The sequence below is a fragment of the Pinus tabuliformis genome, chromosome 3_2 (genome assembly GCF_031772625.1).
Source record: "Pinus tabuliformis cultivar Carrire ecotype Pingquan chromosome 3_2, CPIR1, whole genome shotgun sequence".
In the NCBI taxonomy this organism is placed as follows: domain Eukaryota; kingdom Viridiplantae; phylum Streptophyta; class Pinopsida; order Pinales; family Pinaceae; genus Pinus; species Pinus tabuliformis.
Genome location: NC_142302.1, coordinates 669,489,277 through 669,561,365, shown reverse-complemented (window position 1 = coordinate 669,561,365; position 72,089 = coordinate 669,489,277). Strand labels below are relative to the sequence as shown.

At 39.0% G+C, this 72,089-nt stretch overlaps 1 protein-coding gene across 1 annotated transcript; it reads right to left on the bottom strand.

Annotated features, from left to right (window-relative positions):
* Positions 1–23,192: 23,192 nt before the first annotated feature.
* On the bottom strand, positions 23,193–67,158 carry LOC149182422 (peamaclein-like). The gene is given in 4 exon segments (XM_089418509.1): positions 23,193–23,335; positions 23,338–23,373; positions 66,897–66,990; positions 67,090–67,158. Coding segments are annotated over 4 exon segments (342 nt in total).
* Between the last annotated feature and the right edge of the window lie 4,931 nt (positions 67,159–72,089).

The following is a 72,089-nucleotide window of genomic DNA, read 5'->3' as shown; positions in this document are numbered from 1 at the left end:
ATACAGTTTTCATTGTGCACCTATGTGAATACAAATGTCAATGTGTAACTGCATATATAGTATTTGACCAGTTGTAATCCAATGACTCTGCGCACAAAACCACGTAATTGCAATAGCCACAGTGCAGTAGTTGTGTCCCTCTGATTATTCAACTTCGACACATTTTTCAATACACGTCCATAACCATAATTCTCCCCACATTTTAACGTATAGCGATCCTGGCGGGATTATTGATCATTATGGGGACCTCGGGGTTTTCACAACTACGAGTCTTCAAGCAAATCATAGCTGTGTGGGGAAGGGCGTTTTTATTTTTATGAGTCATGTTGGAATATGTGGAGACACTGTAGGTGAGGTTTTGATATTTATAAAGATGATTGGTTATTACAAAGAAGTTGAAATTGATTTGTCTATGTTTTCTGAATTTACAAGGGATGGATGAACCTTTTAAAAGCTGTTTTATATGTTTTTTTTATGCACATTTCATTTCAATTTAAAAAATAAATAAAATTTCAGTTTATTTAAATAAATTGTTTTTATTTCGAAGAATATAAAAGAAGAATAATAAATTATAAATTTCTAATATAAAATAATAGTAATAAGTGTTTGTTTATGTTTTGTTGAATTAGAATGAGTAAAAAATTGTTTGCGGTTATTTTAAGACATTTTGTTTTTTTTAATGTTTTGTATTTATAATTTTGAATTTTTTAATAATAATTAATAAATATAAAAATTATAAATAAATAATTATTTTCTATTATATTTTAAATTATCATTATCCATTTTGTTTTCCCTCTATTATAAATTATTTAAATGTTATTGTCATATTTATGATTTATTTATTTATTTTTAATTTAAAATTAAAATATGTTATGGGCAATAGGAGTGGGAGGGGTGATTTTTTTGTTTTTTTTAACAAATTGAGATAAATTATTTATGGGGCTGAGAACTCTAACAAATAACCAAACTAAATTTTTGGCCTTACGGAAAGGACTAGAGCTTGTTATCAATGAAGTTATAAAAAGAATTTTGGTTGTAGGAAATTCAATGATCACTATAAGACAATTTATCAAATTAAAATCTAGGGGAGGAATTCATAACTCCACGATATTGAAAATGATTGCTTTACGGCTAAAGAAATTTGAGGAGTTAGTCATTTTCAACATTTATAGGTATCTGAATGTGGAAGTGGATAATCTTGCCAACCAAGGCGTAAGGTTGAAGCAAGGAACATTGGAGTTAAATCATAATCAGGTCTCTTTCCCCAGTTCCATGAGGTTCCATGAATTGATTACAATCAAACATGTTGTCCACTTGGCCATCAATATTCGGGAAAAGACAAAAAAAAAAATCGAAAAATCCGAAGGATGGCAATGTGGCTCCAAGATCTTCACATTTGGTGTCTTTTATAGGAAATTTATTTTGTGTGGAGGTCGTGGGTACAACTTCTATCACATCATGATCTATGGAGTGTGTCGACTTGATAAATGTCAAGGGGAAAATGTAAGGTTTAAGTGGGATGTGAGTTCTTTTAATACATTGGCGATCTATTCCCCTCAATTTTTCTCCCTAGTTGTATATGCAATGCTCTATAGTTCTCACTCAAACATAAATTCTGTGGATCGTCTCACGGATCTATGGATATGGGTAGATATGGATAATAACTCTTCCCGCACACGTCATCATTGTTGATTCCATTCCTTGCCTATATTTAAAGAGCGAATCTCTGGGAGCGCCCTGCCAGAATCATTTGGGCAGTAATTATTTATATGGATGGGAAAAATGAGTCAAAAAAGGAAAGAGTCAAAAAATCATGAAATGCAAGTAGAGGAGAGTGAATAGGAGCACTGGCGTCAATCTTTTGGTAATTTATAAAAGGAAGTAGTTGGGATAATGGAAATCTCCAACAGAAGGTTGGAATTGGTGGAGGAGGGGAAGGATGTGAGGTTTCAGTTGTTGGAAAAGATGTGTGAATGGCTTCAGAGCAATTTGGACAAGCTGAAAATCTTAGAGGAAGAGTTATTAGTTCTATAGATTAAATTTAACCAGTTCGATCTCGTGCCTATTGGTGAGCCTGAAGTTAAGTTAGAAGACTTGGAAGTTGGTAAAGGTATGCACATCTCTGAGTTTTGAGTTCTAGTGGCACAAGCAAAAAGTGCTTCTTGAGTGACAGAAGAAAATCTAGATGCAACCACCGAAGCTAGGCCTTCCGGTGTTTTTTAATTCTCAATGTTTAATCAATGTACGACAAGTTTGATCTTTTTTTGTGGGGGAGTTTGTAGAATTTATGGCAAATATCAATGTAGAATTATAGTGAGGAGAGCCTGTAAAGGCAAGAAAAATCTGATGTGCATGTATTGGAACAATGAAGCCATTGAAGAAAAACACATAAAAATGTAAATGGTTTTTGCCATGCAACCATTTTTTATAATATGAATGATAATTGTTCTATTTTAAAAAAATCAAATATATTGAAAAATATCTTAATAAAATGTTAAAAATTTAAAATTTAAAATTCTTTAATTTAAAATTTATTTAAAGTTGATTTTCAAATTTGGAATAATCTTGTATAACATTGTATATCTTAAAAAATGAAATTTTACTCTCCTTTCAACTATTACCTATTAATACCTCTGATCAAGGTGATAAGTGACATGGCGATGGAGATTGGGGGGTGTCCGCCACCCTGCTTCCTCCAACAACATTTAAGAGGAGGTTAGCCTGGCCAACCAATCCCATACATAATGCATGCTAGCTATTTATTCTTCATTCACTACGATGTTAAGCCTCCAACAATTCTTTTCTCCTATGAAGCATAACTTTTCCCTTCATATTTTATGGTGTAGCTAGACTCATTCCTCACCACTACTGGGATTATTTTCCTAGTTCTCTGATAGGGTTGGGCGTGTGCATGGAGGGAATTATGTAGTGCCATGGCATGATTTTTTTCATTTTCCCGAGAAAGGGTTTCTTGCCTCTAGTGATGCAGTGGAAATGACTTGGGATTGCATGAAAACTAAGTTGACTTCTAAGTCTAGAAAAAATAGTTGCTCGCTTGTGATGTTGGATTATGGACCAAAGTTATAACTTGTGCATACAGAGACTTCATGCATTGAGAGACTACAAATTTCATTGGGGCTGAAAGGGGAAGGCTTCAGGGATACAACCCTATATTCAATGTTTGAAACCTTATCGGCTTTGACGAAGCAGGTTGGAAATATTAGGTTATAGCCTTTTCTCTCTACCTCTATTATTGGTTGTTATGACTCTTAAGTTCTTGTGGTTCATGTTTGGATATTTCTTCTTAATTTTTATGAGGGTACATTATTAGTTTCTCTATGGGGTTTCTTGGCAAGTGCAAGTTACTACCTAGAGGTGTTCTTCTATGCTTTTGTTTTATTATCCCTTGTATTTGTATTGGTTAGGGTTGCACCGAATTCCCTGTATCTTTTAGCCTTTCATCTCTCTCGACCTATTTAGTCTCAATCCCTTTAATCCAAGTTTTTTTGGGTTCAATTATCTTGTCAAGTTTCTTTCCTATTGGTTTAAAATGCCCCAACAACGCATTCATAGTCATAGGGGAGCTAGTGGTAGAGGGTCACAAGGCCAGCCACATGCCCAAGGCCAGGTCAAGGAATTTGAAACTATCTTCCACTCTGTCACACCTCATGACATTTGTGAAGAAATCCGTCAACTTGAAAATTTCACTACTACTGATCGTCAGACATATTCTGGATCTAAAATCCTAGAGGAAGTAGACAATTGAGTTCCTTACCCTAGTCACACAAGGGGAAGACATATCTAGTACCTAAACTCCATCAACCTCCATTGGCAAATGAAAAATATTTGGGGTAAATTCTTGAATGAGAAGCACAAATTTTGTAATGATACCATCTCTTACTTGAATGAGATCAAGTGGGTGAAACAATATCAATACTCATGTTTTGCTAGCTTGGATGTATGTTTGGCTCACCTATATAGTCATCTTCAATGTGAGATTAAACTCACTGCTCCAATTTGTATAAGTGCCCAGGTGTTGGGCCTCATAACTGTTATAATTTCCTTACCTTTTTTATTAGTTCTTGTATTATTTTCCTAAGTCTTTCTTGCATTTAGGACATGATAATATATGTAATATGGATTCTAGAAGCATTGAATGTATTTCTATTATTATATTGCCTTTATGAAATGTCTTGATCACAAAAATGTTATTTACTCACAGTTGGATCCTTATTTTGAATAGGAATCTATCAATGAGTTGGCACTTGATTTTGTTCCTCGGATTGATCATAGAAAATCAGATAGCTTGATAATGTCAATTCTTGTTTGGAGTAAATCAGTTAAAGACAGACTTCTGACTTGGTCATACTGAAATATTAAGATTTCTTGTAACTTAAAATGAGCATCTTGAGAATATCGAGATTCTCAAGATTGCTCTTTATCAAAAATATATTTATTGTTCTTATCTTCTACAGTGATAGTATAAAAAATAGGAATTGAGCCTCAAGCGAGGTTTTTTAGCTGTAATATTTTTGCGTAAGTCGTGAACTTGAGAAAACATTGATTGTGATCGATCCTCTATAATTCAATGAAAGATTTTATCATCTAGAGTTAATTAGTTGTTCTTATTTCTTTTACAAGACTGTTTGAGTCTTGTGATTTGGGCCCGATCCTGGAAGCAACATTGTCTTCATCTATATAATTAAATCTATGTTTTGTTCTTTCGCTTCAACTACTTGTTCATTTAATCATTTTCAATTTATAATTGCAATTGGTTAAGTAAATTTCAGATTGCGTGTTCTATTTTAAATAGAAATAACAGTTGTTGCAGAGTGGATTTACTTTAGCTGGTTTAGTTGGGATTGTTATTACTTTATTGTTGTTTCTTGGAAATTATCATAGGAATAATATTTGCGTGCTTAAATACCTTGCTATAGTGTTTTTTTCCCATTTTATAGTTGTTGTTCCTTAGATAAAAAAAACAGTGTTTAATAGTATTTCTTTGTGGTTTCATGCATAAAGTGCTTAGGATCAGATGCTTTGAATGGTTTGGTTTAGTTAGAAGAGGAAGTTGTTAATTGTGTTATGGGTTGGTTCTTTTATCATTGAAGTTTTTCTTACTGTTAGGTTAATAGTAATTAATTATACCAACATTTCTCTTGCATAAATTATGTGGATAACCTTGAAATAGAAAGATGAGACCTCGGTTGACAATCTAATGTGCAGTATCTAGTTGGTCCTTTCGGAACAATTAATTGGTTCAAAATTTTGGCGTTATTTTTGGGGAGGTTGTCAAAGAGAGTGTTGGATGTATCTCTGAGGGTTGGGTATTAAAGGCAGAAGGTAAGAACATGCGCACACACCCTAGTGAAAAAAAGGCTTGTGGTGTTGCCTTCCCTTGGCTAAAACATTTAAGTTGTTTAGTGTGTATGACTATAAAGAAACCTAGGACTAGGAATCATGTTGAGATAGATCATAAATCTACCTCGAAAAACACTAAAATCCAAATTCCAGTTGGCCTTGGAAGAACGGCCTTCATAGAAGAAATCATTCGAAAGGCAGAGTCTCAAGCATCGGTAGGTCCCCAAATAGTATCTGGGAAGGGATCTACTGTTAGTGCCCCTCAAGTAGAAGAGTCGTCTGCTATAGCTAATGTTGAGATTCATGATATAACTTTAGGATCATAGCAGAGCTTCCAAGATAAACCTAATAAGCATCTCAGTCCTTTTAGCAAGGGCGAGGGGAACTCTTGCAACCTAAGGGAAGGAAGAGGTGAGACAAATGAAATATATCCTCAACCTTCTAAGCAAGAATCTCCTACGACACCCATTGCAGGAAGAGAAATTAAAATTCCTAACTTGAGCAACACTATAACACCTAGTCAAGGCTTAGAACCCTAACGAAATACAAATCTTTTTTAGCTAGTACACCTTGACTACGAGATTCCTGAAGGTTATTGGGAGATATTTGATCAAATGGAAAACTCAATAATAGGGACACAAACCTCATTAATAGAATATCCCATTGTTGATATGCAGGCTAATGCACTAATGAAGGTTATCCCACTTCAAAACCTCCCAAATTTTCATGGATAGCCTCTAAAGGCCCCGATGCATTTTTTTTAATTTTATTTTTTATGTTGAGGGTACGATTACACAACTAACCCCCAAAAATTCAAATTGTTTCTCTCTACTTTAAAGGGAGTAGCATTACGATGGTTTATGGGACTGGGGGGAAGTACTATCAATTCATAGGATCAAATGAAACAATATTTCCTTACTAAATACTAGGATTATTGTTGATCCAGAGATTTAAGAGAAGAAATATTCAATATGACATCAAAAGCAGATGAAACTTTAGATGAATATATTGAAAGATTTCGATACAATTTACAAAGATCACCATATATCACTTTAACTAGGGATGTGTTGAAAACTAAATTAATTAGAGGTATGAAAGATGAATGGATAGAAACAATCAAATTAATGAATCAGGGTGATATTTCTAAACAATAATATGATGATATTGTAAAACTATGCATCATATGTTCATGTGGGAGTACACGGACTAAGCTTGGAACTAGCGACACTCTCAGCAGATCTAGTAGAGTTGTAGGAGGAGGAGTTACACAAGCAGAGATTGGTAATATTTTAGAATATTTTAAAACTGATATCCTAAGTACATTGATGACACAGTTGGATGTTTTATAGGTAAAACAGCAGCAGGATGATGCGGATCAGGCATATCCATATTCTATCATCCTTGTTGGAAAAATCACAATTGTAAATAATTTCCATTGGACACATTCGAGATATGCGCTATATGTACCAAACATCACTAGACCGATTGTTGTCCCTTGGTTCCTGGATTGAAATCTGTATTCAAGGAAACTGGGGAAGAACCATAGCCATCATATTTTTTGGCACAATGACAACAATGGAAGAACCGTCCACCATGTATGATGCAAGACCCTTCTACTTTTTTTTCTAGACAATTTTATCAACAACAATTTCCTATATTAACTTGGAAGGGTCAACAACATTCTAGTATTGCCTAGCAGCCTCAGCCATACACTTTATCACCCTAGACAAAACAGTCATTTCCTGGTCCTTCTTAGCCAAATCAATAGTATCCCACACCCTCATGGAAAAATTTACCAAAAAACCCATACCTTCCACAATGATTATATCAATCTACCCAGGGGCCAATGCGGTCTCAGAGTTGGCAGGGCCCGACTGGACTAAACAATCAATCAATAGGAACCTTGCCTTAGTCACAACCACCACTACAACCCCCACTTCAACTACCTGCAAACACTCCACCTCCATTATGTCCTCACCTACCTACACAACCAAATTTGAACTCGAATAACAGTCCTGTGCAATTTTTAGAAAATTTGGAAACCCCAGATTGTTATCCTCCCTCATTGGAATGCAATGAAGTACATCTAATATCTGGGAGGACTATATTTTCGAAAGATCATCCAAAGAATCAAGAGTAACCAGAAAATGAAAATCACACTGAGGAGTAGCCTTTAATAGAATACCCTCCTAAAATTATTACTGAAATATAATCATCCAGTAAACCAATTAAAAAACAAGAATCTATTAAGATTACGAGTGCTTCTCCCCTGTTCACCTAAGATATTAGCCATAGTAAAATCATCTGTTTATCCTGATTTTGATCTCATAGGGTAACTACAAAATTTATGTATCAAAATCCCCCTCCTATAGGCTATTAGAGAAATAAAAATCTTTGTTAAAACCAATAAAGAATTGTGTGTCAAGAAGTTTGGAAGGAAACCGAAAGATTCTCATACAATCCATGTTCTTAGGAAACTCTATAATCTTATCCTAGGGAAACATATACCTATAAAATATGATGATTTGAGAAACCTTGTAGTCACCATCCAGATCCAAGGGGATAACTTCCCAAATATTTTAGTGGAATTAGGAGTTGTTATAAATATCATAACGCTCGAAATTTGTGGCCTCTTTGGAATAACCAAATTTAAACCAATTCCAACCATGATGGAACTAGCTAACGGATCTGTATTGAAATAAGAAGGAACCTTGGATGATATCATTATTTCTATAGACTCTTGGGAATACCCATTGGATTTTATGATCTAAAAAATTTGGTTTCAACAACTCCTATGTTGTGGGGACCAAATTGGAGTCTACCATTCCATATATCATTAGACGCATCAGACACGACAATAGGAGCAATTCTCAGACAAGAAGAGGATAAGAATCCCTACTCAATTTATTACATTAATAATAACCTCACACCTACATATTTAAATTATACTGTGACAGAAAAAGAAAATTATGGTTGATGTTTACATTATAAATAAATTTTGTCATTATATAACAAAATAACTAGTTTTTTTGTACACTGATCATTCTTCTATTCAGTATTTATCTAAAAAACCTATTACCAATGGCATGGTAACTCGTTGGTTATTTTCATTGCAAGAGTTCAACATTACTATAAAGGACCAGCCAAGAAAAGAGAACGTTGTCATAGATTTCTTAGTAAAAATCCCATCTGTGCTTGACCCTCTACCAGTGGAAGACCAATTTTGAGATGAACATCTATTTGTTGTGACCGTCAAGACACTATGGTATGTTGATGTTGCAAATTACTGGCAGCTAGAAAATTTCCATCGCACTTGTCATCTTGGGAAAGGAAACTTATTATCCAACACAACGCAAAATTTTGCATTGATGGATGGCTACCTCTTCCATGCAGGGGATGATCTTCAAATTCACAAATGTATCAGAGAAGATGAAATTTATGACATCCTAAGGGCTTGTCATGATGAACCCTTTGTACATCATTTTGTTGATTGAAGGGCTGGACATAAGTTATTATAGATAAGCTATTTCTGGCCCATGATATTTAAAGATGGAAAGAAATATGTCCAGAGCTGTGACAGTTGTCAAAGGATGGGTCATCCCATTCAAGATGATCAAATGCCCCTTCAACCATGGATTGTATTGGAACCATTTTAAATATCGGAAATGGACTTTGTAGGTTCATTTAATCCACCTTCAAATCATAAGAATATATTTTATTTTGTACAAACTATGTAACCAAATGGGTGGAAGCGGTAGAACTTTCAAGGGCCACAGAAGAAGTAGTTACCATTTTTCTATTTGACTTGTTCGTTCAATATGGGTTACCTTGAGAGCTTGTAACTTATGGGGGATCACAATTCACTGCTCATAAAAAAAATTTATATGCTACAAAAATACCACATCAAACATAGAGTTACCTCTCCTTACCACCCACAAGAAAATGGGTAGGTGGAAAGCATAAACAAAGTCTTAGAGGCAATTTTAACTAAGACAGTATCTGCAAACCACCGAGACTAGGCCTCCAATCCTCTTGAGGCCTTATGGGCTTATTAGACAACTTTGTGCAAAACTACTGGATATTGACCTTATCAACTCGTTTTTTGTAAGGAACTTATATTTCCAATCGGGTTTGAAGTCAAGACTCTCAGAACTGCTAAGGAATTCGGGTTGGACCTTATGGAGGCACAAAAAAATTCCTACAACAGCTCAATGAAATGGATGAAATGCACCTTCTTTATTTACGATCTACAGACATATTCTAGCAATAAAGAGCTAAATGGCATGAACAACTGATAAAAAAGAAAACCTTTCAGAAAGGGGATTAGGAATTGTTATAACACTCTAGATTCCAAGATTTTCCAAATAAAATCCAAACAATATGGTTGGGTCCGTACGAAGTTACTAAAGTGTATGATAATGGAACAGTGTGCCTCACTACGATTGATAATTCTGGCATTTCTTTTCTTGCCAATGGGCACAGACTTCATCTACATCACTAGCCACTTACACAAAAATATTTTCTTCATGAAACTAATAATCATGTGAACTTGAAAGTTGTAGTTGATCATGGAAATGTCCCTACAATCATGACTAAGTAAAATTTGTTTTCGAAATCCCTTCCATTCTGTACATAATGTCAATAATTTTTATCTTTTTATGGTATGTACATTTTTATTTTGGGAAAAACAACACGAATAATTTTATGAAAATGTTGTTGTTTCCTTAATCACAATTGTTGTTTCCTTAGTCACAATTGTTATTTCCTTAGTCACAGTTGTTGTTTTATTAGTCATAGTTTTCATTTCCTAAGTCACAACACTAGTCATTATACTTCTTTTTTTCCTTAATCACAACTATTGTTCCCTTAGATGTGATTACTATTACCCTAATCTGTCAATATTTCTATTTCTTTAGGGTAAGTAATATTTTAAGTCCTCTATCGATATGATGGTTGGATAAGCAATTTTCCTAATTATTATCATAGGATAATGTTTTATAAATCATTATTAGGATTCTGAATTTCCTTAATTTTTTTTAATTCCCCCAATTTTGTAAGAAATTTATAAAATTACTCATCATGTATTCTTTCTATCATCAGTTATGGAGCTTTCCTTCACTTCCAATTTTTAATGATTCTATGATTGCTTTGAAAATATAATTTTTGGAGACAAAATTAGTGAACTAAAAAAAAAAATTATAATAATATTTTTCACATCATGCCTAACTCTTAAGGAGTTGATATGACACCACATTCACTAAGTAATATTTTATGATTAAAAAAATTCATAACAAGCAAAGTGAAAATCAAATAGATTATAGGAGGTCTCATCATGAGCCAACATACTATGATCATAGGATCTAGTGGAGTGACATTACCACTTCTAGTCACCAAGTCAGGGTAATGGCCTTTGGTCAGAGGGCAAGAGGTCTCATAATGAGCCGACTTGTTCACCTCATTAGCTTCGGTGAATGGCATTTTTATTATCTGGTTACCATGCCAAATCAATGGCCTTCTGTAGATGTTTCAAAATATATATATATATATGTGTGTGTGTGTGTGTGTGTGTGTGTGTGTGTGTGTGTGTGTGTGTGTGTGTGTGTGTGTGTGTGTGTGTGTGTGTGTGTGTGTATGTGTGTGTGTGTGTGTATGTATGTATGTATGTATGTATGTATGTATGTATGTATGTATAATCTTAACTTTAAAATATTAATTTTTTTTTTTTTTTTTAACTTTGCAAAAATAAAATTAAATTTCATTATAAAAACATATTGTAAATAAAAATCAAAACCACAAGTTTGGAAAACCATTAAAAATAAACATCTCAAGATGAAAAACAAGAAGAGGAATAAAACAACTTGAAAAATGGTTAAATAATCAACATTTAAAAAGAATTGTGCATATTTAGGACATAAGAAAATTTAAGTGTCAAAAATATGTCTCAGAAACAAATTTTAAAATCTGCACAGAAATCACTCACGCTTCAAAAAAAATATGCATACTTAATATATCAAAAAATTTAAAATGTAAAAAAATAAGCCCAAAAAAAGAGGGGTTGATGTTGCATCAACAATTTTCAAAATTGGCATGAAAATTAATAGAATTTTTTTTTTAAAAAGTGCATAAAGAAAATCTGAAGTCTCAAAAATATGCTCAAACAAAATGTGTATTCTGAATCCACACTGTTCAAAATCAGATGATTTTTTACTACCTCTAAAAAAGCGAGAACTCGATCAAGTTCTTGTTTGATTGGCAACTGTGCTACCCCCTTAGTCAGGAGGTATGTAGGGGGTCAGACTCACCTATACACGGATTGGAGAAGTGCATCAAAAGAATTTTTATGGGTGGCTTTTGCATCTATTTTTTGGCCTTTTTTGACCCATGATTTTGCTAAAAGTGGTTTTGTGGCACATGGTGATTTTAGAGTTCCAACTATGGAACTATGGTTGGATTGGAGGTTCATTTAGCCCACGGGATGTATATTGTATTGCAACACTATACATAAAAGATAATGAAGAAAAAAAATTCTTGGTTTTCTCAAGTTTGGGTTTCCAGGATAAAATCTATGTAAATTTTGTATTTTCCATTGTATCTTTTCTATTTTATTAATAATTTATTTGTAATTATTAATTGTATAGGGTTTAAACTTAAAGTTGGAGTGTGTCGAAGTTTGTAAGTGCCAAACACTTTCACAGTGTCCAACTTCAAAATCCTCTATCAAGTTTCCTTCCACCCTTCTCTTTTCCTTCTCCACTCTAAAACCCAAACTCTCATCCACTCCTCCCCTCAAAACCAAAACCAACAAGATCCCCCTAAAACCACATCCTTTTATGAGACATATCCCTCAACTTTCTCCAATTGCATCTTTAAATTTTATTGAGACCAACTCACCACTTCTTTATCGCACCTAGCCCAATATCTCCCAACTAATGCCTTGGGTGGCCAAATCATTCACCTACCACTTAATAAATGCATAACAAATAATATGACCTTTAAGTTTGGCTCAAATCAATGCATTCATAAGAATCCTAATTCATTTAAATTAAATGAATCATAAAAAAATCTCGATCATTAATCAATTATTAATTCGTATTAATGTCTAATTATTTAATTAACCATTAATCAAGCTTAAGGGATAATCAAAGTGTTATATTAATTAATCTGTAATCAACCTTAAGGCTAAATCGTTAAGTTACATTATGATTCAACTATCATAGTAGACTTTAGAATATTATGTATTTGTGTTAGATGTGGGTATGTAGTTAGCATATGTATACCTCATACATATATTAATAACACCAATAAAGATCTATTGCAATAATCAATCTTACAACAAGTAGGCTAAAAACTAGCATAACATAATAGGATCAAGGAGTGGGAATTACACTTAGCTTATGTCCCTTCCCACACTCGTGCAATGGGAAATGCCCAATTCTCTTTCAATGTGATGGACCAACTCATGCCATTCTCTAATTCCATGTGCTTAGGTGTCCGCATCGCTTTCCCAATACCCTCAATTATGTGTGCACAAGCTAACACTGTGTCACACTTAGTGCCCCTCTCCCAACTTGAAATGTATAAAATTCCTCCACACACACATGATTGAACACCAAATTTTATTACATGTGACACATCATGCTAGTTCATGCCATATGTCTCACACGACCATGTGTGCATTCCTCCTCACCTGACCATGTCATATGCATTCCACCTTGCTTCATTGTTTGAAACTTCATGATGTTCTATGACCAACTCTTTCCCATCAATCCATGGGTGCACCCATGTAGTGCAACTGTTCAATATGGATGTCTCCCATCTAATACCAAGGTAAGAAAAATCCCAAATTTCATGCCAATGATTGAATCAAAGCCTCTAATTGTGATATGCTTGAGATTTATCATATAACCAATGTAACCTTAAGCCTACATTGTCAAGATATTTCTAAACCCAAATTGCAGCTAAATCAAAGTTCATCTATGGTGGTTATTTCTCCAACAACTTAACTTATACTTTGGTCACAACAATACTAGGTTAATTATGTCGTGTCAATGCTTATTTCTTAGACATGTGGAGATAATAACATGTGGAATTTCAAAATATTCTATAGTCCAATCCCCTAACTCTAACCACATATCACTAGAAAAATATATTTAGCATTGAATCACAAAGTCAAAGCCCCTAACTGTAGAATATCGTACATGACTAGAAAGATATATTTAGCACTAAATCATAAAAATATAAAGGTTTCATTGTTGTGTAATAGTTTATTATTCCATCATTAAGTAAATAAAACAACACAATATCAAAATAAAACATAAAAATAAAATAAAAAGTAACCATATTATAGTAAAACGGTCTTTCTTTGCATCATGCATTTTATTATGAGGAAAAAAAACATGCAAAACCTTTATTTTCTTGATTATAAAAAAGGTTATTTTCGGTATTAATCACATCAAGAAATATTTGTCAACGCATTTCTAACCAACCAGTGTGGTTCATCGTTAGAGAAAGATGAAGAATCAGATCATGGAAGCGGATTAAATAAATAGACATAACATTCTAATGGCTACAAAAATGGCTATATGGAAACGGTTACTATTCACTGAGTCAAAAATAAGAAAGAATCAATTTCCATAATTTAATTAAAGTCAAACTTATATAACTCAATGTAAATAATATTATTCTTATGACTAAACTAAGAAAAATTAATATTAAATTGTAGTATAAATAAATATAAATAAAATATATAAATTTTAATCAAAGATCCAAAATTAACTTTTGACTAATCTAAGATTTAGGAGAAAATTAATTTTCTTTTAAGATATATATATATATATATATATATATATATATATATAGAAAATTAATAACCTTTTCATAAAAGGAAACATTATTATTCATATTATAAAGTTTACAAGAAGGAGATTATAAACTACTAAACTCAAACGAAGAATAAAATAAACATAAAAAATAAAATAATTTCATATATCAAAAAGGGGAAATAAATAGACAAAGGGAAACAAAGAGGAACCATTAAACTTAAGGGTGAGAAACCATAAGAGAATAAAATTAAGGAAATGAAAAGGGAAACCAAGAAAATTGACAGAACACTAAACCATGAAAGAAAAACTAGGAGGAAAGGCCAGGGATATAGAACTACTAATTTTCCACCCGTCATCCCTATTTAAATTGCTCAGCCTCCTTTCAATTTCAATGGCGTCCCTAAACTTATGGTGATGAAATTGAGAAATCTTCGGAATAACTTTAGCCTTCTTAATGCATAATTTATTTTCTTGCTAAATTTTTCCATGTTCAATTTTCTAAAATACAATATATACTCAATACATTATGTTAGCGCAAAATATACTTTCATATATTTTAATTTATAAAAACGATAGAAAACCACCATACTATATTTGCAAAAACATTTTAAACTTTTTCAATAAAATTTAAAATACATAACATATACAATATTTTATGTTCTAATTTATCAAACATAGGATAGATATAGATCAAGTCTAGAGTTAAGATGACTAAGCTTGTGCTCTTGCATTTCATAATGGATTTCTCAAGATTTATATCATGGAAAAAATTATGGATTGTCAAAACTTGGACCCCAAAAACCCCCTAAACAATAAATTATTTATTTTTATTATTTTATTTTATTTGATCGAGTTAAAATGTTTACATAACATAACACGACTTTACAACATCTCTTCCATATTAAACTCTAGAAGTCTCTCAAACACAATTAAAAAATAACCAGCCTAAATCCATATTAATTCCAAATATACCAAGGTTCGAAGGGTCAAATCCCTTGATATGTAGATGTATTTTAAGGTTTGATCCCTCTCAGCACTTGGTAGATCTAGAGTTAAGATGGATCCCATCTTATTTCCAGATCTGCCAAGGGTCGAGAGGGTCAAATATCTTGAGATGTAGACCTCTTTTAAGATTTGATCCCTCTAGGAACTTGGTAGATCCAAAGTTACGATGGATCTAGGCTGGTATTAACTTACATCTTAATCTTAACTCTAATATTACTCATACTTAGGTAAATAACATGTTTACCAACAATTACTGCCGACCATAATTTAAACAAGTCTTTGCATAAAAAATGGACAAAAATAAGATGTTAATAAACATACTTATCAGAAGTCAATTCCCACCATTATTTATGTTTTCCTCAACGCTTTTGTATGAGTAAAACTCTAAATGTGTAGACTTACTATTGGTTACCACCCACCAAAATTTAGGCAAATCCTTATGCCTCGCTAATTAATTAATTTATCCACTTCACATCTTAATTCATTAAATTCGATTTGTATGTTGAACACTATTAATTTAACATTCATCAATGTACACTATAAATTTTTATGCATTTTTTCACTAAGTATTATTCCTAACTTGAATGACAAGGCAAAATATTGTTTAAATTTATATGTTAAAATGAATCGCAATTTATAGCTACTATTTATATGTGATATGTATATCAGTTTTCTTTTATGGAAAAAAATGTTCCTAATTTTATTTATAAAAATGAAGTCACGGTATGACAAAGTGAATTTTATTATTTTGATTACTTTTAACTTTTTATTATTAATTGAGGAGACATATAAACTGTTAAATGTTTACAAATATTTACCCCCTACTCTATATTATGTTTTAATTTTTTAACTTAACCTATATATATTATGTTTTAATTTTTTAACTTAACCTATATATAAATGTTTATGTTAAATGTTAAATTTTAAAACATTTACTCCTATGCTTGCCTATACTCCACCTATACTCCACCTATACTGGACCCAAAAATAAAAATAATATCAAATCATAAATATAACTTAATTTTCTATTTCAATTTAAAGTAAAATACATAACCATATATAAAAATTAATAAATAAAAATGATATAAGATCGTAAATACATTTCATTTTACTAAATTCCTAAATTCTCCTTTTATTGGCTTCTCCAATGATACTTCTAATCCAATTCAAGTAACATTTTAATTTTAGTCTCGTAAATTGGGTGAGGTGGGACTTGAAAGGTGTGACTACCCTTTAGAAGTTATAACTAACACGAGTATGAGTTTCTCATCCATGATTAATTGTGATTAAGTGTTCACCTTTCTCGGATGATCTGGAGCTTAAGACCCTAGCTAGAGAATCTCAAAATACCATGGAACCTTTGTCTATCGAAAAGCCTTTCTTGGATGACCATGACAATTTTTTTCCCTAATCTCTCGTAAGAATTTCACTAATAAAAGGAAGAAAGGGACAAAATATAAAAACACTGTGAATTGCACCCTACTTCCATCAAACTCGATGTAACATATGCATGTCTCCAAAGGCGCCCCATCTTCCCAAGCAGATCCTGCATCATTTAGGGTGGGTCACTTTGATGTAAATTTCCCAAAATCACTGGTATTTAGAGAAGAGCCTCCCAAATTTGATCTTCCCTAATGTCAATCCTGTCTCTAAATGTTTGTGGTCTGGGATCAGCCCACAAAAAAAATCCTTGAAAAGCGTAATCAAAATTTATAACTCTGGAATAGTACTTTTATAGGAAACTATGACAAGCAAGGATAAGGAATGGGAACACCTGCTACAAATCATCCCAAAATGGTATGTCTGTGTTATCAGTACCAAAGACCTCTATGGGCAATTAGCAGTCATGTGGAACCCATAATTATATTACTTCAAAGCTTATAGCACTTCGCTGGGAATTTTTGTCTCGGGTGGTCGTAGAGGCACAAAGACTTGGCTCCGCATTATTAATGTTTATGCCCCTTATACAAACAAAAAGGACTTTTGAAATTACATTAATAATAGTGGCCTCTTGGATCTTGAATATCTTATTTTAATAGGGTACCTTAACTTTTCAATCGACTCTTCAGAGATTTGGCGTTCTCTTAGTAGACCAGATTCTTTGGGATGTTACTTAAAAGATCTTTTCTTGCAGAAGTGCCTTAGATACATGATGCCAGTTCCACTCGGCCCTACCTGGAGGAACGGGAGGCAAGATGAGCACAGTTTAGCCAAACACCTTGATCATTTCTATGTTCAAGTTACGTTAGTAAGCAAACTAAAGGAATTGCGATCCAGCATCCTCCCAATTAAAATCTCTAATCATTTCCCTGTCTTGTTGAATTGGACTAAGCCTCATATCCATAAGACCCCTCCATTTAAATTCAATCATTTTTGGTTAAAAGATCCAGACTTTATTGCTCTGGTACTTTCATCTTGGAAGTCTCCATGTGGAGACTTTTCTCCTCGGAATATGGATAAAATCAACCAAAAGTTGCATTTTCTCTAGGAGAAGGTGAGACTCTGGGCTAATAAAAAGAGATGGGGGAATATCCAATAACTCATCTCAATGGATAAACAAGCAAAAATTTTAGAGGACCCTAGTTCCCTAACATACTTTTCTGACTTTAAAAAAAAAAAAGAGATTCGCAGTTAGAAATTCGAAGATAAAAAATCCTTCTTTGTCACGTTGAAGAATTACAACAAAAAAGTAGAATCTTGTGGATTGAAGCAAGAGATAAGAATAGTTGATTTTTTCACAAACAAGCCTCCTCCAGGCACCAAAAAACTAAATTTGGAGCATCAAATCAAAATTGAGCGAACTCTTGACCAATCAATGAGATATTGAAGTAGAGGCTAGAAACTATTTCAACAACTTATACTATTCGAGGCCTCAAGTTCCATTTTACAAACAATTGAGAGAGTGTGAGCTATTCCTTTCATGGTCCAATTTGGAGGAAAATAATCAAATGGAACACCATGTAACATAGGAAGAATTTCTCCAAGTATTAAGAGACCTGGCCAGAGGTAAAATTCTAGGACATGATGGGTGGACTATGGAACTCTTCCTTCACTTTCAGAATATAATGATTGCAAAGCTTACTGAGATGGTTGAATAATCCAGGGGTCTTGGTTGGGTTTCAAGTGCCACAAATGCTACTTTTATCTGCCTCATTCCTAAGGTCACAAAACCAGTATCATTTTCTGACTATCACTTGATTTCATTATGAAATACTATTTATAAATTGATATCAAAACCAATTGCAAATTGTCTTAAGCCTTTCTTGTCCAAACATATTTCTAGGCAGCAATTTGGTTTTCTTAAGCATAAGAAAATCCATGATGCGGTTTTAATTGCTCAAGAAGTCATACATTCAGTCAAGAAAAATCATTTGTATGCTTCTCTCATGAAGATAGATTTATTAAAAGCCTTTGACTTTGTTGACTAGGAACTTTTGTGGATGATTCTGGAGACGATTAGTTTGAGCAGAACTGTGATTAATTGACTTAAAGCATGGATAAAATCTGCCTCTTTTTCCATCTTGATCAACAACCTCCCTATAATTTTCTTTTCTCAGCCTTCATAGGACTTAGACAAGGTTGTGTGATGTCTCCACTATTATTCCTTATCATCACTGATGGCCTAAGAAGGAAAAATTAAGGATGCTCGATCTTAGGGTATCATATATGGATGCAGTTTAGTGGCTATAGTCTCCCTGTCTCACCTGAACTTTGTGGACAATTTGATGGCTATTAGGAAGTTATATCCTAACGAATAGCTAGCATTTCATGGTGTCCTTCAATACTTTGGTCTTCCTTCAGGTATGTTCATGAACAAATCCAAGTCCATTCTGATTTAAAACGACCCAGATGCAGCACCCTCATCACATATTTCCAATACTTTTAGGGTTAAAATTGCTCACATGGACGAAAGTTTTCGATATGTGGGTTTCATTTTTAAATTGAACGATTATAAAATTAGCGTCTGGGATTGGCTCATATAGAAAATCGAGAAGTGCCTTAATCATTAGGCATACAATTGGATATCTCTTGGGGGTCAACTTGTTCTGATTAAATCTGTCCTTCATAGCATCCCCATCTATTGGATGCGTAGCTTCAATCTACCAAAGGGTGTGATCTACAATTAAACTCCATCACATCATGTTTTTTGTGGGAAAATACAAGTAGAGAATGGTCAATCCACCTTGAAAGTATGGATATGGCCAATCTTCCTAGTGCCCTGGGTGGATGGGGAACAAAAGACACTGCTTTTTTTAATATGGCTTTCTTACTAAACAAATTTTGGAGAACGGTGACCAGCATAGGATTTTCGAAACAAGTGTTTTGTGCTAAACACCTTTAGAATAGAGAATTCATTGTCTCACTGCTTGATGGAACTCCAAATCCTTCCTATATCTCTCACTACTAGAGTATATTTCTATCGACAAAGCACTAGTTCTTTCATAATCTTATATGGGAAGTTAGCTCTAGTTCTACTCTAGAAATTGGCCAAGACTCACTCTCAGTCATGATTGGCTCTCATCTTCTATCTCCTGATCTCGTCACCTTCCTAAACAACAAGGGATTATTTGTGATCAAATATTTAGCAATTGTTTCTCTCTAAACTCCTTTCCATACTTACTAGAAAGACGATTGTCAGTTTGAGATTCCTGAGGTACTCATTCCGAGGTGGCAAAATTATAGCACTAATCTTAAAATTTATGGGATAGTCCTCTCTCCCAAACATGACAGGCTTATACGGTTCGATGGATCACAGCACGAGATGTTCATTATTAAGGAAGCATATAATATGATCACTCTACCCTCTAGACAAATTATGGTTTACCCTTGGATGGTTCAAGCTTGGAAATTGAATTTCCCCTAAAATTGAAATGCTTCTCCTGGCTTGTAGCTCATAATTGCATCCTCTCCTAGTAAATTTTATGTAAGGAGGGTTTCCAAGGCCCGTGTCAATTTAGTCATTACCTTTCATCTAGAGAGGACACACTTCACCTCATGATCCTCTGCCCCTTTGCCTCTTCAGTGTGTAATGGGTTGCTCCAAATGATGAACTACCGTTCTGCTTGGGAGGGTCCAAACATTATCTCTTTTCTTGGTCGGTGGTCTATGGACCATAAACCTCGTTGTACTATGGCCTTCTTTATTATATTGGGCATCTGGAATTCTAGAAATGCCTTTATATTTGATCAAGTTTTGCCAAACATTTGGAGGACATGTTGTAGTATCCTTTCATATTACTCAGAATTCTTGGACCCCTTGTCCTCTAATGACTCTCATCCTTGGCCCAGAAACCTTTTGTTAACTTATCTTGTGGGTTTCTTTAATGGTTCATCCTCCTTTAACACCTTTGGATGTGGAATGTCCATTCACATCAACCCTTAGCTCTCTTATAGTTTTTATTGGCACCATGGGTTGGGATCCAACACTCGAGCTAAACTTCTTGCTCTTTGGGGGGGGCTTCACTACTTCCTTTGGCTTGATCTCAGGTCTCTCATTGTCTTTGGTGATTCAAAATTTTTTATAGATTGGGCTAATAATAGGGATTCCTTAAATTCTATAGCTCTTGAGATTTGGAAGCTTCACATCAAAGATTTGTCAGTTGAATTCCTTCATCTTTCCATCATGCAGATCGCCTCTCCAAATTGTGTTGCAGCTCTGTCCCGAATCAGACTATCTTACAGCATTTCCTTTTTGGCACTTAGAGATAGGAAGGTTCCGTCCCAATTTAACTTGGCCCATTTGTATGTAGGGGTCCTTTGTCTTCCCCTTGTTTTATTCTCTCGATCAACCCTTTGTAATTTTTTGGTTTTTTGTCCTTTTAACAAACAAATTTTTTTTTAGTTGTGGTCAATGTTGATTTGTAACTTCCGACAACAGGCTATTGTGATTTTGTAACCTTAGACTCATTATGTCTGGACCAACTGTTTGTATCTTCATCGTTAACTTTTGTGATTGAGAATCACTTTCTCTGATACATGTACTTTCCTATTCTTAATAGAAAGAAAAATTTTCTTTGTGGAAAAAGAGAATCACTGGCATTCTTGACAAGATGCTTAGTGTTCCCGACATGCAATGGGCTGAGGTAGTTAAGGACCTGGTCCATAAGTCAACGCAAATGCTCTCATGATCGACTAGTCAGATGGTGATTTCCATTATTCTTTAGTCACCATGCTCGATGCAGGTCTAAAGAGGTTTGCAATTACAATAATACTTAGAATTTCTAGGGTGGAAATTATAGATTCCATATAGGTGTGGTGATTTCTCTAACACCTCCTTCAAACATAGTTCAGGGGAATAGAACATGGATCCTTTGATACCATGAAGAGGTTTTCCTTTACACCAAAACCCGTAGGTGTTAGTAAACTTTCCAAACTAGTAATTAGGATCCCCACGGTGGAAATTATAGATTCCATAGAGGTCCCAAGATTCCTCCAACAAATTCTAGTGTATAGCATGTTTTACTTACGGTATCAGTTGAGTCCACTATTATATAATGCAATTTTCATTGTTTTCCCTTCTTTGCTTTTGTTTTTTTGTACTCTCCCTCTGCTTCATCGTTATTTGTATAAATCTCACTTGATTTACCATTGTTCTCTATGAGCACCCTCTATTTAGTCACCCTTTCAAGCACCCTCTATTTGGTTACCCTTTCAAGCACCTTTTTTTTAGTCACCCATTCTGCTAGGGGTACCAAGTTCACAAGTCCCTCACTCTTGATCAATTTATTAGAAATAGAAAGATAGAGAAAAATTACACACAACACAAATCACTTTCATATTTTTATTGATCACAAATGTTACATATATATAGGATACAAATTACTGACTTCGACAAATTTAGATCCTAAAAAAATGGATCTATGACTAGGACATGTCACAATAACAACTTATACACATGAGAAACAACCACATCTAAAATAATACCTCAGAAGTGACAACTTATACCACACATAGCATACACATAGAACACATAAAATAAACATAAAAGGGTTACTTTCAACACAATTCTCTCGTTAATGCATTCAGTACAAAAATTTGTTCCAATATTCATTATTAGCAATAATGTTTCGTCATTAAGATATCACCGGAAATGATGTAATGAGAATTTGATAAAAGCCCACAAGAAAGCGGCTCTTACCTTTTGTTTGTAACGTGTTTAGTGGATTATTATATTATATGGTACACGGTATTTAAAAGTTGTGAGTAAAATGAAGTGATATAAATAATGATAATGAGGATATCAAATCACCTCTTGCCTTATGTAGGTATCTAGTTCAGTGAAGTATTCTATATCATATGGTACACGTATTAAAAAGTTGTCATTCAAGTTGAGTGATATAAATAATGATAATGAGGACATCATGCCCTAGCGTTGATCCTGCGACTTTGCAAGTAGCTTTGTGATGATAGTGTAATAAAGTTTGCATTAGCAATCAAGTTTCTAATTTACCAAAGTACTTTACACTTATATTTTACAAATAATTATTATCTACGTTATCATCCGTCAACATCGTTTGTTATTATCTAATTTATCATCGATCAACACCGTTTATTAGGATTGCTTCATTCTCGCTGAAGAAATACTTGAAGCGCGATGTATACGTGACTCAATGATTTGGAATTTTGGGTTAACACAATCCAACTACCATCTAGAGCTATATTGTATTTTTCAAAGAAATCTACTAGCAATGATCATCTCCATAAGAATCCATTAAACAAAAAAAAAAAAAGGTTAAAGAGGCTAAAGGTAATTTATGGAACAGATTATTTTCATTTAATGTATTTTGCTTTGATTTGATGTATTCTACTTTTTTATATAAAGCTTCAAAATAAATGCTCCCAAGATACACTCCCAATCAAAATTAAAAAAATTATTTAAATAAAATTTCAACCTACAAGTCTCCACTCAACCTACATGGCTCTTTATTTCACTTTCAAACAATGTTTATAGCAATGACGATCAAGCCAATGAAATGCAATAGTGGGTTAATGCAGATCTCCTAAATCAAGGGCACTTGGGCTTACCCTGGGAGCTCCTCTTGCCCCGATAACATGGGCATTCGTCTTTATTCCCTTTGGTGCCCGATGGAACGCACTTGTAGGCATTGCAACAGATACCACAAAATTTGAGACAACCCTTTTATCTTAGGCCACTGAACATCTCTTATCATACTCTTTATGGCAATCTGTTCCTCCCCAAAATCAAAATATATGCACAAAATCTATATACATTGTTGTTAAAAATAATGGAGAATATCCTATAATAAGTAGAGTTGGTTCACGTAACCTCAGGATAGGAATTAGTTTTTATTTCTTAGGATGTTGTTCTAACTTCCCTAAAACCGTGTTTTCTATTTAATGTGTAATGTGCATGAACAATGCAAAGCGTTCTGCAGAGCTAGACTCTCCTGGTTCAGACTCTCTTTCATGGAAAATTTTAGAGGCGAATTTTCGCCCTTTGGCGAAATTAAGGGGTTTTAAATTTTTAGTGGGTGAATATTTTGTATCATAGTACACTTTTACAAATCGCCTCAAATTTATTTTATAAAAAAATTAGGTATAGAGGTTAGCCTACCTTATTTTAAAGGAGAGGGTAAAAAAAGTAAATTTAACCTTTGAAATTAGGAGTTACAACCTTCCATTCGTGCTAATTTTCGAGAATAGGTTTTATTTAAATGAATCCTATGGGACAAATACCATATTTATAAAAGAGGTATGGTAAATTAATAAAAATATAAATAAATAAATAAGAGGTATGGTAAATAAATAAAACATTTTTTATATTTACTCCATAAGTCACCTTATATACATGCAAGGGTGTAAACAAATAAAAATATAAATAAAGTGGAGGTATGGTAAATAAATAAAACCTCTTTTTATACTTACTCAAAAGGTATGGTAAATAAATAAAAATATAAATAAACTAGAGGTATGGTAAATAAATAAAACCTCTTTTTATATTTAGTCCATAACCCTCTTTCTATTTATGAAGGCTCTGTTAACACCCAGGTTGTTCCCTATGACTCCCAAGGGAATACGGCCGGGGTAACCACTAACCAATCTTTGGATCACTGTTTCTAGCCAAACTGTGATCAGAGAGGGCTCTCTCTTTATGATTTGTAACTGTTTATGATAGGGTTTTAGGCTAGCTATTATGCACTGGTTTTTGTTTATGTTTTGGTTGATGAAACTCCTTTTAGGTTCTAGTGAAGTAGTTTTCAGAAGGGTTGAGTACCATTGGGCAATGGAGTCTGTGGCTATATGTGTTTGAAACTTTGAGATGAAAGATGGGACTTACAGGGCCATTTGAGTACTTAATAGAACAGATTTTTGATTAAATGACTGGAAACAGATAACACAAACAGTGAAAGCATTTAAGAATTTTCACTTGTTATCTATATGTTCCCAACAGACAGCTTTAAGAGGAGAAAACAGAGGTCTTAGGGGCAAAAATTGGATCCCTGAGAATGACTGTCACAGTAAAAGACACAGTTTTGAAATGCAGCAATTAAGAATTACAATTCTGTCACTGTATCTGAGGAAAACATGTATAATAGCTCAGTTTGAGTCCAGGGTAAACATGGTTAAATCCTGGGACTATCCTTTCACCTTGCTATCAAGTGTAAAACATTTGAACAACAAAAGAGAACAAAAGACTCAAAAAAAACATATAACAAAGAGATTTGAGAATACTTGTTGTTTTATGCAACACCCTGGAATCCTGTAACATTCATCTTTCACCACAATACATCAAAGAACACCAAGCCTTGGAAATTCCATTCTTCCTTTGTATTACTTCTCTGAAAAATATTACAACGAGCTAGAGCTCTTCAAAAGAAAATAACAACAACCCCTTCAACTGCTGTGAAGGGTGAATATATACTTGCGGTCATTTACAAAATATCTGAGTCCTGAGTTATCTCAGATTTTACTTTCTTACCAACTACTTAAGATATTATGGCCAAAATTTAATGCAGCATTGATTACAGAGTACAGGCATTTTAATGCTCTGTCAGAAGATATTTTAGCCTTTGGAGACAGCTGAGTCGGTCGAGATATTCTGAGTAAATGCTGGAAAATCTGTCTTTAATGTTTTGTACGCTGTGTCTTGGACTTGTCACCTGTGATTGTGACTGTTGCTTGTGGTGAGTCAATGGTCCTGCTGAGTTGGCTCAGCCTCTGCCTCTTCCCTGTAGATATCTTTCCTCAAAACTGTGCCTGCGCATGTATGCTTATTTGCCTGTAGAAATAGCGCTACTGATTCTGGCCTGACAGAACTGTTTGTGTTAAATTTCTCCAGGCATCCTGTGTGGGCAGCTGGTGTGCTAAGATTGCCCCCAGAGTTTCATCTGCTTCTGTGAATTTGAAGAAGTTAGGTGGTGTATCAAACAGATGGTCGACTTCATTCATTAGGAAAAACAGGTTCTCTACCCTGTCATACATACTCTGCCCGGTGGCTGGCCCTGGCTCTGCTGAAGTGCTGGGTGGTTGTGCAATCTCTGCCACTGCATGGGCATCAATCCTCTTATTGTAATTGTCCAGGGTGAGCAGTCTTCCTACACTGCTTAAGATGCTGGGGAGGCCTCTGTTCTGTAGTGTCACGAATTTTTCCAGGAATCTATTGATTTCAGTCTGCATATCCTGGGTCCTCCTCTCCAATGTTCCAACCAAGTTCCTTAATGTAATGACTCTCTTTGCTACAGCAATTGCTTCTGTCCTGTTAGTGATTCCCATGACAGCTAATTGAGAGCTAGTCTTATAGTTCAGAGTATTGATTATCCTAGTAGCAGCTTCTGGCATGTGTCCAAGGCTTGCCCTGGCTCTCTGTATTTCTCTGTTTGCTTTAGTCATGAGCACCATTTGCTCATCCATGGTCTCAATATATTGCCACTGTTTGGCAATGGACCGCCCAATGTTGCTCCATAGCACTGCTTTCATTTCAGCTGTCACCTTTTCTAGTGCAAGCTCCTTCTCTAGTTCAGCAATTCTCCTCTTAAGAGCTTTTACCTCTCTGTCCTTGGCTGCCTCATTCTGTTTGCTCTTGTCAAACCTTTCATTTACCTTAGTCAAGGTTTTCTTAAGCTCATCCAGCTCTTTCATTTGAGATTCCATGGCTTGGATCTCAGCTTGCAGCTTTTGCATGTCTAAACTAGCAGCCTGTTCTGATGTTGTAGTTGTTGCTGCTGTGGATGGTGCTGTAGTTGGTGTTGTAGCTTCTGTTTGTTGAGGAGGAGGAGTAATCTTTGGAGGGGTTTCCTCAAGATTTATTATGACAGGAGGAGGCTGGGAGGGTTGGCCCTCTTCTCTTTGCTTCAGGGTTTCTTGCAGTGCTGCCTTTGCAGCTTCAGTTTGTCCTAGCTGGTCTTGAGTCCTAACCAGCTCTTTGTATAAGGACACCAGCAGATCTGTAGCATCCTTCTCTTGCCTTTGCTGGGCAACTTCATCTGTTTGTGGATGGATGGTGGCCGGGAGTTTGATTTTCTTTCTTAGGGCTGCCATGTCTGCATCCCTTATCTTCAGAAGTTCTTGGATGCCTTTGACATCTTTAGGATCATGCCCTATCTCTATAATTACCTCTTCCAAGGACTTGATCCTATTGTCCTTGGCTTGTGATGATGCTCTTTCTAACTCCAGCTGAGAAGCTGTGTTGTCCAGGCTGCTCTTTAATTTATAATTCTCCAATGTCTCATCTGCCAGGGAGGCATACACCATTTCACCAGTCTGCTTATGTAGTTCAATCTTGTCCATGGGGTGTATGTCTTTGGCAAGAACCTCCATGTTGGTTCTTAGATAGTCCGAGGTGGACTGAGGCTGCAAAGTTGTAGGCATGAAGTGGCTCATTATCATTTTGCCTTCGCTCACATCGAAAGCAGACATGAGTCTCTGCTGGTTGCTAGGAGCTAGGTTCAACAAGTGATCGTACAGCTGCACTTTTATTGGATCACTCCTCCTCTTGATGTCAATGAATTGATGTTTTATACTTGACTGCCCCTTTCTAGTTTGACCGGAGGAGCTGACCTCTCCTCCCATAGTCATGTCATGTCCTCGCTGGGATGAGCTGGCCGAAAGTTCTCCACTGGGTGGGCCCATGCCCATGGCTTGCCTTACTGCTATGTCCTCCTCTTGGGAGTCATTCAGTCTTTGTCTCTTCTCTCCTCTGATGAATGATGAGGTGTGGGGGGTCTCTCTCTCCCTTTTCCTTGTCACATCCTCCTTCTGTGGTGTTTGGAGGACTGAGGTGTCTATATTGGTATCTGTCCTGGGAGGCACCTTTGTTTGGGGCTGCTGCTCAGTGTTACCAGGTTGATCTGTCCCTTTTTCCTGCTGCAAGGGCTGTTCACTGGACTGTGCTTTTTCTTGTTGCTGCCCCAATTCTTGCTGTTCCATTTCTTCTTGCTGCTGTAGCAAGGTGTCAACTTGTTCCTCTGTCAATACAGGTGGCTGTTCCACCTGTTTACCTTTGTCTTTGCTTGCTGCCTGGGATGTCTTCTCAGTGGTTTGCTGCTGTGCTGCTGAAGATCCAGCAGCTGTTCCAATTTGCTTTCTGTAAGAGGAGGGCACCTGTCCACAAGTTTCCAAGTCAGTTTCCTTTTGTACATTCCTAGCTTCCTTCTCAAGTAGTTCTACCTCAGTGAGTTGTTCTATTAGTGTACCCTCTTCCCAATCTAGTGCATTGGCATACTTTTCTATTTCGGGTTGTCTTTTATGTGCATAGTTGCCCAGTCTGTATCTAATTCTCCTGAGGGAGATAGTATGATTGGGGTCATAAGGAATCCACTCAAAACTGGTCTGCAATCTGAGGCCTTCCAGGATGCTGTGTGCCTCTTTCCATCCTTCCTCTTTCTTGTTATACAGGAAGGAACCTAGCTGGCTTCTTACCTTCAGTTGTGACTTCTTGTTTCTACTCTGAAAATGAAGGTAATCTGAGTTCCCAAACTGCCTGAAATACTCCAAGGCAAACAGCCTCATGGGGACATACCTTGGCAACCTAAATGGGTTCATTTCACAGCCATATATCCTAATGACTGTGTGGTTCTGGTAGAAGTACCAGTTGCCAATATTGTAGGATTTGTTCAGATGTAGAATCCTCCTCATTTCATCGGTTAATCTAGGAGGAGGAGTACCTTGCAGAACTGTTAGGGCCGGATGAACAAATAAATCAATGAACTCACAGTATGTATAGGGTGATACTGAGGTAAAATGAAACACAGAGGTCCAGAAAACAACTGATCTTGGGCTTCCTTGGGCATTGAGTGGCCTCAAAGGAACGGAGAAGGTAGCTGGCTGATAGAAAAGGAATAAATGATATATATATGAGGAGTACCTGAACAGTCTCTCCCTTTTCAGATTCATGAACTGATCATGGATTTTCTCTGCTATGTAGGTTGCATAATCATACTGCACAGCTGGAGGCTTACCAGGGGCAAATATGGACATCATTGCCATTATACTTTCATCTACATCTTCCAGCCCCCTGAACCCTAGGACATAGCCAATCAGATCCACTAGCATTCTGCCCAACTCATTCAGATAATGGTACCCAATAGGAGGGGTTCTGACTGTTTCTGAACTTGGTGTGACAAACAGTTGGTTAATCTTGACAATTTGGTCACTGGACAGCTTGATCCCTGTGTTAATCAGATTCTGCATGGACAGAGGGGTCAATTTCTTGGCTGTATTGAAGTGCAGCATCTGGTTTATGCTCTCTGGGGTGATCTGGAACAGGACTAGGCCTGTGGGGCTTATGACTGCCCTTTGGCTGGGGTCATAGCATTCCTGGCAGCTATAAATGAGCTCTGGCATTGGATTGACTTGGGGAAGGTTGTATATGGGCAAATTTGACTCCCAAATCCCCAAGATATCTACCCCACTGAGGTGTTGGGCTCTTAGTTCATTCAACATTAGCACATTATACTTGGTTCCCATGGGGAACCAATCCAGCATTTGGTAGTCCATGTCCCCCAGGGCTTTCCATGCTAGTTCCTGGTGAGGTGCATTGATGGGCTTAATATTTAGTGCAATAGGGGTCTCCATAGCTCTCCAAGTTGCAAGAATTGTAAATAGACAGGTGGAATGGTGAAAACACAGTCTGGAGGCAGTCTTCTGTGGAAACAGTTGAGGTTTTGAGTATTCAAGGGGAATTCTCTCAGTAGCAATTGAAGTACCACTGGAGTCTAGTGACAGAACCTCTCTGTGGTGTAACTGAACTCTCTAACCGGGTGAATTATGTCTATTAGCAATTCTGCCGGGAAAACGCAGAATTACAGAGGTTTAATGGGAATTGCAGGTTTCTAGAGCTCTGCCAGTGTTTCTTGGCCCTCACAATGACAATGCTGGATGAATGAAGGGGAATGAACGGTGTAAATATAGTTTTTATGGTTCTGATATCCCTCTGAGCAAATTTAAGCTTAATGAAGGTCGTATGGAGGGCGAAATGGTCTAAATACCTGTAATTCGACGAGCAGAGGTTGAAACACAGGTGCAGAGTTGCTTTTTGAGGAGGTCGCCCGGGCTAATCGACTGGTTGGTGAAAATTCGAGTTGAAACGGTCAAGCAGAGCGTTCAGTAAAAATCACAGTGAAAATGGTAAAAACACGGGAAAAATTGGTAAATATGGGTTATTTTACCAATTTGGCGCTTTTTTCTGCTGACGTCAGCATGACGTCATTGGTGGGTCATGGTGAGGTGACGTCAGCTGACGTCATCGGGCGACGTGGCAGTGGGTGACTGGTCAAAGGGGCGGCGAGGTGGCAGCCCAGTCAGCAGTGAGGTGGGCCAATAACATAGGCGGGTACGGGCAGGCAAAGACGTGGCGGCGAGTCAGCGGCGGGTAGGTGGCGGTTAACGTGCAGCGGTCACGGTTAAGGCCTTAACCGCCGCGGTTTCTCGGGGCGGTTTAGGTACGGCGCGGAGGATGTCAGAGCGGGCTCCGAGATGGTTTAACGCTCGACGCGTGGAGGAGGCCTGACAAGGCGCAACGTCACTTCCCCGGGAGTTAAATCGCCGCCACGGGAAGCGCTCCGATATTGCTGTGGGCCGTCGGATCTGATGGGCTTGATCCGACGGCTGGCGGAGGGGAAACATGCGCGTTTGATATTGTGGGCGGAAAAATCAAACTTTATGGGTTTTATGTGGGTTTTTTCAATGTTTTGGCTCAACCATAATGCGGTAGGATTGGGAAACGTGCCAGAGGCGGGTATTAACCATTTGCAAAGGTTTTATAGGCAAAATGGGTTTGGAAAGTGGGTTTTGGCAATGCAGAGGTGATTTGAAGGCAAATTAACTTGCAGCAAAGGGGAAGTAGGGTGGAATAGGTTCACCAAAGTGGCCAGATGCCATTTGGTCCCTTTTGAGAAATACACGGCTATTATGCCTAGGGGAGGGAATATACATAAGATTTGGGGTTTTATACACCTTAGTGTTAATAATATTAGGGGTGGGGTAAGATAAGGGAGGTTATATAGTAGAATTAGGAGTTAATATGAATGAAGGAGGGGAATTTAGAAAGGGGGTGTTAGTGATGGAGTAGAGAGGGAAAGAGAAGAGGTTAGTGATGCTCTTTGCTGTGAGTTCATAGAATTCACCACTTTGTTTGCTGATAGATTTATGGCCTTGGCAAGAGACCTATTGATGCCTGTGTAATGGTGATCATATTCTTTCTGCAACCACAACTGCCTACCCAACTATTTTCCTAGCATTTTTTGTTTCTTCTTGGAGGGGCACTTGAACTTGCAACCCTCAATTGCCTTTTCTTTTCTTTGGCTTTTTTTTCCTTTTCTCTCTATCTACTTCTACCCTTATGTCTTCCAAGGTCCCAGATTAAACTTTTGGGAACCTTTGCTTCTCTACCTGAACTACTTGTCTGCCAAGATTAAGCTGTTTGGACAGACCTCTTTCTCTATTCTACAACACAAAATTGAAACATGGCATGATCCAGATTAGACTGTTGAATCATCCACAAAAATTGAAATAAGGTCCTCAATACTTGAAACACTTTACCCAGCTCTTGCTTTCTAGGAAATATGGGATCTTTGGGATACCAGAGCAGAGCATATTTGGCTTTTCTCTTGCCAATCATGAAATATGAAACCTATTACTATAGGTATCCAACAGTGGCTCCACATGGGGATGGTTTTTCTTTTGAAAGACCAAGAACAGCAGGTCAGATTGCCTTGTTGCTCGACTGCCCATCTTTGTCTTTAAAATCTGCTGCATATAATCTGTCAAAATAGTGTGCTTCTTTCTTGGAGAACCTCTGATTCTATCTGCCTGTTGCTGCTAGGTGCAGCATTTGGGAAAACCTCTTTATACAATTTAAATCAAAAGGAATATGTACAATTGCATATATACAATGAACCTCTGAATTTCTATCATAGTGAACAGTCAAAATAGTGCTTCAGCATCCTGCCATTGACAGGACCTTCATCCAGTTCAGTTACAGTCAAACTTTTTAGGAAGTAGGTGTTATTACCTTGTACTGCTTGGACAGCAAATGGTCCTTTCCATAAGGAATCAAACTTCCCATGTTTTCCTTTCTCTTCTCTTCTTGCATCCCACTTTAAAACTTTGTCCCCTACATTGAAATCTTCAGCTTTAGTCCTTCTATCAAAGGCCTTTTTCAGTTTCTCTTGTAGTATCTGCACTCTGCTGAAAACTTGTTCTCTGGTCTGCTGTAGACAAATTATCTGGTTAATCCTTCTTTGCATGTTATTTGGCTCTGCTTGGCTTTCTTGTAGAAGTTTCATAACTGGCACTCCTAGTGATGAAGGAAATCTGGCCTCTAATCCATAGACTAACTCATATGGGCTGGTCCCAATTGATCTTTTGGTGGTTAATCTGTCTGCCCATAAAGCATTTACTAGTTTCTTATGCCAGTTCTTTTTGTTCTCTTCCAACACTTTCTTTATGATGTTTATCAGGCTTTTGTTTGATGATTCAGCAAGACCATTTCCTTGAGGATAGTAAGCTGTAGAATGGCCCAAAGTAATGTGAAATTTATGGCAAAAGTTTACCATCTTCTTGGATCTGAAGGCAGCAGCATTGTCTGTTATTATCTTGTCTGGGCAGCCAAATCTAGCCAGTATATTGTTCTCCAAAAATTGAATTATTACTGAATCATTTGCTTGTCTGCATGGGGCAGCTTCAATCCACTTGGTGAAGTAGTCTGTTGCTGTTAGAATCCATCTGTGTTGTCCTGAAGATGAGGGATGAATTTCCCCAATGAAATCCAAGCCCCATTGTTGAAAAGGTCTCTCTGTTGCAATGGGCCTCAAAGGAAGTGGCAGCAACTGTCTTTTGCCTTCAAACAGTTGGCACTTGTGGCATGATGTTGTGAATTTCTTCATATCAGAGAAGATAGTGGGCCAGTAATAACCAGCCCTTAATATCTTGTCCACAGTGGACTTCCAGTACAAATGTCCACCACAGTCTCCAGCATGGAATTCTTGCATGATATTGTCAGTTTCACTCTCAAGAAGACAGTGCAGCAAAATACCTTCATGGTTTTTCCAGAGTAGATTCTCATCTATCACACAAAATTTAGATGTTTTCATTTTTAGGAACCTAGACTTAGTTCTGGACAGTCCTGGGGGAGCACACAGGTTTTGTAACACATAACAGATATCAGAGTACCATGGAGATTGTTCAAAGGCTACATTGATCTTTGGAGTCGCCAGCTCTGTTTCACTGTCCAGTTGGTTGATATCTAAGGCTTGGAAATTTGCTTCTGTCATTAACTTGGCCAAACCTTGCCCTTTTATCAGCTTTGTAGGCTTTATTTCAATGTCAAATTCAAGTATGTTTGCAATCCATTTTCCTCTCCTTCCCTCTAAGTTTTCTTGTGTGAGAATGTCTTTGACAATAGGACTTGGTACATAAGCTACAACATGGGAGTAAAGGATGTAAATCCTAAAGTCTTTGATGGCTTTGATCAAGGCATAGGCTTGTTTCTCCATTATTTGGTACTTTAGGGGAGCATCTCTAAGAGCTCTGCTGAAAAAAGCAATGGGCTTTTCATTCCCTTGGTCATCTTTCTGTAATAAAACAGCAGCAATAGTGTGTTGGGAGGCAAAGGAGAAAATGATGAAGTCTCTGTCAAACTGAGGGTTAGTTAACACTGGGGTTTGAGTCAAGGCCAATTTTATACTTTCAAAAGCTTGTTTTGCTTCAACAGTCCATTTGACCTTTGAATCTTTCTTTAGCATATTGTTTAGTAACCTAATTAACTCTGCTAAATTTGGGATAAACCTTCTCAAAAAGTTGATTTTTCCCAAGAATCCTTGCAGCTCCTTGACATTCCTTGGGTGAGGCATTTGTAGAATAGCTTGTATCCTATCTGGATCAATTCTTATGCCATCTTTCGAAATGATGTGTCCTAGAAGTTTCCCTTCTTCTAAGCCAAATAAAGACTTCTTGGGATTCAAGGAAATACCATATTTCCTGCATGTTATGAAGATTTGTCTCAGATGTTTCAAGTGTTCTTGGTCAGATTTTGAAAAGGGTGTAAGATCATCTAAGTAAATGACCAAGAAATCATGAATTTCCTTTGCAAAAGCAATGTCCATTGCTCTCTGAAATGTTGCCCCTGCATTTTTCAATCCAAAGGGCATCTTCACATACTTGAAAGTACCCCATGGGGTAGTAAATGCAGTCTTGTCTTGATCATCAGGGTGTACCAGGATTTGATTGAAACCTGAGAAGCCATCCAACAATGATATTCTTGAGGCTCCTACTACTCTTTGAAGGATGTGGTCCATTTTGGGTAAGGGGTAGTTGTCTTTGAGTGACACTAGGTTCAAATTCCTTAAGTCTACACAAAGTCTAATCTCACCAGTTTTCTTTCTTGTAGGGACCAAATTTGAAATCCACTCAGAAAACCTGATTGGTGCTATGATACCAGCTTTGAACATTTTTTGTAATTCCTTTTCAATGGAAGGAAGAAGGACAGGATTGATTCTTCTCAATTTCTGTTTGAATGGTTTTTGATTAGGCTTGAGGGGAATGGTGTGCTGGATAACAGAGGTATCATAAGACTTCAAGTCTTCATAACCCCAGGCAAAGACATCTTCGAACTCTTTAAAGAGATCAACATATTTGGGTTTTTGGTCAGGGGGCAAAGCAGCAGATAGCTTTATTATTTTAGGCTTGTCAGTGGTACCAATGTTACATTCTTCAATTGTTGCATCTAATGGCTGCATCTTAGGTTTTCTGGGGACATCATTTGAGTCAAAAATATCCTCTAGTGGGGTAAGGCCTGCTGGAAGAAGATTGTCTTTGAGTTGTATGATTTCATCTTCAGCGTTGCTCAGCTCTTCACAGTCAATTTGGTGAATTTGCTGAATGTTTTCTTTGTTGAAAATGGTTGGACTGAGTAGTTGTTTGGCTGTTCTAGGTGACATTGGGTGGGCAGACTGTTGAAACTGTAATTGTGATTGACTTGCTCCATCAACTATTTGAGATTGATTTGCTGTCTCAAGGTCAATATTTAATCCTGTAAACTCTTGTTGCAAGGTTAAAAAGTTGTTTATTTGCCTATCATTCTCAAATACTTGCCACTCTTTGACATTGTTTGGAATAGAAGGCCTATATTTGACCTCTGCTGTGAAACAATTATTGGGTTGTAGTGGGAATTTGAAGGTGCTGGCAAATGTTGCCAAGCTGTGAGCATGGAGATTGTGACCCCTTGGAATCTTTGTGATAACAAACTCGAAGAAAGTTTCTAGTATTTCAATTACAGCAGACCTATAGGACCTTAATCTTTTGTCATTGGTGAAAAAATCCCCTTTTACTTGTTGAATTACTAGATCGGAGTCCCCCATGATTGAGAGGCTATGTGCTTGTAATGATTTTGCAATCTTGAGGCCTAGTAGCAGAGCTTCATATTCTGCCATGTTGTTAGTGCATTTAAAGTTCAATCTATAAGCCCGGCCTTGTGCACAGGCTTTCTCTTTGTTATGTATCCATACTCCAGCTCCTGCCCCTAACTTGTTAACTGAGCCATCAAACTCTAGGACCCACAAGCTATCTTGCTGGTCAGGAGATCTTAAATTCTTTTCATGGGATGGCCATGTGAGCATGAGTTGAGGTTTCTTTTCCCATTTGTCTCCTAGGATAATTTCATCATTTGTTTGACAATTTTTGACGACTAAAGGAGGGTGAATGGGTGCTGTTGGGCTGATTAAAATTTGGCAGGTGCCACTTGTTTGATCAATGTTTTGTTCTTGTATGGGTGTTTCGGTCTTAATGTCATTGTTTAAGGAGCTTGTGCTGTCATTGAAGAGGATGAAGGAGTCTATGTCCGAATGGACAGCATATCTTGGAAAATTTTGAGGCTTTTCTTCACTGCTGACCATATATTTCATGAGTGTTTCCCTATAAAGTCTCTTGGGTTGTCCAAAGACAGAGATGGTTGCATATGACATGTCTAATTGCAGGGAGCCTTGGAGCTTGGCTCCCCATGATCTTGATAGGAGCATCCCATATTTGGGTGGGATATCAGCAACAACAACATCCATTAAAATGGTTTTGTTGGGAAATTGAACCAAGGACACACATAAATCTTTTATTAGGCCCAAGCATTTGACTTGACTAGAATCAAAAGAAAACAGGTCTTTGTATGGTCTTGTTATATCCAAGTTTAATCTTTCCATGACTGCTTTTGGCATAAGGTTGTGAGATGCACCTGAGTCAAACATTGCATTATGCAGTATTTTATCATGAACATGCAAGCTGACATAAAAAGGTAAAACCCCTGTGACTACTGTTTTTCCATCTACCTCTGGGCCAAACAGTAATTCTGGAGTGTCATCTAGCACATTTACATCATCTTTGTTGTTGGTGAGCTGAAGGGATTTTTTGATCTGTTGCTTATATATGTCATGCTTGGCTAGCTCTGAAAGGGGAATTGCTATCTTTAACTTGCCAATCTCTGTTCCTAGGTCAAAGGGTTTATCCACCTGAATTTTAGGGTCATGGATAGCAGTCCTTTCCTTGTTCATTGAATCTTCTTGTTGGATTTCATCTTGATTTTGGAACCTGTCCCTCATGTTGATGTCTTGAGGGGTAATGTTCGGATTTGGGTGGGAGGATGAGGTTGCCATGGGCTGTTGTGGTGTGGACAATGATTCAGTGACCTCCTCAACCACTACTTCCTTTGCAGGCAAGTTTGTTTTGTCATTGGGTTCAGTGACCAAGGTATCTTTAGTTTGCTGTTTCTCCTTTACCTTCTCAGGCTGATTTGCATTTACAGTCCGACTTCTTAGTTTGTATTGTTTATGGACTTCATAGACAGCAGTGTCATACCCTTGTTTAAAGTCAAAGGATTCTCCTGATTGTGTTTGGAATGTTTTGTTTTCATCCTCATCATGGTCTTCTTGTGTTAGGAAAACATGGCTTTTACCATCCAGACCTATTAAGTTGATCTCAGGATCTTCATTGAGCTGATTAGCTGAGGAAGTTTCTGCATAATTTTCTTGAAAAGGGGGTCTGATGTCTTGGTCAGCACCTGTTTTTCCTATATTGGGGTTCTGTGCTCTCCTAAAATTTGGGTTTCTAGGAGGATTGTTTTGTGGTGCCTCCCATGATGACTTTCTTTCTACTGATTCCACTCTCTCACCTAGTCTTTTCATGCTGTTTAGTATTGCATCCAACTTTTGATCAAAGCCTGAGGGCTCTTCTTTGAAACCAACCTTCTTTTCCAGCTTTGCCCTGTTTCTTTTGGCAATTAGGTTGGCCTCTACAGTGACTGCAACTCTTTGGGCTTCTGCAAGGGTTGGAGGGTCTCTTTCTCTCAACTGATAAGCCATATCAGAATCAAAACCATCAGGGAAGTTGTAAAGGGCCAAATCAGGAGGGGGCCTTAAGTTCTGGGGGATGGCATTGTATATGTTGTTGAACCTAGCACAATACTCCAAAACTGTTTCTTGGGGACCTCTTCTAATAGTGTTATATTCACCAAGTATATGGTGTGGATCTCTCTTTTTCTCCCATCTGTTGGTAAATTCCTGGTATAGAACTTCAGGGGTTGCAATGGAATTTGCATTTAAGGATCTAAACCAAGTTCTGACATCCCCAGTTAAGCTTTGAACAAAAATTCTCATCCTAACACTGTCATCATCTATTTCAAAGGTCTCAAAGTGATCTTGCATCTTCTTAGCATGCTGGGTAGCTGTCAAAGGGCCCTGGGAGTCAAAAAATGAGAGTCTAGTTTGGTAGTCTTGGGGTAGAGCTGGAGCATTGGCTGGTATCTGCAAAGGTGCATATCTGTTAGCCATGTTTATGGGATTTATAGGGTTAATAGGAACAAATGGGACAGCTGGGATCACAGGTATAACAGGGGTAACAAGCGGGAAACTGATTGAAAGAGTACGTGCAGATGGTGAAGATGGGAGAGGAGGGCTTGGAGGTGTTGATGATGAACTAGGGGAATTAGGTGTGGAGCGGAAAAGGACTTTACAAGGAGTTGGAATGAGGATAGGTTGGTCTAAACTTATATCTGAATCAGCAGGCTTTTCTTGTTTTTGCCGTCTCCTTATGTTCTTTGGTATGATATTTGGATTATCAACAATGATGGGTTGATCAGGGTCAGGGTTTGCCCTAGTGTGCCTTGGGTTTCTTTTGGGAGCCAGCTTCTAAGTATTCTTTTAGAACTTTATACAGAAGGTTTTGTATGTACAAGGACTAGGTAAGAATTCTAGAATGACTATATATTTGTCAAAGCTAAGATGAAGTTTCCCTAGATAGCTCTTCCCTAAAGCTGTCCCTGTGTTTACAGAAACAGTCCTAAGGCCTCTTGGCTAGTTTCAGGCTTGATGGTAGCTCTTGGAAATAGATAGTAATTGAAAAAATCTTAACTCCCCAGTGGAGTCGCCATTTATGTTAACACCCAGGTTGTTCCCTATGACTCCCAAGGGAATACGGCCGGGGTAACCACTAACCAATCTTTGGATCACTGTTTCTAGCCAAACTGTGATCAGAGAGGGCTCTCTCTTTATGATTTGTAACTGTTTATGATAGGGTTTTAGGCTAGCTATTATGCACTGGTTTTTGTTTATGTTTTGGTTGATGAAACTCCTTTTAGGTTCTAGTGAAGTAGTTTTCAGAAGGGTTGAGTACCATTGGGCAATGGAGTCTGTGGCTATATGTGTTTGAAACTTTGAGATGAAAGATGGGACTTACAGGGCCATTTGAGTACTTAATAGAACAGATTTTTGATTAAATGACTGGAAACAGATAACACAAACAGTGAAAGCATTTAAGAATTTTCACTTGTTATCTATATGTTCCCAACAGACAGCTTTAAGAGGAGAAAACAGAGGTCTTAGGGGCAAAAATTGGATCCCTGAGAATGACTGTCACAGTAAAAGACACAGTTTTGAAATGCAGCAATTAAGAATTACAATTCTGTCACTGTATCTGAGGAAAACATGTATAATAGCTCAGTTTGAGTCCAGGGTAAACATGGTTAAATCCTGGGACTATCCTTTCACCTTGCTATCAAGTGTAAAACATTTGAACAACAAAAGAGAACAAAAGACTCAAAAAAAACATATAACAAAGAGATTTGAGAATACTTGCTGTTTTATGCAACACCCTGGAATCCTGTAACATTCATCTTTCACCACAATACATCAAAGAACACCAAGCCTTGGAAATTCCATTCTTCCTTTGTATTACTTCTCTGAAAAATATTACAACGAGCTAGAGCTCTTCAAAAGAAAATAACAACAACCCCTTCAACTGCTGTGAAGGGTGAATATATACTTGCGGTCATTTACAAAATATCTGAGTCCTGAGTTATCTCAGATTTTACTTTCTTACCAACTACTTAAGATATTATGGCCAAAATTTAATGCAGCATTGATTACAGAGTACAGGCATTTTAATGCTCTGTCAGAAGATATTTTAGCCTTTGGAGACAGCTGAGTCGGTCGAGATATTCTGAGTAAATGCTGGAAAATCTGTCTTTAATGCTTTGTACGCTGTGTCTTGGACTTGTCACCTGTGATTGTGACTGTTGCTTGTGGTGAGTCAATGGTCCTGCTGAGTTGGCTCAGCCTCTGCCTCTTCCCTGTAGATATCTTTCCTCAAAACTGTGCCTGCGCATGTATGCTTATTTGCCTGTAGAAATAGCGCTACTGATTCTGGCCTGACAGAACTGTTTGTGTTAAATTTCTCCAGGCATCCTGTGTGGGCAGCTGGTGTGCTAAGATTGCCCCCAGAGTTTCATCTGCTTCTGTGAATTTGAAGAAGTTAGGTGGTGTATCAAACAGATGGTCGACTTCATTCATTAGGAAAAACAGGTTCTCTACCCTGTCATACATACTCTGCCCGGTGGCTGGCCCTGGCTCTGCTGAAGTGCTGGGTGGTTGTGCAATCTCTGCCACTGCATGGGCATCAATCCTCTTATTGTAATTGTCCAGGGTGAGCAGTCTTCCTACACTGCTTAAGATGCTGGGGAGGCCTCTGTTCTGTAGTGTCACGAATTTTTCCAGGAATCTATTGATTTCAGTCTGCATATCCTGGGTCCTCCTCTCCAATGTTCCAACCAAGTTCCTTAATGTAATGAGTCTCTTTGCTACAGCAATTGCTTCTGTCCTGTTAGTGATTCCCATGACAGCTAATTGAGAGCTAGTCTTATAGTTCAGAGTATTGATTATCCTAGTAGCAGCTTCTGGCATGTGTCCAAGGCTTGCCCTGGCTCTCTGTATTTCTCTGTTTGCTTTAGTCATGAGCACCATTTGCTCATCCATGGTCTCAATATATTGCCACTGTTTGGCAATGGACCGCCCAATGTTGCTCCATAGCACTGCTTTCATTTCAGCTGTCACCTTTTCTAGTGCAAGCTCCTTCTCTAGTTCAGCAATTCTCCTCTTAAGAGCTTTTACCTCTTTGTCCTTGGCTGCCTCATTCTGTTTGCTCTTGTCAAACCTTTCATTTACCTTAGTCAAGGTTTTCTTAAGCTCATCCAGCTCTTTCATTTGAGATTCCATGGCTTGGATCTCAGCTTGCAGCTTTTGCATGTCTAAACTAGCAGCCTGTTCTGATGTTGTAGTTGTTGCTGCTGTGGATGGTGCTGTAGTTGGTGCTGTAGCTTCTGTTTGCTGAGGAGGAGGAGTAATCTTTGGAGGGGTTTCCTCAAGATTTATTATGACAGGAGGAGGCTGGGAGGGTTGGCCCTCTTCTCTTTGCTTCAGGGTTTCTTGCAGTGCTGCCTTTGCAGCTTCAGTTTGTCCTAGCTGGTCTTGAGTCCTAACCAGCTCTTTGTATAAGGACACCAGCAGATCTGTAGCATCCTTCTCTTGCCTTTGCTGGGCAACTTCATCTGTTTGTGGATGGATGGTGGCCGGGATTTTGATTTTCTTTCTTAGGGCTGCCATGTCTGCATCCCTTATCTTCAGAAGTTCTTGGATGCCTTTGACATCTTTAGGATCATGCCCTATCTCTATAATTACCTCTTCCAAGGACTTGATCCTATTGTCCTTGGCTTGTGATGATGCTCTTTCTAACTCCAGCTGAGAAGCTGTGTTGTCCAGGCTGCTCTTTAATTTATAATTCTCCAATGTCTCATCTGCCAGGGAGGCATACACCATTTCACCAGTCTGCTTATGTAGTTCAATCTTGTCCATGGGGTGTATGTCTTTGGCAAGAACCTCCATGTTGGTTCTTAGATAGTCCGAGGTGGACTGAGGCTGCAAAGTTGTAGGCATGAAGTGGCTCATTATCATTTTGCCTTCGCTCACATCGAAAGCAGACATGAGTCTCTGCTGGTTGCTAGGAACTAGGTTCAACAAGTGATCGTACAGCTGCACTTTTATTGGATCACTCCTCCTCTTGATGTCAATGAATTGCTGTTTTATACTTGACTGCCCCTTTCTAGTTTGACCGGAGGAGCTGACCTCTCCTCCCATAGTCATGTCATGTCCTCGCTGGGATGAGCTGGCCGAAAGTTCTCCACTGGGTGGGCCCATGCCCATGGCTTGCCTTACTGCTATGTCCTCCTCTTGGGAGTCATTCAGTCTTTGTCTCTTCTCTCCTCTGATGAATGATGAGGTGTGGGGGGTCTCTCTCTCCCTTTTCCTTGTCACATCCTCCTTCTGTGGTGTTTGGAGGACTGAGGTGTCTATATTGGTATCTGTCCTGGGAGGCACCTTTGTTTGGGGCTGCTGCTCAGTGTTACCAGGTTGATCTGTCCCTTTTTCCTGCTGCAAGGGCTGTTCACTAGACTGTGCTTTTTCTTGTTGCTGCCCCAATTCTTGTTGTTCCATTTCTTCTTGCTGCTGTAGCAAGGTGTCAACTTGTTCCTCTGTCAATATAGGTGGTTGTTCCACCTGTTTACCTTTGTCTTTGCTTGCTGCCTGGGATGTCTTCTCAGTGGTTTGCTGCTGTGCTGCTGAAGATCCAGCAGCTGTTCCAATTTGCTTTCTGTAGGAGGAGGGCACCTGTCCACAAGTTTCCAAGTCAGTTTCCTTTTGTACATTCCTAGCTTCCTTCTCAAGCAGTTCTACCTCAGTGAGTTGTTCTATTAGTGTACCCTCTTCCCAATCTAGTGCATTGGCATATTTTTCTATTTCGGGTTGTCTTTTATGTGCATAGTTGCCCAGTCTGTATCTAATTCTCCTGAGGGAGATAGTATGATTGGGGTCATAAGGAATCCACTCAAAACTGGTCTGCAATCTGAGGCCTTCCAGGATGCTGTGTGCCTCTTTCCATCCTTCCTCTTTCTTGTTATACAGGAAGGAACCTAGCTGGCTTCTTACCTTCAGTTGTGACTTCTTGTTTCTACTCTGAAAATGAAGGTAATCTGAGTTCCCAAACTGCCTGAAATACTCCAAGGCAAACAGCCTCATGGGGACATACCTTGGCAACCTAAATGGGTTCATTTCACAGCCATATATCCTAATGACTGTGTGGTTCTGGTAGAAGTACCAGTTGCCAATATTGTAGGATTTGTTCAGATGTAGAATCCTCCTCATTTCATCGGTTAATCTAGGAGGAGGAGTACCTTGCAGAACTGTTAGGGCCGGATGAACAAATAAATCAATGAACTCACAGTATGTATAGGGTGATACTGAGGTAAAATGAAACACAGAGGTCCAGAAAACAACTGATCTTGGGCTTCCTTGGGCATTGAGTGGCCTCAAAGGAACGGAGAAGGTAGCTGGCTGATAGAAAAGGAATAAATGATATATATATGAGGAGTACCTGAACAGTCTCTCCCTTTTCAGATTCATGAACTGATCATGGATTTTCTCTGCTATGTAGGTTGCATAATCATACTGCACAGCTGGAGGCTTACCAGGGGCAAATATGGACATCATTGCCATTATACTTTCATCTACATCTTCCAGCCCCCTGAACCCTAGGACATAGCCAATCAGATCCACTAGCATTCTGCCCAACTCATTCAGATAATGGTACCCAATAGGAGGGGTTCTGACTGTTTCTGAACTTGGTGTGACAAACAGTTGGTTAATCTTGACAATTTGGTCACTGGACAGCTTGATCCCTGTGTTAATCAGATTCTGCATGGACAGAGGGGTCAATTTCTTGGCTGTATTGAAGTGCAGCATCTGGTTTATGCTCTCTGGGGTGATCTGGAACAGGACTAGGCCTGTGGGGCTTATGACTGCCCTTTGGCTGGGGTCATAGCATTCCTGGCAGCTATAAATGAGCTCTGGCATTGGATTGACTTGGGGAAGGTTGTATATGGGCAAATTTGACTCCCAAATCCCCAAGATATCTACCCCACTGAGGTGTTGGGCTCTTAGTTCATTCAACATTAGCACATTATACTTGGTTCCCATGGGGAACCAATCCAGCATTTGGTAGTCCATGTCCCCCAGGGCTTTCCATGCTAGTTCCTGGTGAGGTGCATTGATGGGCTTAATATTTAGTGCAATAGGGGTCTCCATAGCTCTCCAAGTTGCAAGAATTGTAAATAGACAGGTGGAATGGTGAAAACACAGTCTGGAGGCAGTCTTCTGTGGAAACAGTTGAGGTTTTGAGTATTCAAGGGGAATTCTCTCAGTAGCAATTGAAGTACCACTGGAGTCTAGTGACAGAACCTCTCTGTGGTGTAACTGAACTCTCTAACCGGGTGAATTATGTCTATTAGCAATTCTGCCGGGAAAACGCAGAATTACAGAGGTTTAATGGGAATTGCAGGTTTCTAGAGCTCTGCCAGTGTTTCTTGGCCCTCACAATGACAATGCTGGATGAATGAAGGGGAATGAACGGTGTAAATATAGTTTTTATGGTTCTGATATCCCTCTGAGCAAATTTAAGCTTAATGAAGGTCGTATGGAGGGCGAAATGGTCTAAATACCTGTAATTCGACGAGCAGAGGTTGAAACACAGGTGCAGAGTTGCTTTTTGAGGAGGTCGCCCGGGCTAATCGACTGGTTGGTGAAAATTCGAGTTGAAACGGTCAAGCAGAGCGTTCAGTAAAAATCACAGTGAAAATGGTAAAAACACGGGAAAAATTGGTAAATATGGGTTATTTTACCAATTTGGCGCTTTTTTCTGCTGACGTCAGCATGACGTCATTGGTGGGTCATGGTGAGGTGACGTCAGCTGACGTCATCGGGCGACGTGGCAGTGGGTGACTGGTCAAAGGGGCGGCGAGGTGGCAGCCCAGTCAGCAGTGAGGTGGGCCAATAACATAGGCGGGTACGGGCAGGCAAAGACGTGGCGGCGAGTCAGCGGCGGGTAGGTGGCGGTTAACGTGCAGCGGTCACGGTTAAGGCCTTAACCGCCGCGGTTTCTCGGGGCGGTTTAGGTACGGCGCGGAGGATGTCAGAGCGGGCTCCGAGATGGTTTAACGCTCGACGCGTGGAGGAGGCCTGACAAGGCGCAACGTCACTTCCCCGGGAGTTAAATCGCCGCCACGGGAAGCGCTCCGATATTGCTGTGGGCCGTCGGATCTGATGGGCTTGATCCGACGGCTGGCGGAGGGGAAACATGCGCGTTTGATATTGTGGGCGGAAAAATCAAACTTTATGGGTTTTATGTGGGTTTTTTCAATGTTTTGGCTCAACCATAATGCGGTAGGATTGGGAAACGTGCCAGAGGCGGGTATTAACCATTTGCAAAGGTTTTATAGGCAAAATGGGTTTGGAAAGTGGGTTTTGGCAATGCAGAGGTGATTTGAAGGCAAATTAACTTGCAGCAAAGGGGAAGTAGGGTGGAATAGGTTCACCAAAGTGGCCAGATGCCATTTGGTCCCTTTTGAGAAATACACGGCTATTATGCCTAGGGGAGGGAATATACATAAGATTTGGGGTTTTATACACCTTAGTGTTAATAATATTAGGGGTGGGGTAAGATAAGGGAGGTTATATAGTAGAATTAGGAGTTAATATGAATGAAGGAGGGGAATTTAGAAAGGGGGTGTTAGTGATGGAGTAGAGAGGGAAAGAGAAGAGGTTAGTGATGCTCTTTGCTGTGAGTTCATAGAATTCACCACTTTGTTTGCTGATAGATTTATGGCCTTGGCAAGAGACCTATTGATGCCTGTGTAATGGTGATCATATTCTTTCTGCAACCACAACTGCCTACCCAACTATTTTCCTAGCATTTTTTGTTTCTTCTTGGAGGGGCACTTGAACTTGCAACCCTCAATTGCCTTTTCTTTTCTTTGGCTTTTTTTTCCTTTTCTCTCTATCTACTTCTACCCTTATGTCTTCCAAGGTCCCAGATTAAACTTTTGGGAACCTTTGCTTCTCTACCTGAACTACTTGTCTGCCAAGATTAAGCTGTTTGGACAGACCTCTTTCTCTATTCTACAACACAAAATTGAAACATGACATGATCCAGATTAGACTGTTGAATCATCCACAAAAATTGAAATAAGGTCCTCAATACTTGAAACACTTTACCCAGCTCTTGCTTTCTAGGAAATATGGGATCTTTGGGATACCAGAGCAGAGCATATTTGGCTTTTCTCTTGCCAATCATGAAATATGAAACCTATTACTATAGGTATCCAACAGGCTCAAAAAAGAGGTTTTATTTAAGTGAATCCTATGGGCCAAATACCATATTTGTAAAATAGGTATGGTAAATTAATAAAAATATAAATAACGAGAGGAATGGTAAATAAATAGAACATTTTTTTATATTTACTCCATAAGTCACCTTATATTTGCGAACACTCAAAAAATGCATTATATTTAGGTGAAACCTCTGGGCAAAATACTATGGGCCAAATACCATGGGCTAGATTATTATTAATACCATGCCAAAAAACATTATTAACCCATGGTATTCAGGTGGAATGTAGCCTATTTAAAGGGGTGAATTAAACAGTCATAGATCCATCTTTACTTTGGATCTACTAATCCCCGAGAGGGATCAAATATTGTGATATGCAAACTAGCATAGAGTGAAAAAATAATTGATATCTCTCGGGGCTTAGTGGATCAAGAGTAAAAATGGATGTTGGAATTTAATGTATGTTAAACATTTTAACTTGATTAAAATAAAAAATAAAATAAAAGTCAGTTATTAATTTTATTAATTTTTATAAATTACTAATAGTAATTTTTAAGCTCGAGGTTTATGATAACCCATGGTTTTGACTCATGGTAATACCATGGTATTCATGTGAGCATAGACTATTTAAAGGGGAAATTATATCATCTTATATCCATCTTAATTATGGGTCTACCAAGTGCTCAAAGGGATAAATAGATTTCATCCCTCTAAGAGTGGTAGATGTGGAGTTAAGATGGATATAGGTTGGTTTTTGTGATAATGAAGATATTAAATATATTTAGGAAATTATATTGTAAAACATCTTAAAGTGAATGATTAAAGCTACATTTAGTCACTTCAGAAAATTTAGTCAAAAAATACTAATATCTCCATTAATATTGGTTTTTCTGATTTAACAAAAAAAATTCAAAATAGTGAAACCTTATCACTCTTTCCGCATCACCCTCGCAGAAGATTTCCCACCATTTTTCAAACATTCTCAATATGATATCTTCATGAAAAAGTTTAGGTATTGATGTTGGATTAGTTGTTTGAAAAATAAGTTGGTTTGTACAACCTTTCATCTTCTGTGCTATTCTTAGTTTGTCCTAATGATTTGTAGGGGTTGGAGCCACTGCACCATATTTTCCTAAAAGGTGGAGATTGTTCACCAAAAAAGGAAATTAATCTACATGTTACAACGTTGTTAAAAATGCGAGATGTATGAGGGTAGTGAATTATGCTAATAAGCAATTTAGATTGGGAGAGACGTAATTAAATTTTATTATATAATTGAAGATTTCCAATTAAAATAATAATAAATCTACATTTATATATTCATATATTGATTGGAATGTTTCTCACAATGGTCACTTCTTTCAATTAAATCCCTTTCAAGCCTTTGGGATACCTAATACTTTCTTATATAATATAGTTGGGGCTTGCTACTTGTTAGCGTGTTGGGGTAAACAAACTTGATGTGTTTTTTTTAATCTCGCAGTTGGAGTCTATGGAATATGAAAGAAATTTGATAACTTGAAAAAAGTCGTAGCTTAACAAAAGTTGTAGAGAAAATATTAATCTCTCCTACCTTGACAGAACTCGTGGTCAATATCAACACCTACAAGAACTTTATTGTCGAATATTATCAAAACTAATAGAAGGATTTGAAAGAGTGTATTGTAAGAACCTTGACAAACATGGCCACTGAAACTTGGAACATTGTTTGTAGGAAGAGAAAATTATGTTTCTTTTTTCCAAACATGTATGTTAGTATATTACAGTTTAATGAATATGTTTTCTTATTATCATATATTGTTTCATACTTTAACAAAACATTTGCCAAGATTTTATAATTCAGTGAAAGATTCTCCATCACTGTACAAGATAATATAATCCGGTGAGAGATTCGCCAAAAAAATTATATATACATATTATATTATTGATAAAATCGCCTCCCTTTTTTCCTATGTATTTTGGGGATTAGCCCATTTATTATACATATAAATATAGGGTCGTTCTTAAAATTTTCTCTGCTCTCTTTCATAGAGCTGACCATTGGGTTTTATTTTTTAATACAAACATTGCCATTTTTATCATGGTATTAGAGCGTCAGGGCTGAGGAACCCGTACGCTGGCTAGTGGGTGGTTCTTTGAACTGAGATCATCGCAGTTGTAAGGTGGATAACTGCGACAATTCAGAAATCGTCGCTGGTTTTGAGTGTACCTCTGTGATGAGTGCATTGTAGCTCCTTCACACATATTTTCTAATTTTTTCGTCACAAAAAAGACATGTACAACTGCAACGACATCGCAGAAAGGACAGGAACTTCTGCGACGATCGTGGAAGCTAATAACAAGGATGTGGCTGCGAGGGGAAGCTAAGAACATGGATGTAGCTATCAGAGAAGCTGTGTGGGGAAGCCAAGAACAAGGTTGTAGCTGAAAACAGAAGGTTGTTTGGAGGCTAAGAAGGAAGCCATACTGATCTGCGTGTGTGCTGCGAGATCAAACAACATTGAAGAATATTGATATGTCTCTGTCACAGATCTGGGGTAAATTTAACATATTTTACTTGTCGAAACTTATTTTTTCTAAATCGCCAAGATGAATAACAATATATTTGAAGCATGCATGAACGAGCATAACAAGATCGATGGTTCCAATTATGCAAATTGGAAGTTTAAGATGCAGATTCTACTAGAAGCGCAAAGTGCTTGGACGATTGTGAATGGGTATGAGCCGAGGCTCGCGGCTGGATCAGCATCAGTCCCAAATTGGGAGAAATGAGAAAGTAGCGCAAGAACAATGTTAAAGATGTCAGTGACAGACTGCATTGTACTGCATATCATAGAAGGTAAGTCAACTAAAGAGATCTGGGGAATTCTGAAGGAATTGTACGAGATCAGGAATTCAAATCATCTTCTATTCCTCAAGAGTAAGATCTTATCCATGAAGATGGAGAAGAATGAAACAATTGCTTCATTCGTAGCAAGGATCAAGGATCTGAAAACTAAATTATTAGACATTGGTCATACAATAGACGATACAAATCTTGTAACCATTACAATGAATGGTGTCACTGATGATTATCAAATGTTCATCACTGGGATAAATGCCAGAGAAAAGATCCCACATTTTGAAGAGCTGACAGTATATTGATTCAGGAAGAAGAGAGGAGATAGACTCTGAAGCCCCAAAGTGTCGATATTGCATTGATGGTGAGGAAAAACTTCTACAAAGGGAAAGGAGGTCCACAACAGAAAAACGGAGCAAGTTCACAAAAACGGCCAAATCTAACCCAAGCTATGCAGCCGAATAAAAACTACTCTGAAACTAAATATTTTTATTGTAGAAAATTGGGTCATATTGCCAGGGAGTGTAGGAAAAAGAAATATCATGGAGAACAGTAAAAGCGAAAGAGACATGTAGGTCATCTCGCGAATGGTGATAAGGTATAGAATTGAAGATTGTTCATGGCAGTTCATGATGAAAATGTTGATGCAGACATCTGGTATGTAGACTCGGGAGCGTCAACACACATGACAGGGAATAAGCATTGGATGGAGGATTTTAATGAGATCAACGAAGGGGCACAGATTTACCTAGGTGACGATAGAAGTCATCAAATCAAAGGATGTGGGAAAGTTTTTGTTATTCTACCTGATGGTAATATCAAACAAATTTATAATGTGATGTATGTGCCTGGCATAAAAAAAAAACTTGATTTCTGTATCTATGATTACAGATCAAGGTTTGAAAGTTGAATTTTTAAAATCTAACTACGACATTAAAGATCTGCTAGATGGCATGAAGATAATTGCTACAGGAATCAGAACAGCAGGACTGTACAAGTTGGATGTGAGACCTGCACCAGTTCGAGCATCGATAGCAACAAGCCTGACTATAGAAGAGCTTTGGCATCAGAGATTCAGCCACATCAACTACAATGATTGTTGTTACTACAAAGAAAGGAAATGGTAAGAGATCTTCCTATGCTAAAACAAGTACACAATGATTGTGATGCATGTACTTTAGGAAAAATGAATAGAGAAGAATTCCCTGTTAAAGTAGAAAAGAAACAGAGGGATATACTGGAGTTAGTGCACATAGACCTTTGTGGTCCCATGTAGACAAAATCATTAGATGGTGCATTATATTTTCTACTGTTTATTGATGACTGTACAAATTTTCCTTGGGTGTATTTATTAAGTAAGAAGAGTCATACATTTGAATACTTTAGGTAGTTTAAAAATATGATTGAAAGACAAACAGGGAAACAGATAAAAATTCTTCGCTCTGATCAAGGGTGAGAATACAGGAAGGATGAGCTCATCAGATATTGTGAAGATCATGGAATTTTGTAGCAGTATACAATACCCCATACTCCACAATAGAATGGAGTAACAGAAAGGAAGAATAGAACACTGGTGGAATGTGCTAGAAGTATGCTGAAAGGTTAGAATCTTTCGAATGGTTTTTGAGCTGAAGTAGTGAATACTGTAGTTTATTTGAAAAATAGGAGTCCTACAAAAAGTCTTGAGTCTAAAACTCCTTTTGAAGAATTATATGGATATAAGCCTACAGTAAAACACTTAAGAATATTTGGATGTAAATAATTTGCCCACATACCAAAGGAAGATAGAAGAAAATTAGACTCAAAAGCCACCAGATGTACTTTTGTAGGGTATTGTTCGTCATATAAAGCATACAGATTATTTAATCCCTCTTTGTTAGTAGAGATGCTAAATTCCATGAGTAGGATAATGAAGAACCTGATGAGCAGTATGATGGATGGAACATTCTGTACTTTGAGGAAGAAGAAGGAGAGAACAATCAGGGTCAGTAGAAAACAAAGGCAGAGGATGAACAGTAACAACAGCAATAGCAATAGTAGCAACAACAACAACAGCAGCAGCAGCAATAGCAGCAGGAAGAAATAAATGATGATTGAATAAGGTTTGAAACCACCACCCCACCACTCAGGAGATCAGGTAGGAAAGCTCAAATGCTTGCAAGATATAGGGAAAATGCTTTTATAACTAGTATGATGAATGTGGTTGAACCATCTAGTTATAAAGAAGCAAATGAAAGTAGTGAATGGAAAACAGCCATGAAATAGGAATATGTCTCAATAATCAAAAATAACACTTGGGAATTGGTTGAACTTCTTAGAGAAAGATAGACCATAGGTTGTAAATGGTTATATAAACTGAAAAATAATGCAGATGGAACTATTAAAAAACTGAAAGCTAGGTTCGTTGCAAATGGGTACACACAAAAAGAAGGGATAGACTATGAGGAAACCTTCGCCCCTGTAGCTAAATTGAACACTATCAAAATGTTAATCACTTTAGCTACTAAGAAACATTGGATGATGCACCAACTAAATGTAAAGTCTGCATTTTTGAATGGAAAACTAAAAGAAGAAGTTTATCTAGAGCAGGCAGAAGGGTTTGTCCAGAAAGGAAAATAACATTTAGTCTGTAGATTGAAGAAAGCACTTTATGGACTAAAGCAAGCTCCCAGATCGTGGTATGAGAAAATTGATTCATTTTTTCTACAAGCTGGCTATAATAGAAGTAAGAATGACCCTAATATTTACACCATGAAAGATGAACAAGGGTGCGTAGTGTTGATTTCATTATATGTAGATGATTTGATAATTACAGGGGATGATACATATCTAATTGATGAAATCAAGCACAAATGTCACAGATGTTTGAGATGAAGCACCTTCGTGAACTCTGATACTGTTTATGTCTTGAAATCTGGAGAGATTTCGGTCAAACATTTCTGTCCCAAGAAAAGTATGTCAAGGCCTATTAGAAAAGTTTAGAATGGATCAGTGTAAGTTTGCATCGATACCATTGCAGCAATACATCAAATTGCAATGTGAGGATGGCTCAAAAGCAGTGGATGCAACACTTTACAGACAGCTGGTTGGGAGTTTAATCTACCTAACCACCACTAGACCTGATTTGGCTTATGCAGTGAGTGTGTTAAGCCAATTTATGTCTAAGCCACTTGAAAGCTACTGGAATGTAGTGAAGAGTGTTTTGAGGTATCTACAAGGTAATGTAGATTACGGTATTATTTACATTGACTCTTCTGATGTTAGATTGGCAGGATTTGCAAATTCAGATTGGGTAGGAAATGTAGATGATCGGAGATCTATAACAGGTTATGCATTCAGTCTTGGATCTGGGGTGATCACATGGAGCAGCAAGAAGTATAACATAGTCTCCTTATCTTCAGCAGAAGCAGAGTATCAAGCCATGTGTGCAACAACGTGTGAGGTGGTTTGGTTTCGGAGACTTCTTCAGGATGTTGGGGAAGAACAGACAGTCACAACAACAATCAGATGCGACAATCAGAGTTCAATCAAGATGGACAATAATCTGGTGTTTCACAAAAACACTAAACATATTGATACTCAATTTCAATTTGTCAGGGAGAAAGTGCAATCCAAAGAAATTCATTTGGAATATTGTAATACATGTGATAATGTTGTGAACATTTTCACTAAGCCTTTTGGAAAATTTAAGTTTCAAATGTTCAGGGAGATGTTAGGCATAGATGTGAACCCATTATCCATTAAAGGGGAGTGTTGAAGATAATGGAGAATATCCTAGAATAGGTAGAGTTGGTTCACGTAACTTCAGGATATGAATTAGTTTCTATTTCTTAGGATGTTGTTCTAACTTCCCTAAAACCATGTGATGAGCCCCAAATTTGGTAACATTTTGGGCTCATTTGGCCTAACTACCCTTGCTCAATTCTTCATTTTTCATAACTTATGCATCATTTTTTTAGTATGTTTATGTCATTTGTATGAATAAGGGTAGTCACTATTCCTAGGTGGATAACACGTGCTCATTTCAGGATTTTTTGACACATGTTGGAGCAAAACCGAGCAAACAAGGGCTAGGAGACAGCCAAGCTAGGGTTGAGGAATCGTAGGGGAGTTGTCTATGGCATTAAATAGACTTCCTCGGGATCTTCACCCCCAACTCCGAGCTCCAAAGGCTACCAAAAGCGGATCTAGAAGGCAGCCAAACAGATTTTGTGGAAGCAGTTGTTCACTCCCAGTTTGGTCAGCCAAGTCCCATAGATTTAGGAGGCCATCTTGGGCCTCGTGGTGTATAAATGATAAGGCTTCAGCCTTCGAAGAGGACTTTTGAAAAACTTTTGCACATTCTGCACTACAAGCTGCCAGCTCTGTTTTGTTCTTTTGTAGCCATTATTTGCATGACTCTTGACTTATGATTATTATTTTTTAATGGGAAGCAGTCAGATTTGATCTCAGCTCTGAGTTTCTAGAGGAGCCATAGCTCTCGGGGTTGGGCCCAACCTAAGAGCCTAGGGCCTCCTTCTTTGTATTGATATCTTTCCTTTCAGCATTATGATTTTCCTTATATGCATTTGAAATGCAGTTTGTTGAGTTAGATTTCGTTGAGTGGTTAAGTAGGTCATTGTTGAAAAATAGAGTTGCTTCAGATGTCTAGAATAGAGTAATGAGATAAGAATTGATAAGAGCTCCAGAAAAGGGTTGCCTGCACTCTCATTTTCACCTCTTCCTAGGGGCTGGAATTGTCGACAGTGCTGCCCAACAAAAACACTAGGTTGCTTACCCATGCAATCTTTGGTGCAATGTTTTCATCTGTAGGAGTTAGTCATGCGTTCAGATCTTTTGGAATGTTTCTTTACTTAAGTGCTATACATGGTTCTCTTTAGGAATAAAGCTTCTGTTCATTGGTTTCATTAATAGTTAGGATAGATTAGTTAATATTTTGATTGTGTGCAAGACATGGTTGATTTGGTTAAGTATACATTGTGCGGTGCATCTCCATCACTCTCTCGTCCATCTAAGCTTCGTCCAGGCCAACTGCTCCATCTCCAAGTTAGGTCCCTCGTCTCACAACTACTCTTTTGCCCACGTCACCCTACCTTCTTGCCCTTCCGTTGCCTCAGCCCTCTTTAAGACAAGCTAGCTTTCCACACCCTCTTATCACTTCATCCCTCTGTCACTAAGTCATTTCAGACCCCTATCCTACCTCCCTATCCATTCATACATCCTCTTTCACTCACCCATCATCCAAAAATCCAATCGTAGAACATCCTATAGAAATTTCTGAACATCCTGTAGAACCCCTGCAGACTTCCTGTAGAAGCTCACAAATGAGGTTTCTTGATAGCCAAACTTTGTGAAAATCTCTAGAAGGGTGTTAGGGATTCCTTAGACTCCCTCTAAACCTTCCCAACCTTTTCCAAGCCTTTCTCATCCTCGATCCACCCCTGCACAGTAAAAAGCCAGTTAAAAGCACACGCATGATAATTCAAAAACTTATTCAAAAATACAAAAAGATGTGTTCTTCAGATAGAGATAGCATAGGCATGTGCATTTTACCTTTGTATAAGTAATGGCATCTTTTTCAATAGTTTGCATCCTTTCCTTTGCACCAGTAGGGTTAGTTGGTAGAATTAGGGTTTGCTAGGGTTTGCGTTACTTCTTGGCTTTCAGTTTCTTTCCGCAAGTAGATTAGCTTCCTTTGAGTTAGCTTTCATCCATCAGTTAAAAAGCTTCTTCTAAAAGCTCATAGAAGTTGGCTTAAGCCCCTAGCGGACTTGTGCCAGCTGACCAAGTGATAGCTGCAGCAAGAGCTAGTACTTGTGCATACAGCACCGTCGCTTCCAAGTTTGTTACGAACTACCGGGTTGATAAAAGTAAAGACGGGAGTCCCAGGAGTTGCAACATTATTGCTGCAATACTGGAGCCCACCATCTTTTTGGCGCCGTTGCCGGGGAAGCGTCAGAGCATTGGTGATTGCTGCTATTCTTCTATTTTCTACTACAACCTTCTGCTAAGTAGTTTATTTCATTTCCATTCCCGCAAAAGTAGCGTAGACTTTTCCTGCTTTCATAGATTAGCATTTCAATTCCGCAATTTCATTTCCTGCTTTCATAGATTAGCATTTCAATTCCGCAATTTCATTTCTGCAAGCGTAGATTAGCATTTCAATTCCGCAAGCTTAGCCTAGCATTTCATTCCTGCAATTTTAGTTGAGAAAAATAGATTAGTCCTTTCATGCTTTCATTTCAATTCCACATTTCCATTTCAGCAAGATAGTTAGTTGCAGTTCAATCTATTTTAGTTTTGCAGGTACCAGAGAAAAAAAACAAAAGCAATCAAAAGTCTTTCCATTTCATGCCTCGTAGAAATCGAGATAAAACAGGCAAATTCTTACCCAACACCCCCACTTCTTCACTAAGTCACCCTTCTCTCTTCTTTGGTGACAGTGATCCAGAAGAACCTATAGGCGAGCCTCCTGAGATATACGAAGATCCTATAACAGAAGAAGAGTTAGAGAACACTCCATCTGAAGCCATGGCTGACAATATAAGAGAAGATGAGAGAATAGAAGGTGCCTTTCCCATCTGAGAGACCAATGGAGACATGAAAATGAAAAACACAAGCCCCTCCGCTTTACCTCACTTCCATGGACTGACTACTGAAGACCCTGATACCTTCCTGTTTGATTTTGTTGTCCTTTGTCGAACCTATGACTATACCGAAGATGAGCAAAAACTGAAACTCTTTCCCTCTACCCTCAAGGATGCAGCATTACGTTGGTTCATGGGCTTACCTGGGAACAGTATCACCACTTGGGCTCAGATGCAGCAAGCTTTCAATACCAAATACCGGGACTACTGTAGGTCCAAGGAAGCCAAGGGAGAAATCTTTCGGATGACCATGGGAAATGATGAGTCTTTAGAATATTACGAGGAAAGGTTCCAACTTAGCTATAAACGGGTCAGGTGCACACTTGACCCTAAATCTCTCAAGTTGGTCCTGCTCCGAGGATTTCCTGAAGACCTTCTAGATACCCTTCACATGCTAGCTGGAGGAGATATTTACCAACTACCTTATGAGGATATAAAGACTGTGTTTAGAAACCACTCTAGGGCAGCCCGGAAAAGAGGTAGAGGAAACCCCCTCTCAGCTAGTATTCCTTTCTCCAAACATGAGTTTGCAAATCAGTTAGAGGACCTCAAGAGTGAGGTGAGACAGACCATTGCCATGCAACTTGATACATTCCAAATCCAGCAGAAGAAAGAGGAAGCTAAGAGGGCTTTGGCTATCTTCTGCCCTAGGTGTACAAGGAAGCACCCTAAGAACGAGTGCCCATTACATTCGGTAGAGGTATGTTTCGTTTGTGAGGAGGACCACCCCACAAACCAATGCCCAACCTTACCTGGGCTTAAAGCCATGTACCAAGGAATGGAGGCACCCACTGAACCTCTCTATTTCCTCAACCAAAGGAGGCCACATGGACCTAGACCTTACCAGCAGGGGATGCAAGGGACATCCCAAGCTTATTATAGCCCCACCCAATCTGCTCCTATGCCTTCTTGGGGTCCCCCTGCTCATCCTTCCTGGTCTGTGCCCCCTCCATGGTCTTACCCACCTCAATACCATACTCAGCCCACTACTCATTCATTTCACTCACATGTCCAGCCGCAGCCTCAGTGGAATGCACCTCAACCGGGGTGGAGGCCCCAGTACAACACTCCTCCCGCCATTTTGCCTCCACCACCAGCTCAACCACAACCATTACCTCCTGCTCCTCCAAGACAACCCCAAATGCCTGCTCAACCGAACCCGAACCCCAACAACTGACAGGCCCAGCAGGTATATACTAGGGAAACAACATGCCCTACCTATGTTGTGGAGATCCAGGAGATCAACCTGCGATCTGGAAAGACTCTTCTGGATCGCCAACCTCCTCCCCCAAAGGACGAGGAAGATAAACAGGAAAGTGAACCAAAAGCCATTCCACCCTTTCCTGAGAGACTAACAGCAACCACACAACCCAACCTAGAGGAGGATGAGCTTTTGGGAGAACTCAAACAGTTGTGTGTGAAAATACCACTTCTCCAAGCCATCAAAGATGTACCGATATACAACAAACTGGTTAAGGAAAAGTGTTTCAGACACCCAGGCAGGCGAAAAAGAGATGCCTCAACCATCAATGTCATAGGACAACTGTCTGATCTTATGTTGGGGCAAGTAATCTGCCCAAAGTATTTGGATCCTAGGAGTCCTGTAGTTGATGTCCACATCAATGGCACCATCATACCCCACACTTTGATTGATTTAGGGGCTACCATTAATGTGATGACCAGAGATACCATGCTCAAACTCAACCTTCAGGGTTCCTTAAGAAAGACCTCGACAGTCCTGCAGCTAGCAGATCGCTCCACCGTGACTCCCGAAGGGATTGTGGAGGATGTCTTGGTCTTTGTTGACTCTTGGGAGTACCCTGCAGACTTCTTGGTTCTCCAACCAAAGGCAAAGCTTACTGGATACCCCCTTATTTAGGGAAGGCCTTGGTTAGCCACTGCGGATGCTTACATAAGCTGCCGTGCAGGAAACATGACCATCAAAAATGGTCCTATGTCCAAGCAGCTAGTCTTATACCCTCCTACCCAACCTCTATTAGAGCATGACTTACCACTTTGGTTGGGAGAAGGAGAAGAGGATGAGGTGTACTCTGCACCCTCGTGCACCTTAGAAACCACCAGGGGAGGTCCTCAAACCGAGGATGATTTGATTGAGACCTTGATTCAGAATCCACCCCCCAGTGCATTTTCCTTAGAGAAATTGGTGGAGGATACCCAAGCCAGCACCTTAGTGGACCTTTGTGTGACCAATCCAATCACTCCCAGAGTAAAAAATGTGGAGTTTGACCCTGAGAGAACGTTAAAGATCAGCTCCTCCCTATCTCCTTCCCAGGAAAAGGAGCTGTGTAGTCTGTTGGCCAGTCATCTGGATGCTTTTGCTTGGAGCTATAAGGAGATGAAAGGAGTACATCCTTTGGTCTGTACCCATCACATCTAGATCAAAGAAGATTGTAAACCGATCAGGCAACCCCAAAGGAGAATGAATCCAGCCCTTAAGGACATTGTCAAAGAAGAATTGCAAAAACTGTTGGATGCAGGATTCATTTACCCCATCTCGGATAGCGAGTGGGTGTCCCCTATGGTGTTGGTTCCCAAGAAAAATGGGAAGTGGAGAATCTGTGTGGACTACCGAGAACTAAACAAAGCCACCAAGAAAGACCACTTTCCTCTACCCTTCATAGATCAATTGTTGGATGGACTGGCGAGAAAGAAGTTTTTCTCTTTCCTGGATGGGTTTAGCGGGTATAATCAGATCCAAATCAGCCCAGAAGACCAAGATAAGACCACCTTCACTTGTCCTTGGGGTACCTTTGCTTACCGAGTTCTTCCCTTTGGGCTATGCAATGCTCTTGCCACCTTCCAGAGAGCCGTCTTGAGCATCTTTTCTGAGCTGGTCCATGACTCGGTGGAAATCTATATGGATGACTTCACTCCTTATGGGTCCAACTTCCAGGAAGCATTGTCCAATCTGGGAAAAGTCCTAACCAAGTGCATTGAGATGAACCTGTCCCTTAGTCCTGAAAAATGTGAGTTCTTGATGACTGAAGGGACCGTGCTAGGACATACCATTTCTCGCCAAGGGTTACAGGTGGATCCTAACAAAATTGCTCTCATCAAAAAGGTTCCACCTCCTCAGAAGGTAAGAGATGTTCGAAGTTTCTTAGGTTTAGCAGGGTATTATAGGAGATTCATTAAAGACTTCAGTAAGCTAGCCTCGCCATTGTTTGGCCTCTTAGCAAAAGATGTTGAGTTTAAATGGACTGACGATTGTCAGAGGGCTCTGAATGAATTAAAGGATAAGTTGGTGTCTGCCCCAATCTTGAGAGGTCCAAATTGGGCCCTACCTTTCCACATCCACACTGATGCCTCGAACAAAGCCATAGGGGCAACCTTAGGACAAGTTGAACAAAAACTTCCATACGCCATATACTTTGTCAGCAAAAACTTATCCAAAGCAGAACTGAATTATACTGTAACTGAGAAAGAATTCTTGGCCGTGGTCCATGTACTGAACAAGTTTTGACATTACATCACTGGCTATCAAACATTTGTACATACTGATCATGCTGCAATTAGATATTTAATGAATAAACCGGATGTGAATGCTCGTATTATTAGATGGTTACTTTTGTTGCAGCAGTTTGATTTGACTATCGTTGACAAACCAGGTAAAGAAAATGTTGTTGCTGACTTCTTGTCTAGATTGGATTTACCTGCAGGTGAGGATGGAACAGTGGATGACCAGATGCCAGATGAACATCTGTTTGCTATCTCAGTACTCTCTCCATGGTTTGTTGATATAGCAAATTATCTTGTCTCAGCACAGTTCCCTCTGCACCTATCCTCAAAAGAGAAGAGCAGAATTGTAAAGAAGAGTGCCTCATTCACTTGGATCGGGGGCAACCTGTTCAAGCTTGGCCCCGATCAGATCTTAAGGCATTGTGTAAGGGAGGAGGAAGTCTTGGACATCCTCCTAACCTGTCATGACGGGCCTTGTGGAGGACATTTTGCAGCCAAAAGAACTGCCTTCAAAATTCTACAGGCAGACTACTATTGGCCCACGCTTCATCAAGATGTTAGAAGATATATCAGCCAATGTGACCGATGCCAAAAGATGGGGAAACCGACTCCAAGGGACAAAATGCCTCTCCAACCTCAAGTGACTCTTGAGCCATTTGAGAAGTGGGGTATGGATTTTGTGGGTCCTATCAATCCTCCTTCAAGGCAAAGGTCTTACATCATTGTGTGCACAGACTATCTGACAAAGTGGGTAGAAACCAAGGCAATCAAAACAGCGACAGAAGAAAAGGTGGCTGAGTTTTTAAGAGAAAACATCTTCTACAAATTTGGCTACCCAAGAGAGCTAGTCACCGATCAAGGAAGCTAGTTCAACTCCAACTTAATTGAAGACCTACTTGCTTATCACAAAATCAAGCATAGGACTTCCACCCCCTATCATCCTCAAGCAAATGGGCAGGTGGAAGTCACCAATAGAGCATTAGAAGGGATCTTGACTAAGGTGGTGAGCAGCAATAGAAAAGATTGGGCAGATCGCCTGGTTGAGGCCACTTGGGCTTACAACACCACTTGGAAGACCACAACCGGCTTCACACCTTATGAGCTGGTCTATGGGAAGAGAGCTTTGCTGTCAATTGAGTTCGAGTACAACACCTTGAGGATGGCAGCTCAGCTGGACCTAGATCTTAGCCATGCCCAACAAGAAAGGTTATTGTAGCTGAATGGGCTGGATGAACACCGAATGCAGGCCCTTCTCCACTCAGAGGTGGTTCAACTTCAGAGGAAGGTATGGCATGACCGACACCTCAATGACAAGCAATTCCAGCCGGGAGATTGGGCACTGTTGTACGATTCCAGACATAAGGATTTTAAGGGGAAGCTGAGAACAAGATGGCTGGGACCATATGCAGTGGAGAAGTGTAACGACAATGGGTCTGTTCTTATTTGGACCATTGATGAGGAAGCCATCCCCATGCTCGTCAATGGGCATCGACTAAAGATCTACAGGAAACCTCTTTCGAGGCACGAATTCATCAAAACTGTGGAAAAATCAGTGCTGGTCATAGAGAAGGGTTCTGCCTCTGTTTTGGGCATACCCTGAACATCAAAAAAAAAAAAAAAAAAAATAAATAAATAAAGATCCTTGGGTGAAAACCTTTCTGAGGCTCCCAAGGCAGATGGTAGGGGTGAAAACCTCATTGAGGCGCCCCTGCTGTCTCTCTGAAAATTTTTGAATAAAAAAGACCCTTGGGTGAAAACCTCCCTGAGGCGCCCAAGGCAGATGGTAGGGGTGAAAACCTCACTGAGGCGCCCCTGCTGTCTCCTTAAAAAAAAAAAACCAAGAAAAAAGAAAACAGAAAAAGAAGGGGGCAGAAACAGGAAAACAGGCTCAGGATTTGAAAATTCATGCAGGTTGCAGGTATTCCATGCTGGAAAGGAGGCCTCTCAACTCAAGGACAAAGGTCCCTACTATGCTACCAGGTGACCTCACCAGCACTCCCTCCAGAAACACTCATCTCTTCCAAGGTCTGGGCACGATTTGATCACAGTTTAGCCTTCTACAGGAAGCTACAGGACTTTCTACAGGAAGTTCTGTATTTCTACAGGAAACTTCCTATAGAATCTTTGACGGCCCAGGACCGACAGTGTGGAAGAATTTGAAGCCCGAAGTCCAATAAGGAGGCATGCAACCAATGTTTTTCTCCATCACCCACTGTTGTCACCTCCTTCTACCACCCATGCTGCCATACAATGGAAATACCTGCACAGTCAAATCAGAACGTTGGATTCTCAGAAGAAACAATTCTCAAATGGAATAAAGTATGCAGAGGCCCAATGCGCTACTTATCAAGGCAATCCGAGGACCCTGCAACCGTGACCGTGATTCCACCGTTTCGGCATGCACCTTAGGAGGAGAAACGGCTACAGGATATCCTACAGGAATCCTATAGCAGTTGATCCGGCTAGAGCATACACCATGAAGGCACCTGCAACTCATGAAGCTGCCGCATGCACCATCTGCAGCCAGGCAACCGGTCTCGTAACCAGTAGCAGTCGGCAAGAAAGAACTCCCATGCCTGTGCATGAAGCAGCAGCAAGCGGATCCGTCACCCTCGTCCTGAAGCATGAAAATAACGTCGTGGCCGCACAGGTAAGTGCCTCACCCTGTTTCGTCAAATTACATGAACAATGCTCTAAAATGTGTGCGAGTATGAAAATGAATGGGTTGAGCAAGTCGGGTAGCCATTCAACTGGCCACCACGACCAGTCCGATGGTCTCGTCCGATCCGGAAAGCGTTGGTTGCGTCAAAAAAGACAGGAAATGGATACGTGGGAAGTGTCCAGTCAGAGAGAAGCGGCGATCTAACAGAAAATGGTGGTGGTAGATATGCAGGGAATGATTCGGCGGTCAGGCAGACTTACAGTGGAATGATAGCAGGTGACGTCATCCAATGGGCCGGCAGGGACAGCTCACCCCCGCGCCACGAGTTCCGCAGGGATTCAAATCCACCGGCTAGATCGCGTATGGCACTCCACTCATTTATCCTCAACCGCTTTGCAGTCGAGTAAGCATCCGAAATTTCCTGAAGACTGTTACTCCGAGTCCTCGGCCTGTTCAAACGTCCGGTGGTTGCACAGAAGGCCCAGAACCACTGACGCGCTCTCCAGAACCCGTGCACGACTTCTACAGGAAGCTGTGCTACAGGAAGCTCACCGCTACGGAGGAAATTAAACTATTCACGTCAAAGGTGGCAAGTTGGAATGAGGTAAGCCTGAACATAGTCCTCCCATGCAATTGGTTCGAAGGGTGGTGAAGTCGACGTCCTAAAAGAGTAGAATTACAGTCTGTGCATGAATTTGCAAGCGTCGTCTTACTTCTGCATGAGAATTGTCGTCGTAGTGTGTATGCGGGGTTTTTCTACAGGGTTTGGTTCATAATTGAGCCACTGTCAAGGCTCACCTGTAGACAGTCATGAATTTACAAACTGTGTGCATGCCAGAGGCGTAATTCTGCGCTCTGTCTAAGGAAATCCCAAAGGTCCATCTTTTTATACGTGCCAGCCAGCTCCGGCTAACACAGCAAGCTTTCACCATGCCGAGTGGGTTCATTAGGAAAGAGTCGACAGACTCAAAGAAGCTACGGAAAACCCTGAGGTGGTAGACCTGTTTTCTCGTGCACGGTGGATGTTGTTCTGCGACAAGCTTCAAGGTTACGATGACGAGGTGGCAGAAGAATTCCTGCAAGCTTTGAAGCCAAAATCAAAAACGCTGGTCGTTGTCAATTTCAGAGGTTTGAACCTCAGACTCACCCCACAGTTCATCAGCAGAGTCATTGATCTCCCGATGGGGGTACCTTGGGATAAGGAGGAAAGAAAACTGGGCCAGAAGGCTAAGAAGGAGTTCTTTCTGCCGGAGGAGCAATTCTCAGAGGACAAGAACAGAGTTCGAAGAGCCAGCCTACAGCCGCTCTGGAGTGAGGTCAGCCTCCAAATTATGAAGTATATCATGTGGGAGGGGCGATTCAGCATTGTGTATGGATACCATTTCCGGCTGCTCACAGAACTTAGGCACCAAATGGACCTACCCTCAGAAAACAAGTTGAGTATTCCTTACTTCCTCATGCAGTCCATGACTGAATGTGCCACCAAATTGTGAGAGGGAACGCCAGACCAGGTAGCCCATCATCGGCTCATTAAGCTCCTTGTGGAGGATGCACTCCACACATACACCGTCCCTCTCTCGTGGGAAGCCTTTCGAAACTTGACTAAGGATGATGACATCAAAATGTTGGCTGAGGAGCTCACCTCCTCCAACAACGAGGAGAAGGAACCAATTCAAACAGAGAAGAAAGGAAAAGGCCAAGAAACCATGGCCAAAGCACCAAAGAAAGAACACAAGGGGAAACAAGAGAAACACCAGGCTGCCAAAACAGAGGATGACAAACCCACATTAACACCTAGGGAGAAAAGGTTACAGAGCAGGGTGGAAAGGACTGAATAAGTCCACGTCAGTGAAGGCACCTCTAAGGCAACCTCAGCAAAGTCAAAAGACAAAGCACCCTCAGCCAAGCAGGCTAAAACGGTGCCACCTGTTTCTACAGGAAAATCAAAAACGGCTTCTACAGGAAGCCAGAAATCAACCGCTACAGGGCTTTCTACAGGAAGTCCTAAGAAAGGAACACAGAAGGGGAAGACGGCCAAAATCCTTGCTAGGGAGGCAGCAGCTGTGCTGGCCACCCTAAGTACCCCTCCCAAGCCAAAGGAAAAACGAAAGAGGGAGGCCCCTCTGTATTTCAAAGCAAGGAGAAGTGTAAGAATCAAAACAGGCAGGCCCCAACCTCCATCCAGCGACCCAATTACCATAGAAGACACCCCTACCTCACCAAGGGAGAGGTCCCCCTCAAAAATATCAGTCACTTATGAGCGGGGAAGCCCGAAGACAACTGCCTGGAAGGAGAGAATGGAAAGGTTGGCTTCAAAAACCTCCCTACAGGATGCTGAGGCCATTCTACAGGAAACATTGGCCAGGCTCAAGGAGACCGAAAGAATGGAGGGAGAGGCAGTCACATCACCACCAAGGGAAGACGGAGGAGAACCACGGAGGGAAGAAGAGGTAGAGCACATTCCAGAACCTAGTCCCCAGCCAAGCTTGAGCTCGTATTATAACTTTTTGGAGGCTGGAAAAATTATCCCACAGAAATTCACAGTGCCGCTTTTCTTTGCGTTGGAGGAAGAAAGAGTGAGAACCCACACGTGGATGAGGATAGCTAAATCTAAAGGAGTAGCAGATATAGGCCCCTTGGAGGAACAACTCAAGGAGGCACGAAGAGAATTAGCTATGGCCAAACACGTGGGAAACTGCCAGCGAGTATTCCTACAGGAAGAGAATGAGAAACTCAAACTGCAGCTACAGGAACAGAGGAAAGAAAGGGGCACAGCATCAGAGGACACTACAGCAGAACCTCAAGGCAAAGAAGGACTGCAAGTTGGTCTTGGGGAACTAAACCAGCATCTACAGGAAAGGGAATTGCAAGCACAAATCGAGATACAAGCTCTCAAACAGCAGTTGCAACAAAAAGAGGCACAACTGGCCTGCATGGCCAGTTGGGCCATGGATGCTCTACAATGTAGACAACCGGCCAAATCTTATGGCCTATACCTACGGGACCAGTGGCTGCAATTCCAAATTAATGCATTGGCACATAGGGGTATCTCCCAAATCCAAGACCCCCAGCAGTTCAACAGAGGACAAGGCCAAGCTATCAGAGTTCTATCTCCATAATTTGGCCCTTCCTAATGTGAATTTATGGGATCCCAACACAGTCGTGGGAGATATGCAGTTGATAGCATTTGCCTCATGGTTGAACCATGAAGAAAAGAGAGCAGCAGAGATCAAAGAGGTCATGAACCGAGAGTTACATGAACCACTGTTGATTAGAGCAGAGCCAGGGGACCCCACTGCATTGATATCAGCCCACCAACACTTAGCAACCGACTCTCAGGCTTTATTGAAATACATGGATCAGCAGGCTCAGGCCATAGCACATTTCGAGGATATGGAGCGATTATTAGGGGACAATTGTGTTCATGCTTGCACCCGCCGGTGGAACACCTTGTCCCACAGCCTCAAAATCAGGGAATATCACACTCCAACTCGAATGAGGGAAGCTCTAGTACGGGTGCCCCTCTACAAGAAGTCCATACAGAACCTCCAAGCCAGCTGGATTGGCCTCAAGCTAAGCCCACCTTTGCTTTTGGGATTGATGGAAGGCAGCACAGAGAAAGAAGAGCATAAGCAGTGGGAAGAGGTGGAAAGGAAGGCTGGGTTCCATGTCAGTGAGGAGGATACTACTTCAGAAGCCTGGGATGTGAGAGTGGCGGTGAAAGCAATGAAGGACGAGGAGCTGGATTAGTTGCTCAGGGATGAGCAATCATTTTAGCAGGGGGGTGATGATGAGCCCCAAATTTGGTAACATTTTGGGCTCATTTGGCCTAACTACCCTTGCTCAATCCTTCATTTTTCATAACTTATGCATCATTTTTTTAGTATGTTTATGTCATTTGTACGAATAAGGGTAGTCACTATTCCTAGGTGGCTAACACGTGCTCATTTCAGGATTTTTTGACACATGTTGGAGCAAAACCGAGTAGACAAGGGCTAGGAGACAACCAAGCTGGGGTTGAGGAATCGTAGGGGGGTTGTCTATGGCATTAAATAGCCTTCCTCGGGATCTTCACCCCCAACTCCGAGCTCCAAAGGCTACCAAAACCGGATCTAGAAGGCAGCCAAACAGATTTTGTGGAAGCAGCTATTCAGTCCTAGTTTGGTCAGCCAAGTCCCATAGATTTAGGAGGCCAGCTTGGGCCTCGTGGTGTATAAATGATAAGGCTTTAGCCTTCGAAGAAGACTTTTGAAAAACTTTTGCACATTTTGCACTACAAGCTGCCAGCTCTGTTTTGTTCTTTTGTAGCCATTATTGGCATGACTCTTGACTTATGATTATTATTTTTTAATGGGAAGCAGTCAGATTTGATCTCAGCTCTGAGTTTCTAGAGGAGCCATAGCTCTCGGGGTTGGGCCCAACCTAAGAGCCTAGGGACTCCTTCTTTGTATTGATATCTTTCCTTTCAGCCTTATGATTTTCCTTGTATGCATTTGAAACGCAATTTGTTGAGTTAGATTTCATTGAGTGGTTAAGTAGGTCATTGTTGAAAAATAGAGTTGCTTCAGATGTCTAGAATAAAGTAATGAGATAAGAATTGATAAGAGCTCCAGAAAAGGGTTGCCTGCACAATCATTTTCACCTCTTCCTAGGGGCTGGAATTGCCGACAGTGTTGCCCAACAAAAACACTAGGTTGCTTACCCATGCAATCTTTGGTGCAATGTTTTCATCTGTAAGAGTTAGTCATGCATTCAGATCTTTTGGAATGTTTCTTTACTTAAGTGTTGTACATGGTTCTCTTTAGTAATAAAGCTGTTGTTCATTGGTTTCATTAACAGTTAGGATAGATTAGTTAATATTTTGATTGTGTGCAGGACGTGGTTGATTTGGTTAAGTATACACTGTGTGGTGCATCTCCATCACTCTCTCGTCCATCTAAGCTTCGTCCAGGCCAACTGCTCCATCTCCAAGTTAGGTCCCTCGTCTCACAACTACTCTTTTGCCCACGTCACCCTACCTTCTTGCCCTTCCGTTGCCTCAGCCCTCTTTAAGACAAGCTAGCTTTCCACACCCTCTTATCACTTCATCCCTCTATCACTAAGTCATTTCAGACCCCTATCCTACCTCCCTATCCATTCATGCATCCTCTTTCACTCACCCATCATCCAAAAATCCAATCGTAGAACATCCTATAGAAATTTCTGAACATCCTGTAGAAATTCTGAAACATCCTGTAGAACCCCTGCAGACTTCCTGTAGAAGCTCACAAATGAGGTTTCTTGATAGCCAAACTTTGTGAAACTCTCTGGAAGGGTGTTAGGGACTCCTTAGACCCCCTCTGAACCTTCCCAACCTTTTCCAAGTCTTTCTCCTCCTCGATCCACCCCTGCACAGTAAAAAGCCAGTTAAAAGCACACGCATGATAATTCAAAAACTTATTCAAAAATACAAAAAGATGTGTTCTTCAGATAGAGATAGCATAGGCATGTGCATTTTACCTTTGTAGAAGTAATGGCATCTTTTTCAATAGTTTGCATCCTTTCCTTTGCACAAGCAGGGTTAGTTGGTAGAATTAGGGTTTGCTAGGGTTTGCGTTACTTCTTGGCTTTCAGTTTCTTTCCGCAAGTAGATTAGCTTCCTTTGAGTTAGCTTTCATCCATCAGTTAAAAAGCTTCTTCTAAAAGCTCATAGAAGTTGGCTTAAGCCCCTAGCGGACTTGTGCCAGCTGACCAAGTGACAGCTGCAACAAGAGCTAGTACTTGTGCATACACCACCGTAGCTTCCAAGTTTGTTACGAACTACCAGGTTGATAAAAGTAAAGACGAGAGTCCGAGGAGTTGCAACATTATTGCTACAATACTGGAGCTCACCACCATGTTTTCTATTTAATGTGTAATGTGCATGAACAATGTAGAGCGTTCTGCAGAGCTAGACTCTCCTGGTTCAAACTCTCTTTCGTAGAGCTAACTAGTAGGGTTTATTTTTTAATACAAACATTGCCATTTCTATCAATTGTTAAAACCAATTTTAGTAAAAAAAGAGCTTACATGCCGAGAGAAAGTTTATGTATGCTGGCCATGGCTTTATACCTATAAGAGGTGCAGGGGAAGATGCAGGTTGGTTTGGAAGAACCAGAGTATCTCCACTTCCAGTGATGATTCCTTGATCTGTGCTAAGTACAACCTATAAAACAAGAATACAAACATTCAAAATAATATTACACGACGAGAATAGTACTTCCACATTTTCAGGTAACAACCCTAATAATATTGCAACACTGACCTGCCATTCTAGGGTTGAGATCAGAACCAGGAGAAGACACACATACACACAAACATTAGCCTTCCTCATCTTCTTGGTTGCAAGAGTGTTGGACCCTTGATACACAACTGATCAGGGCGATGTGGGTTTATAAAGGAGAGGAGCATGGTGACCTACGGAGATGTGGCAACGTTGCTGGAAATTCTCACGTCATTTTTTCGAATTTGGGTCAAAGTTTTAGTTGATTAAAAGTATTAAAATTTTAGAGAGACCAAAAGATCAAAATATAGCAAATTTAGAAATTTGGTTGGGAGCAGCTTCTGCTTGGTATTAAATCCATAATTTTGCTCAATATTGAATTTTAAAATTTATAAACATTAAACCTCACACATAACTGTTGGACCAACTTCTAGATTAATCAATACAAAAAAATACATTATCCTTCCAAAGCTATAAATAAATTACCATATATATATGGTTTACCTCTCTATGAATGGAGTTACTTCCTATTTGCGTTTGCCTATGAAGCTTCTTGTACAGTTCACCAACCCCACAAAAACACGTACCCATGTTTTTCGCCTGCACACAGTTTTCAACGTGCACCTGTGTGGATAAAAATGTCAATGTGTAAGTGCATATATAGTAATTGACCAATCGTAATCCAATGACTGCGCAAAACCGCGTAATTGCAATAGCCACAATGCAGTAGTTGTGTCCCTCTGATTATTCAACTTTAACACATTTTTCAATACACGTCCATAACAATAGTTCTCCTCACATTTTAACGTATGAAGATCCTGGCGGGATTATTGCTCATTATGGGGACCGCTGGGTTTCACAACTACGAGTCTTCGTGTGCTGTCAAGCAAATCACAGCTGGTGGGGAAGGGCGCTTTTATTTTTATGACTCATGTTGGAGTATGTGGACACAATGCGGGTGAGGTTTTGATTTATTTATAAAGATGGGTGATTATTACAGAGAAGTTTAAATTGATTTTGTCTGTGTTTCCTAATTTACAGGTGATGGATGAGCTTAAAAAGTTGTTAGGTATATTTTTTTCCCGCATTTTTATTTCAATTTTAAAAATTTTAATTCTGAAAAAATTATAAATTCTTAATATAAAATAAGAATAATAATTACAAAAATTTGTTTCATAACCACCATAAATTTATCTTTACTTCAGAGTTTTTCACTCCGGATCTCCCAAGCATCAAGAGGGATCAAATTTTTTCACTCTATACTAGTTTGCAAACCACGATATTTGATATCTCGGCACTTAGTAGATCCATAATAAAGATGGATTTATGATGGTTTAATTTCCCCTTTTAAATACGCTACATTCCATGTGAATACCATGGGTCAATACTATTAGTTCCCAATACCATGGGTCAATACCATGTGGCATCTTTACTTTTATTAATATTAATATTAGGGTTAATAATTTCTTTTTACATGGTATCAATAATAATTTTGCCCAATGGCTTTACCTAAATAAAACTTCTTTTATAAATATGGTATTTGGCACATGGTATTTAGTCGATGGTATTAAAATGGTATTTGGCCCATAGGTTTCATCTAAATAAAACCTCTTTTTTATTTTTTCTTTAAATACAAAAATGTTTATGGAGTAAATATAAAAATAGGTGTTATTTATTTACCATACCTCTTTTATAAATATGGTATTTTGGCCATGGTATTTAGTTCATGGTATTAAAATGGTATTTGGCCCATAGGCAAAAAAAAAAAAAAAAGTTTTATTTATTCACCATACTTCTAGTTTATTTGTATTTTTATTTATTTACCATACCTCTAGTTTATTTAAATTTTTATTTATTTATCATATCTATACTTATTTTTTGAGTGTTCATAAACTTCTTTATATTTTAAATTTATATTGTGTTTATACATAATAATAATTACACTGATTTTTAAATAAGTTAAACATTAAATTAAAAATGATAAATGTTAAGCATTACAAGTTAAATATTTACATTTACATGAGATCTACTTCATACTAAGTTGTAAATTTTAAGACATTTTGCCCTTTTTTAATGTTTTTATTTATATTTTTTATATTCAAATATTTTGGTTTTTTAACGATACTTTAATTTTAATTTATATTTTTTATATGTTATTTTTTAAAATAAATAATTATGTTTTATTTTATTTCAAAATATCATTATTCATATTCTTTACCTAATATTTTTATGGGCTTTGGTTTTCCTATATCATAGGATAAAATGCTATTACTTATGATTTAAATTCTTATTTATTTTAGTTTTTAATATTTAAAATTGAAATACATTAAGGGTTGCGCTTCTGAACAAATCGAGATACGCATTATGCTAGGCACTCTAACAATTTTTTAAATCTTTTGGTCTCATTGAAAGGACTAGAGCTTGCCATCAACAAAGTATAAAAACAATGTTGGTTCTAGGAAATTCAATCATCATTATAAGATGAGTTATCAAATTAAAGTTTAGTGGAAGAATTCATAACTCCGCAATAATGAAAATGGTTGCATTACAACTAAAAAACATTACTTAGTCATTTTATATATTTACATGCATCTGAAGCGGATAATTTTGCCAACCAGGGCATAAGGTTGAAGCAAGGAACATTTGAGTTAAATCACAATCAGACCTCTTTCACCAATTCCATGAGGTTCCATCAATTGATTACAATTGAGCATGTTGTCCACTTGGCCATCAATATGTTGGAATAAGGAATTACTGAAAGGGGGGTGAATCAGTAATAGTGAAGTACTCAAAGTTTTAAGCACAAATATTTGTAACCAAGGCATAAGGTTGAAGCAAGGAACATTGGAGTTAAATCATAATCATACCTCTTTCTCCAGTTCCATGAGGTTCCATCAATTAATTACAATTAAGCATGTTGTCCACTTGGCCATCAATTGTTGGAATAAGGAATTACTAAGAGGGGGGTGAATCAGTATGAAGTTCTCAGAATTTTAAGCACAAATATTGGTTTATTTTCACTACTGTGAGTGACTTGTGAGCGAGTTCATAATACAATATAAATAAACATCAAGATAATTCATTCACATGTACACACAATCCATCAAATGAGAAGCACACACATATTAACACAAGTATTTTTACATGGAAACCCAAAGGGAGAAAACCACCAATATGTTTGTTGTTATGATGTAAATTAAGAACCTACTTATTTACATCAATTTTTTTGTGAGCACCCACTCATAGGAGGCCCCAACCCCCTTCAAATAGCAAGTTTCCACTTGCCAAGAGGCACCAACCTCTTATGAATGTAGGCCACTACCTGCTCTAACCATTATTCTTCTTTTCATACAATTTTCAAATTGAAAACATGGGCTAATACCTTTGCTTAGAAATATAAACTTGATCTATTGCTATACCAACTCCTTCCCTTTTTCTCAATAGTTCTCCTTTGAACTATGCTCTCTGTTGCTCAACCAACTCTAGACTTGACCCTCTGCTACACTATCTCACACTCAACACTTGGCCTCATTCATCCTTTAGTTTACACACTCTCACCACGCAACACTACACACCTCTACACTTAACAATTCTACATTCCCCATTTGCACAATTACACTCCAATGTTTTGTTCCTCTGTTGCACTAGGGACAATGTTGTCTTTGCAGTCCTTCATGTTATCCGGAACTATTACTTATGCACGGCACTCCATACTATTATTGCATCAAGTGGCATGCCCTCTGCAAACACATTCAGTTTTGGAAATGGGATTTGTTCACTCAACCATCATAGTCGCATTAAATCGTCAACTAGGTATTTGGGTGTCTCTCATAATGAGAATGAATTCTCAGTCATCCTGCACACTCCAACAAAGCTCTCCATTCTTTCTTAACTGCTTCATAGAGACCTGAGTCTACTGAAGGCATGGCTCTCTTTCCTACAATAGTTGCAGCACTCTGTCAGAGCCCATATATTTATTGATATGGTGTCCCCGGAGTCATTCTTTTCATTTATTTCCCTGTGTCATGCAAGTAATTATCAGGAGACACTTCCTTCAGCTTGGGACAAGATTTACAGTCGACATTAATCAAATGACACCAACCTCTCTGTGCACATTTACTTTAGCTATCTACTCATATGTCCTTTAAACCCTGTGCTTGAGAGTTGTCGACTTATCCATTCCTTTAAACATAGTCGCTACATAGGTGGAGGCCTGGATGCCCTAATGCCCGCAACTTTTCCAAAATATCATTTCATAAAAGTTACGGGCTTTCGGGTACTAGCCCACTAGTGTGGACAACTATGAGTGTGATGCCGACTCACTTCACGCCCTCAAATATATGCCTGCAATGCCTTTTTATTTTTTTCATAGCCCAAAGTCCTTTAAATCCTTATTCGTAGTGGTTTTGTTTTATTAATATCCCGAAGGCCCTTGGTCACGAAAACTCATGAAAATCTTGCACAACCAAGTCCTAGGCGCGCCTTTCAATTTTTGACGAAATGTCAAATGTCAAAAAAATATTTTTCTCTCGTCTTTATTAATTTCCATAGAATCCCGATGCTTTATCATTTTTCTTTAACTCCTTACGGGCTTCGAGGCCTTTCAGAGTTTCGGGTTTCGTTCTCGCTACCTTGACTCAATGCTTATCTCGTGACTCCAGGCTCTCGAGTACTTTTCCTACTACCTCGAGTTGATGCCATCCCATAAAACCTTTTTAAATAGCCCTCCAAGATTCCAAGCTTTCGGGATTCTGGGATTTCTGCTACCCTGACTCACTACAATCTCGTAATACTTTTAAATAAGCCTTTGGGCTTCCGACCTTTCTGGGGTTCCCGGCATTGCTACTAAGGACTTCAAAGTCCTTACTTTGACTAATCATAATTTTTTATCAAGAGGGCCATTTGCAAAATTCTTCATACCTTTGGAAATATCTTTCTAGACACTTTCTAATTATGCCACTTTCATGAGAAATTGATTGATCTCTTGAGATATGATCTACTCCAAATTTTGGAACTCCCCAACCATCCTAGTCATCTTTTTG